The sequence below is a fragment of the Pezoporus flaviventris genome, unplaced genomic scaffold, assembly GCF_033815535.1.
Source record: "Pezoporus flaviventris isolate CSIRO_AGI_PZ_B2104156 unplaced genomic scaffold, CSIRO_AGI_Pfla_v1 ptg000083l, whole genome shotgun sequence".
Lineage (NCBI taxonomy): Eukaryota > Metazoa > Chordata > Aves > Psittaciformes > Psittacidae > Pezoporus > Pezoporus flaviventris.
Window position 1 is genome coordinate 5513502 of NW_026892631.1, and position 71007 is coordinate 5584508.

The window sequence follows — 71007 nt, forward strand, 5'->3', positions numbered from 1 at the left end:
CTTATAGCATCTTCTTTCTCTAGCTGAATGGAGGGGGGTGAATAGCATTGGCAAGTTTGGAGGTTGGGCCGATGATGGGTCTGGGCAAGAGGATATGGAGGGGTCTGGGGTATGAAAGGCTCTGACATGTTCAGACCTGGACACAAAATCATAGTTAAAATGCCACAAAATGAAACTGAGCCCTTGGCTCAAAGCTGAGGAGCTGCAGCTGGGAATAGGTGGGGTTTAATGCAAGCAGCCCACCCATTCCACGGCATTAGCCACCTTCCCCAGTAAATCCATCCCCTACCTGTTTGGTCCCCATGACACCCTGTGGCGTGAGAGGCTGCTGCTGCAGGTCATGCCATACAAAGCTCACCACCTGATCCCCAAGGTAACATTATCACCCTCTGTTTAATACCATTAAGCAGAGCTACCTGCATGGAGCCATCTGTGTAAGGGGAGAACTTCCGGAGGCCACACACCAGGGTGTCTGCTTCCAGCCTGGATCCACCACCGGGCAGGATGGGAATGAGCATCCACCTGCTCCAGAATGGGAGTTGCTCCAGGTGCTGGTGAAGCCAAATGGAGCCCATCTGGCCGGGGTCTGTAGAGAGCATTGGTGATGCAGGGGGTGATGCACCTCTCCCTGTATCCATGGAATGATACCCAGACTTGCTCGCTGCTGGAAGATGGACACAGTACAGCTGGGATGAGACCCAACATCTAACCCTGATACACGGTTTCCACAACAGAGAAATGCTGAAGCCTGACAATTAGAACCAACAGCAATACCGCTTCCTCCAAGATTTAGCCCAGTCCAAGGCTAAAATGTTGTGGGAAGGATTTATTTTTATGTTCTCCACCACACCGCAATTACAGAGCTTTTAAAAACCACCTTCCCAAAAAAATCCCCTGAACATTTCCATACATCTCTGTATTTCAAAGCACAGAATTAAGAGAAAACTGTCATAACGTTGAAAAATAGAAACTCACTCATCTTGGAGCCCACTGGCTTCTACCCCAGGCTCTCAGAGCAGATTTAAAGGGGATTAAGCAACAACCTCCATTTTACAGATAGGGGAACCAAGTCGTATTTTGGATAAACATCTGAAAGCCACTCAGGCAAAGTCAGTAGCAGCACTGGAAAAGCCATTTGCATCTCCTGACTTCCACAGGTTTGTCACCCTGGGATTAAACAAGGAAAATAGACCTCAAACCAGTCATGAGGGAATGCAGAAAGTGCAGATGAGATGCCAATTAAAAAGATGCTGAATTGTACCCACCAGAACATGCAGTTAAAGCAATTAAATGGCAGAAATGAATAGTTTTGAAGTCTGTGGCTTTGCTGGCAGATTCCTTCCCATGACCTGCACATGATAAAAGGCAGCATGAAGGGTTCCCCTACCTGGGGAGCGGAAGGTGCCGTCAGTGTTACCCAGGCCTGCGTGGAGGAGGCTGGGTGGGCTAAAACGCTGTGTCAAGGGCAGGGCTGAGATAGAGGGATCTTAATTTGCCTGTTTTGTTCTTTGTTAAAGTGCTGTGTTCAGAACCCAGTTGCAGCTCTTCAGCTGCAGGAAATGATTTTCACTCCCAGCCCAATGGAGAACAAACGCATCACCTGTGGCGATGGGGAATTATGCAAACACAGGTAGAAAACTCATGGTGGCTATTAGAGACAGACATACATGTGTAACTCAGGTTATGGCTTCCCCACCTCACACCATTTCTCCACATATAGACTCATAGAATCCCAGGTTGGAAGGGACCTCAAGAATCATCTGGCCCCACATTTCTAAGCCAAGTCTAGACTAAGGATGCTTTAAGGATGCTTTAAGGATGCTTTAAAGCATCCTTAAAAGGGGTCCCCTGCATTGCAAGAAACACTAATGTGTATTTGGAAGGGATTTCTGCAGCCACTGGAGGGCTGTTGGGGCAGGAGTAGCTGGGAGGAAGGCTACAAGCCTCCAGGAGCTCAGGTTTTGGTTCTTCTAGAAACACTTCACTCTTTGGATGCTCAGCATTGGCTGCCTGTCCAGCCCTGTCATTTGTCTGCCCTAGGAAAGATCAATGCTGGGACCAGCCAGCATTTGCCACCGCAGGGGCAGTGTACCACGGCTTCAGAGGGCAGCAGCACCACAGGGAAGCATCACTCAACACGCACACCCCTCAAGGGGTACAGTACATAGCTGGGAGTGTAAAAAAAACAAAGAAATAACCCAACAATTCTAAAGCACACCATAATGTTTCATTTACACCAGCTTGGCTTGTTTGGGGTTTTTTTAAACACATTTCTGTCTACAGCTGTAATTGGATTTGCTGGGCCTAACAGCCGAGTGCCAATTGTGTTTCCATGGAGAAAACAGTAGGTCCAGCTCATTCTCATGTGTGCTCTTATCTCCAGCTCCTCAGAGGCGCTGCCTTTGCCGCTGCCTGAGAAGCATCCTCTCAAAAAGGACAGGAGTCCAGGGAAATAGTCAGGAATACAGAGAAATAATCAGGAATACAGAGAAATAATCAGGAACACAGGGACACGGTGTGCTCACTGCATCCATCACAGCCTTGTACATGGGTTTGTGGCGTTTCCTTCGCAAGCCCTGCCAGAAGCAGACAATGCAGTGCTCCAAAAAGTGGAGCATCCTGTGGAGACCAAGCTTCCGTGGTTCCACTTGAGCCCCTCTTCAGCATCAAAAGTACCTTACGCAATAGAAAATGCAAAGCAGGGGTTCAAGGACTCATGGGAGCTGACATCAGGGAGCTTACACTCCTTTCTCCTTGGTCCAGGCACTTTGACTCTCCCTGCTGTTGGAGCTAGTGGATAATGCCCGCTGCAACCTCCACACAAGTAAGGCATCACTTCAGCCCCCCTCTGTGTGTACTTTCATGTGCAGCACCAAATGAGTGAAGCTGCCCTTCATCTTCAAGGTGGGGCTTCCAGAAACCCACAGCCAGGCCCACTCCCATCTTTTGTGCCTCATTGTTAACATAACCAGGCTTTAGGAATTGCAATGGGCCTGCTCTGCACCTCAGGAAGCTGCTCTTCACTGACCCCATGCTCCTGAGAGCATCGTGTGGTACCCACGAGGCTCAGGCGCTTTTCCACATGGAGCAGGGCTGGCAAAACCAGTGCAGTCTGCTTATGGCTAAGGGTGGCTCCCAGTGGCTTTAGGCAGTGGCCTCCCTCTACGTTAGACATCCCTCGACTCCCAGCTTCCTTAGGATACCCTGGCAAAGCTTCTTCAGGAGCACCAATCTGTAACCTATGGCCATTTAACTCTCTACTGAGAGCTGCTGCTAACTCCGCATTCGTCAGATCCCAAAAGGCAAAGTTTGGTGGCTGTGGCACAGCAGGAGGATAAGGCACCCCCCTGCCCGTGCCAACATGGTCTCCAGGGTGATTTGTCTGGGGTTTGTCCAAAGCCACAGCATGGTGGTGGCCCCACAGCCTTGGCCATCCTGCCTCTCCTTTCCCTGGCATTCACTGCCCCTTGAGCCACCTTTGCAGCCTGGCTGTGGACCCGCTGCTGTGAACGCCAGGCAAAGGGTGTAATCAATGGTGAGCAGGCTGCACTGTAATTACCCCTTATATAACGCAAACGTGACTGTATTAATAAGCCTTGCAAGACATGCGACCGTCTTACACAACTGTAATTACTCAGGGAGCTCAGCATTTTCCATTGTCGTACAGTTTGCTTTATCTTTTATTATCTTGCTGGGCTGCCAGGCCCTGCAACACAAAGAGAAATGCTTTCTGCAACTTCACCCGAGCCAGGCGACTGAAAGCTTTGTACCTGCTCCAAAACCATCATGTTTCCCTCCCTTTATTTCCTCAGAGCAGAAAGCCAAAACATACCCAAACACTTGTCATTATTAGTAAGTGCATATGCACAGGGAGGCTTCCCCTCAAAGAAAAACACCCCACCTTTGTGTTGAAAGGGTTATTTCCAAGGAGCTATCTACATTACAGCAATAAAAGATGAGACTAATAGGTGCTTGACACATTGCATGGGGCCAGACCCAGCAAAGCACTTAAGAAAGCGAATAAAGCTCTTAAGCACATTTTCCCATTGACTGGAGCTTACCTTTTATTAAGCACTGAACACGAGCATATGGGTGTTTGCAGAAAGGGGAATTAGGCTCTGACGTGACATCCTGGATCAATCAGATTTTTCCAGTGGCTTCAGCAGCAGCAGGAAAAGTGACTACTCATCAGCCTGTACTGGAATTTGTCCTCATTCCGTGGTGATTGGCACGCTAAAAAGCCTCCGTGGGACGACAAGCAGAGCTCCCAGGTCCTCCTGCACTTCATACCATCAACAGTACTCAGGGGTTCCTTAAGTTTCTTTGTCCTCTGGGTCCTGGAGGGTGAAATTCGCTCCCTTTTATTCTCAGTTCCCCAGTACAAAGTCATGATGGGCAACTTCATGTGATTTTTTGTGAGTCTTCCTGGGGTCTGCTGTAACACAGGTCTGCTCAGATAGCAGACATATAATAAAGAATATAATAATTATATAATAATATAACAATATAATAATACATTGATGCTTCATCACATTTTTACAAAGCATTCAGGTGGTCAGCAAAACTCAACGGGTCATATTTACTTTGCAAGTTTTGTGCTGAGAAGCAAAGCAGGAAAACATAATAAATAAGGAAACCCTCTCAAGGGGGGCCTTCCAGTGCTGCCTGACCCATGGGCTCAGCCTCCTGCTGCTGGTGATGTGGACAGAGCTCCATAGGGAGACCTCAAGCCTGGAAATATACCCAAACTCCCAGACCCACTGATGAATGGACACCCTCGAATTCCCCCAACCCCTCCCTTAGACGTCTCCTTCATGAACTGTTTTGCATAGATGCCATTAAAATAAGGTCCCAGCTGGCAAAATGATCATAGGAAAACTAAAATATTACTTCTATGGGCCTGATTCTGATAGCGGCTCGCATCAGCCCCAGACATTTCATCAGTGTCACTACTGATGAGCACCTGCAGAATTGCAACCACAACCAAAGCTAAAAAGAGAAGCAAAATTCATTATTGAAAGCATTTGTGGATGCTTTCCCCCACCCCACCCCCAGAGCATGTACAATTAGCTCTCCTAAGGTCCCTACTGGGGATCATTGCATTAAATACTAGCTCGATGTTGAGTTACAGAAGTGAGTCTATAAAATATTATAAGGCGTGTTAAGCGATGCTCGAAACTAAACTAGGTCAGTTGGGGAATTGGGATTTCTGTTCTCTGGAAGGTCACACACCTCTCCCCTCAAGAGACGTGACAACAAACACAGATATGTAGGAGCTGCCAGGCTGTTGGTCCTGTTCCTTCTCTACCTTGGCCTGCAGTCAGCACTGCCAGATGTTTCACTGCACAGCCCCTCCACCCAAATAGTTTCTTTACACAAGTTTTGGCATTATGCACTTTTCTGCCCCTTTTACTGTTTTAGAGTTCAGTGTGATACAAGTAGGAGAGGAAGTCAGGGAAGAAGATATAGGGAAGATCCTTATGTATGCGTTCAGAAGAGTTTTTACCCTGGAACTAGAACATATCATCCGTGTCCTGGTGCATATGGTTGCCAAAAGGCACAGTAAAAGTGAGAAGAGGACAGAACCAGGCCACAAAAGCAGCTTGAGAGCTGGAGAAGACACTGACAGGGAGGCACCTGAAGAGCCATCTATCTTGTTGAGACAGTGGATTCAGTTACAGTGCATGAGCACATAAATCCAGGCACTGAAAGGCTCCATCATCAGAAAAAGGGAGAACAAAAAGTAAAATGAGTAGGCTGAAGCTGGACAAACTAAGAAAGAAAGACATGAGCAGTGCAAACTTGAGAGTCAAACACCAAAGGATACAGCAGTCTCCATCTTTTGAGATGGTCAAAGCCAGTTTGGATAGAGGCCTGGATGATAGGTTTACAGCCAAAAAACCAAGCTAACAGACTCAGTGTGTGGTTGCAGGGTCACAAACAAGGGGAAGGTAGGACTGGCCATGTCTCCTCACCTTGTGCTCTGTGTGTGGCAAAGAAGACTCAAGGGAGTTGATTTAGCACAAATCACTGCCCCAAAATGCGTCTATCTGTTCATAAAGCCTGCAGTGCTGTAGAAGCCACCTACAGCAGCTGTCAAGAGAAGACTGATTTAATGGATAAGGGTGTTGAAAGAAAACAGAAACACCCCCAAGAATGCGTCATGGAACAAGAAGGGTCATCCGCACCTCCCACATTGAGGCGAGGGTGTGGGACGGCCAGGTTAGATGGCTACGCCTCATCCCTTCATGCAGGAGAGGAAAGCAGGTTTTCTAAAGGGTTGCTTTAGCTATAAAGCTTCAGCAGTGCTGGTGGTTAGTAGCAGGATGAAGGGCTGGGAGAACTGTCCTAGTCAGTTACATGTGCCCTGTGCCTTGGCACGCTCACCCCAGGATACTGGGAGCCTTCATGAACTTCATCATAATCCACCTCTTTAGGAAGGGGTTGGCTAGTCTGGTGCTCTACAAACAGTAGCATCGATGAACACCATTAGCTCCCCAACTGTAGTAAGTGCTAATATGGTCAGATAAAGCCTTGCTCATGGTTATAGCTGCTGAAGAAAAGAGGGAGCCTTGTCCACCCCATTGGCACAGGGTCACCCGGAAGAAGACTCCAGCATCAACGCTAAAGGGGGTCCCTTCATTCCCAAGCCACCGTGTGCCGCTGTTGGGGTGGCACAAGCACTGCCCTGAGCTGCTGGGCTCAAACCCTGGGGAAGCAGCACCACATAGCCCTCACCCTCAGAAATCATATAGATCCAAAACAGTATTTTCATTCAAGGATGCAGAAAAGGAAACTCACCACACAGCCCTCACCCCTTGCATGAGAAAGGAAGTCCAGGTCTAGTGAGCTCTGCCTTTTCCTTTAATTTTAGGCATGAAGATGGTTTCCTGCTTCCATCAGCTTTCCCTGATACAGTAACTAATTTGCCTTCCAGCAGAAGGAATACCGATCGAGAGGTAAAGCCATTGCTGGGCTTCCAAGGAAGTGCTAATTAGTCCCTCTTTGAGAAATCTGGTTAAAGCAAATGAGCAGGTGTTGCTAGAAATTGGACATAATCTGTACAAACATGCTCATTCCTATGTGACAGCAGAGCTAATTACACCTATCCAGACCTCCATGGGTCACCTCTCCATTTTATATAGTATCTCTCTGTCTAAAGTGTATTACTGCCTGGTACTCCAGATAAAACACTTCAGTACTTGGTGTCAGTGGTGAATTAACCCCTTCTCTTATCATGGCTTGAGAAGAAGGATGTTGCTACCAATGCCACTTACTCCAAGGACAGGGAAAACACCTTGTATCTCCCTTTGGGCATGTGAGGCACGGTGCAGAGTACCCTGCCTTGTGCCACGCTGAACTGTCACCAGCAAGCTTTGATCTTGCTTGGTGTCAGCATCAGAAGGGTTTATGGATGTTTATGTGCTATGTCACACTTCCATGGCCTGTGAGCAAAGCTTTGCAACCTCCTGGAAAACATAAATGTCCCCTGGGGGAAGCTGGTGATTGACATCCGAGAGGGACAATGCTGTGGCAGCAATGGAAGTAACCACAAGGGTAATTATGGTTTAAGTAAGACGCCTTGTGTGTAGACTTTCACCAGCCCGATGGTCTCATTGCATCAGCTTGATCTCAGGCTGGTGTGAAGTGTCTGCGCACATCTGCAAAGCTGGAATCAAGAAGAGTGGGAAGTGATTGCTCGGCACAAGCCAGCACAGGAGAAAAGCAGCCAGCTGTGGGTTGGTTTGAAGGGGAAGAATTTCCTAAGCAGCCTCCCAAAACAGAGGTATCTCTGCGTTACTTAGCAAGTGTCACGCAATCTCAGCTCTAGTTTGCACCACAGCCATAGGAAGAGAGAGGGGCCCAATGCAGACTATGTGGACAGAGACACCCATGAGTTTACTACATGACCTGGGAGACATGCATGACCCCCTGAGCCCTGGTTTGCTGTTGCAAAAGGACACATGGATGTGTGGTAAAGCCTGGGAAGCAATTGCTGTTGGACAAAGGGAGCACAACACCCATGGCTATGTTGAGAAGCTGTGGCTGCCCCATCCCTGGCAGTGTTCAAAGCCAGGTTGGATGGGGCTTGGAGCAACCTGCTCTAGTGGAAGGTGTCCCTGCCTGTGGCAGAGGGTTGGAATTGGATGAGCTTTAAGGTCCCTTCCAACCCAAACCAGTCTGGGATTCTATGAAAGTCTCTAGCAGCAGTGTAGGCACTTAGGGCCATGTTTGCATCCAGTCCTAAAGAGCAAGCAGCGAAGCTGAGAGCCTCAGGGATGGCAGCACAGCCATGGGACTGGGAGCAGGGCAGCCCCAGCCAAAGCCAAGCAAAAGGAGTATGCTCCTCATCGGCACAGCTGCCCCTGCAGTTGTTCCCAGCTCTTTCTTGTCCCAGCAGCTGAGCACGGCCCAGCTGGATACAGAGGGAAGAGGGAGACAAAACCCCTTTGTCAAGCTGATTCCAGACGTACTACCCTGCACACAGCCCCTGCCAAGAGGGCCCATTAGGGCTCAGCTCATTAGAGCTGGGATCAGAGCTCATCAGAGCTGTTTTCCTCCCCTGCCCCCTGTTAACAGCTTCAGAGGTCCAGGGGGAGCATGCGTTATTGCCTGCAGAAGATGCTGATCAGGATGGTGTCCTTCACCCAGACACAGGCTCAGATTTTCCTAAAGCCACTGCTGACTCCTGACTCTGCATCCACTTGGAGCTATCAACTTGCGTATCAGGACTGACATGGCTCTGAAGTTATAACATCTGATTACTTGGTCTGCTAACATGCACAAGGCAGAACGATGGTGATGCTCCCATTCCTGAAAAGAGGAGCAGAGATACGAAAGTAGTAAAACATTTCCCCACTAAAGTCTGTCAGAGCAGGGGCTAATGCTCCATGGCTGCTTTGCTGTCCCTTTTCAGTCAGGGATGTCCTGTACTTGATCCCACAGAGGTGGGATGGAAGTGTCTTAGTATGACAGCAGAAACATGTCACTCCCTCAGATGGCCTGTTGTGCCCTAGAGATGTGCCCTTCCCTCAGCTTTCTCTTCTTTCAGTGTCCTTAGGTATGCCTAGCTGGATCTTTTCTTGTAGACCACATTCCTAGTATAATGTTTGCCTTTCTTATATCAGTACAACGCTGACTCATATCAAATTGAAGTACAAGTATTATGCAAGAGGCTTCAAAATGTCCTACCTGAGACATAGGAACTGGTTCCAGTCTGAAAGTGGCTGCAATTCAGGCTTCTCCCAGCCATGACACTGGCTTTACAAATGAATCTTGTGGGTTAAAACAAGAACGTACCTTGGATACACCTTCAGGTTTCTGCACCACCTAGGACAAAGATGCTAAGGCTTTTGTTTAAGTGAAAGCTGAGCTTCATTATCCAAATGATGTCTGAAGATGTGGTTTTGAGCACACGCATTTCATAGGGCTTCTAATAATCTGCCTCCACTGGCCGGTACTTTAGAGACCAGTGCAAGAAGCAGTCACCACACATGACTGACTCCAGCCCTGAGGCCCTACTTATCCATAGGTGGCTTACTGGTTCTTACAACAATGAAGAAACCCGGCCAGCAGCAGCCAGGGCCCCGTGCTGCTGCGCAGCGTGACTCTGGGCATCCTGCCTTTGCATCATGGGACAGGGATGGTGAACATAAATCTGAATTAGTTCATCTTAAGAGATGAAGGACTCAGCAAAGCTACATGAAGAGCAGTTTCAGGCAAGTCCATGGAGTAGCTGCTGCTGTGTGTGTGTGTATGCATGACGCTGGGTGAAGTTATCTGTTTACCAGCTCCTCCTGCCACTTCATCCTCCATCAGCTCCTGTTTGCTGCATGGCCACAGGATCTGCTGGTGCCCATACAGGAGCCAGAAGTTTGGATCAGTGAGGGAGAAGATCAAGGACCAAACCCACAGCCTGTTATGACTGCAGAGGCAGACAAAACAAAAGCACACCTTCCCTCGCTCTGATGCTGCCATCCAGCTGAGGAGAAACATGCGTTCTCTTGCAAACAAAACCTCTTTCCTTTGCCCTGTCCGATGCTGCTTCAGCTTACAAAGAAAGAGTACTAATGTGCTCACCCGTTGACAGAGTGGACATGAAGGACAGTTTATAGCACCTCCTGTACTCTCAGCTCAGAGCTGGAAAACGATATTCGTTGCATCTACTGTGCAGTGCTTGGCCAGTACAGCCACATCCACATCCAAAAGTATCCAGCTAGAAAAAAAAAAGACAAAGCTATTAAAAACACTCACACTCAAGTCAGGAAACATCTTATTATAGGTCTTGGTTTGAAGAAGGGAAATTAAAAACCTATATCCACACTCAGCATATGCCCAGCTATATTTGTCTGCTCCATTTATCATCTTCGACAATGCAATTTCAGTGTTGCACCACTCCAGTCTTTTACACTAAAAAAAAACCCACCCCAAACAAGCCAATGCACAAGATGCCATTGCTGGTTTACAGCTGTGGCCTATCCTGTTTCCCTGAGCATTTGCTGATTTGGCATCAGCACAACACTGAGGGGGTTGGGATCTGACTGGAAGACGTGGATCACAGTAAAACAGGCTCTTCCTGTATTTATAGCAGCGCTCTGTCGGAAGCACAGCAGTTTGTTCATGTGCTGGTGGAGAAGGCATCACTCTGAAGGGGTTCCTTCACTAAAGATGTACCTCATGCACGCATTTCTCAGGCTGCAGAATGGAAAATAAAAGCTCTGGCAATGACAAAGCATGCATGCAAAGTTAAATATGCAATGGAAAACATTACAGAGGGGTTAGCTATTGCTCCCATAGTGCAAAGACTGGAAATAGATGCTGCAAGTGCTTTATGAAGAAGCAGGAAGCTTGGCACTGCATTAAAGGAGCATGGATAGAGTCATGGGTAAGAATGGAAGAAACCCAGACATGTGGTAAGCTGAGATTGTCCAAAGCCAACTGCAGGTGTAGCCAGGCCACAATCACCCGTGAGCCTGCTGCTTCCATAGGAAAGGTGCCACGGGATGTTTCGTGGTGTTTCAGGGAGGCTGTGCTGCAGCCATGCCCCTGGAGCAGGTTTGTACCATCTCCTCTTGCTCAAAATGAATGCCAAAACATCGCAACTTCAACATGACCCGGAAGAGGCAAAACGGTTTGGGTGGCTGTTCCTGCCTTCTTGATGCAGCAGGCTTGTACAGGGCTCTGCAACACTCACTTTTATTAATAGCCTGGATGTCCTGAGCATTTTTCTATCTGGTTCTCACGAGTTATTTTCACTGCACAGCTTCCCATGATCACTCAATTTTGGGAGCTGATTAGACCAACTGGTGGGATAAGTCCCCACAGATAAAAAAACCGACAGCAAAACGAACCCACACCCAGAGAATCAAGAGTGTTTCTATAAAAAGTTAGGAACATGTGCATGGCATTGTGGGTATAAACAAGACTCAGCACGTATCTGCCTTTCCACTGCTGAGAAAAGAGCATTTGGCTACGTGGAGCTTTAAATAAAGATGCTGCTGGTTGTGCATCACGTGCCACTTGTGATGGTACCTGGCCTTGGCTAGCCCCTCTCCTGCAAGCACTGAGGGGAGGGCAAGGAAGGGAAAGTGAGGGTAAGGGAATTATATTTCCATGCTAGTTCTGTTCTCCTGTTTGCAGTGAAGTGCTAGGGATCAGATGGGGGCCGGGACTTGCCTTTGCATGAAACTATGTCCTCCTTCAATGCTTTGCACATCTTAAGAAAGACCATTGTGTATGGACAGAGAGTACTCCCAGACACAGCGGAGTGCTGAAAGGGTGGGGAAAAGCCTTGGGGGCAAATGCCTTCACTTTATTCCTACAGCCTGTCTAGGCAGAGATAGCAGGTTGCACAGCTACAGCAGTGATGTTAAACACCAGCAGCAACACCTGGGTCCTCTAAAAGTCAATAACAAATCCTCCTTGGATCCCGGAAATAGCAAATTGTGCATCATTAGAGAAAAAGTACAGGAGTCAGTGCTCAGTAAGAGCTTCCAGAGGCCTTTGGGGTTTGTTTTCTCTGGCAGTGAGGTATCAAGGGAGCTTATAGAATGGATTTAAGCAACTTCAGCGAGCCTCGGACAAAACGAGGTCTTCATGAAGACTCAACGCAGAGTGGAGGAGGGTACAACACACATATATTGAGCTCTGTGGAGGTACAAACCTACTCGGACACCCTCCTCTTGCACACACAGAGGTAGGGTCAGATTTTACAGATGCATGCACCTGTGCTTGTATATACAGACAAATTGCCATATCCACTAAAATACAAACGCCACCCTAAAGAGGATGGATCATACACATCTCGGGGGGATGCGAACGCCTTGCTATTCATAGCAGCCCACGCTGAAAGACAACTCCTTTCGCCTAGGCTATGAAGTGGAGCGCTCGGAAGTGTGCTCCTTAACTCCCTGTGTAGGTAGTACCACATAATCATCAACTACATGACTGCAGACTATTTCCCCCTCCCACATTTAGTTCCTGTTCTGGATCACGATCACTCACCGAAAGCGAACTCAGGGTTTCATTTGACGCCCCTCCACTTGCCTTTTTGCTGTACCACACTCAGGCTCTGCTCCCAGGACGGGTCTATTAATATTCTCAGGAATGTTTTGTTTGATCTTTGTGCATTAAGGAAGCGAACACTTAACAGCACCGGAAGAAAGCCTCCTTGCCTCCAACCCAACTATTTGGACACAGACCTGCCAGCTGCCAAAGTCTTACTCAGACCCTGGCTTGGACTTGCTTAAAGCATATAAAATCTTCTGGGAATTTCTCTGTAAAACCCACATGAGCATATGCAAAATACTTCCCCCCCCCCAAGGTTTGACATAACATAACCTGGCAAACAGACCAGGCTCAACACATTTCATCTTTCCCAGCTCTATGAGTATTAGAGCTACTGCAGAAGCTTGCCAGAATTTTCACTGGGGAAAAAAAACACTGAGTTTTCACTGTATGTTCAGAATTGCCTGAACTTCCCTAAACTATAAAGTAAATAAGCAGCCAGAGGTAGAAATTGCCAGCATGAGATTTGACAGGCTGGTGGCCCAGCCCAAAGCAAGCGGGAAGCAAGTCATTGGTACCTGCATGCAATGGAGCTCAGCCTTGCTGTATGAGGGATAAGGACTGCCTGATAGCACCTTCAAAGCAGCTATGGATCCTGTCATCACAGCACACCTGGGACACAAGGAAGGGCTCCCCACATGTTGGTGTCAGAGCACAGTCTGTGGGTAAGCAGTACACCTCGTCCGATGTACTAAAGAAAACTAGTGTAGAAAACAAATCTACTGCTCAATCTGCTAGACTAGGCTTTCTCCCTGACACATATGACCATAGACCATATATGTTTATCCTTATGCGTGACATGAGCGCATGCCCCTGAGAAACATAGGAGAAACCTGATCGACAACAGCATCCAAAACTAATGTTGTTGGAAAGACAGGGAACTGGAAGACACTCTTTTCATGGTCACTAACAATATGGATGTTTTAGCACCACCCTCCACATAGCCGAGATAAAAATAGCTCTTCTATAAATGCACCACTGTATTCTGAGGTCAAATAAGACTTCCAATAAAATCACTCCAAGGCATTCAGAAAACAATTTACTATTTATCTCACTAAAGAAAGCAAGTCCCTAGTTTTATCTCGTCTCTTCTCGCTAAGGCACTAAAGCCCCCGGAGGATAGCTATTTTGATAAATTGCATAACAAATTATGCTTCAGGGCTGCATATCTCCATCACGGAGCACGGAAGCAGTGTAAGGCTGCCTGTTTTCATGAGCTATTTCAAGACACAGCGGACAGCCCTGGCTTTCTCAGAATCCATCAGCGTCGCAGTAAATGTTTGTTCCTAAGCACGCACACGCGCGCCCACCACCGCACGTCTCTTACTGACCCAATGGTTCCCACATAATCCCCCTGAAGCAGACATTTCCCCTCACACCAGAGGATGACCAAGAAATTGTTCCACTTGAGAAGGTCTGATAGCAAGAGGAAAGAATTCAGCTCATCCCTATGGTGGGCTTCCAGCTTTCATCTCCTTGATAACCACCGCATCTGGTGACCATCTGTGGTTAAAAATGGCTTCCCAGGAAGAAACTCTTCTGCTCAGCACGGGGAGGTCGGTTATTTTTAACCGAAACCCATTCCACCTTGGTGCCTGAGGAAAACAAGCATGTTCAGCAGAATCAGTCCTTTGGAGTCAACACGAGCTATCACAGCGTAATGTTACTTTTGGCAAACAAACTGGTATCAACTACTTGCCCGGGCTCATCCACGTACGGCATGGCTGCCAAGGGAAAACAGGATGAAGAAAGGATGACACATTTGTAATCTCTAACCACGCATGTTTAAAGTGCAAATGGAAAGAATGAACACCCTTGACTCTAGACTCCCGTGTTTATCACTGGAATAATTGAAGCCCTGGCTGTGACCGGGCAACTTTCCCCTTAGCATGAGTATGCCTCTGTCCTAAGCAGAGGGTCAAGGAGAGAGCTGTGACTCCAAACCTCTTCAGCTCTGGGAGCTGCTTGTCTAGGACAATTAATCACAGCAGTGGACACTAAAACTGAGCTGTATCAGATGACCAGCAACTCCCACCGTAAGGCAACAGAGAGCACGGGCTCTGCATTTGGACTGCCTCCTGTTCAGGAAGACCTAAGCAAAATGAAAACCAGCAACCCATAGAATGAAAACCCTTCCTTCATCCTTCCTACCCCCTGTGCAGCCACGGAGAGGGGGAAGAAAGGGGAAGCCCTGCCCCATGTGCATCTCTCCACTGTTGCCAATGCCCTACCTCATCTTTGTGTCAGCAGAGCTCAGATGCTGCTTTGTGTTTGCCATCACATGCCTTGTACAGAGCATCCTATGTAAACACTGTAAATCTTGACTTTACGTTACCAAGATGTGCGTATGCACCCGAGTCATGGCTTTGATGTGATTGACAGTTCTCTGCTCCAGGAGCCTCTGGAGAGCTTCAGCAGTGGAGCTTTACAAGCAAGAATGTTATGTAAGTAGATAGCTATTTTTGTTCAAAGTTTAGTTCTGCGCTCTATGAGACTAGAAAAATGAATGCACACATAGGTAAAGAACACATTCATAAGATTCATTAAAACAGCCGTGCCCTTCCTCCCATGATGCTCTTCCTGGTGGTGACATTTGCCAAAGGTTTTACAGGCCCTGCACAGAGCAAGGCTTCTCCTTTGTACCCAGCCTCCTCCTCTTCCTTCATCATCCTCTGAGACCACAGTCCAGCACTCAGGACACCACAAGCACTTCCGCCACAAAGAGATGTGATAGCAACACTGGAGCAGAACACAGGATTACCTTAAGGCAACCACAGACAAACGCTGCAGCACTAAACCAGACAAGGTTTAGCATCTGGGGCAGCCCTTACCTGCCGGCTGCAGAGTCCTTTATGCAAAGCAATAGCCTTGTGACCCCAGATGGAGGAAGGAAGATGTCCTGCCAGGAAGCAAGACTTCCACAGGTCCATACTCTGGTCTCAGAGCAGCACATAGAGATGACCTGGCAATGCAGCATGGTCACTTCTCTGCTCTGCCCAAAATTGTCTGGGTGATCTTGGGTCAGCACCTTAGGCACAGACCCACAGAGGCCTAAGGAAAACCCTTTGTGAGGGTTTTCAGCAGAACTCAGCATCTCGTGGTTCCTCCCTCTGTAAAATTCAGATGGCCTCATAACCCTACCTCCCCCAGTGTCAGCATTATACATTCTTTGTTGGCTGGGAGGTGATCAAGGGGATGGGAGCAGGAGCCAAAATGAGTAGGTTGTAGCTCAGGCACAATCTAAGCCTTTGATTACGTCCTGTGAAACTTTTTAGACTGAATAAATCAGGCCCATTATCATTGACATGGTTTGGAAAAACCCCAAAACACTGAACTTCTAGGAGATCGTCCTCTGTTAGATAAAGACTTCAGACAGTTAAATGATACTTGCTAATTCTGGTGCTCCACTAGACCCAGACATCTATCCCTGCTGGCAGGTCTAATGACGGCTTTGGTCTGCACAAGAAATGGTTATTCATCATCAGATCTCCTTGCCCCTTTTGCAAATGTTCTGCTTCATCTCAGAAGAAGGAAAGGGAAAAAGGCTATAAATAAAGAGTAAGCAGCTATTTTGGGAAAAGCACGTTCTTCATGGTGTGAGTGTCTGCGTGTGTGTGTGTGTAAACAATTGTCTTCTGCATTTCTGTCAGCTTATCTAATCTCTCAAACAAATACCAAAGGTTCTTGTTGAGGTTTCATGGCCTGGCTGTCTTCATCAGCCTCTGCAAAGGACTCCTTCATGGGTCAGGCTCTCCAAGCAGTACCACATATCCCAGTGGTCCCCATGGTGGTAAGCAAGCTCCAACTGATGTGCAAGGCACAGTCCGACCCTTGAAGTCATTGCTTGATCCTGTGTCCTGTAAAGACATAATTCCCTAGAGCTATCTACCTGTGTTTTTATACCTGCTTATTGCATATGCTTTAGTTTCACGTGCCACTACGCTGTTGCTGTATTCATGGGGTTGGCTTTTGTCTGCAGGGAGCTGCTCCCTGCACCACCACCCTCTGAAGCATGTACTTACTGCTGTCACTGCCTCAGAGAAGACTTTCCAAAACTATTAGGTGGGGAAGGACACTGCTCAAGCGTCCCTGGAACAAGAGGGAATAGCCTTGCCCTGGGCTTGCTGCAGCAGGCAGGGCAAAAAGGATTTGAAAGAAAATGAGGTAGCTGCAGTTAGAGACGGATGAGTACCTTGGGGAGGGGAACAGGCAGGATTTATGTAAAACAAAAAGCAGCTTTAGGAGCAGAAACAAGCTGCTAATGGCAATGGAAAAGCTCTCCACAAGACACAGCAGCCTCATGTACGCTGATAAGAGACAGAGTTAAGGGAGAGGAACATCACATGCCTGGACTGTTCACAGCTCTCTTTACGCAAGCAACAAGCTCTGGAGGTTGATAACACAGGAATGTCAATGCAGAGGAAAATAACCCTCCTGTGTGCTGCTTTAAATATTCCCAGGGCTTGTTCTGAAAGCATCCTATTCAAAGCCCAGGGAGCTTGTGATAACGCTGCTCACCATGCTGGAAGGCAGGCAGAGGTCATGAGGAAGCTTGAAGCACCATGTTGGCCTTGCTGCTTGTCAAATGGTTTTCAGCAGGAGCAAAGAGATAACCAAGAAGAGACAGAACAGCATGAATCAAATGCTGGATTTGCTAAGACAGTCACACGAAAAAGAACTTTAGGAACCATTGTCCCACCTGTGCCTTGTTCTTTATGTCCTTATCGCCAATTTCCCACTGTCGTCTGACGCCAGAGACACCGGCTTGTATAGATGTTGGGTCCAACAACAGAAGTCATTTCCTATGAGGAATCGAATACACAGTTTTGGTGGTGTGGGCTGGGGTTTTCTTCTTTCCTATTTAGCTGAATTCCCATCCTGTTGAAGTCCCAGTTCTGTCACTGAATTCAGCAGGGCCAGAAATTAAGTGATTTGGTTGTGGTCATACTGAAAGTCTGTGGCAGAGGGAGACTTCAGTCCAACCCAGCCTCCCAAGCAAACTTAGCTCTCCATGAAAGCACGTAAGCTCATCCTGCTTGCAGTGCAAGAAGTCCATTTCCTTCAACCAGTTACCCAAAGATCAACAACTGTTGAAGGTCTTATGCCAGCATGGAGAACATTGAGCACTATCTCTGCCCCACAGCTTTCAGTGCACTGCTTCTGGCCGGGCTCTTTCACCACACCACGCAGGAAACTCAGAGCTGCTTCCACCCAGAGCAAGAGTCTATAGCAGGATCTCTGAAGACCTGAACTCTTGCTTTCAGATACAGTGTCTTGTTTCCTATTGCATAATGAAGCTTGGCCAAAACCCACACCACCATTTACCATGCTGGTGCACAGATGCTTTTGCTAGAATAGAGTTAAGCCAAACTGAGCTGTGTTTGAATCAGCAGAACTTGGAAGGCCAAAACACAAGGTTGCAGCAGCTTCTCCTCCCCACTTTCCACGGCTGCATTGTGAGTGTGCATTCATACAGGCTTGCCAAACCCTAAAGTCAGGTGTCTCCACTACCATGGAGTTTAGGGCCAAAGGCTAAATTCAGCTCACACACTGAAGTCAGTGTGGGTGCAAGCCAGATTGGAGCTTCAAGTCTGGTGGTTTGAGGAGAAGGAAACAACTTTGCTCCAATTTAAAAAGGGGAGATAAGCAAAATAAAACCCCCTCACAGGGCCCCAGAGATCATTTCCACCAGGTTTAGGAACTGGCCTCTGTGTTTCATGAGAGTTCTCCACCCTGATGGCCATTCTCATTGAAGATATTCAACCCCCTTTCCTAGGGCTCTCTCTCCCTACAAATGCCACTGGGGGCTTTCACAGCAGTGTAAGCCAAGGCTTTAAACGTTCTGCAATGTAAAAAAGGCTTTTCCACCCTTGCTCATCCGACAATTACACTTTAGGTCTCTGCTCTTAGTTCTGTTTGGGTAGGTATTTCCTATCCATGCTTACTCTTCTTGAGCATCTCCAGGCAGCCCCCAAAGCATCCTGTAGCCACCCAACTCACTGTTACAGATCAAGCCTATAGCATCCCAGTATTAACTGTGTTTGGTGTATTTCCTCTGCTGTTGAAAGCAAAGCAAGTTCTGTCTCACCCAAGCAGAATTAGTACAACATGGAGAGGAAATCCTAGAGTACCTCCAAGGAGGAGGAAGATTTCCAGCAAGGAAACCAGGTGTGTGCAGCAACTTTAATAGCAAGAGGAAAATCAGTTTTCCAAAGTTATTGTTTGTGTCAAGGTGCAATATAGAAAAGCTAGGGCCTATCCCAGTGTCTCATTGAAGCTTCATTGTCTTTTTCCTCACGTTATCATAAACTGTCTTCAGCACAAAGGGCTAAATACCTGCAGAAACAAAATGAAGAAAATAATTCTTCCAAAATCCTACACTCATTCTATGTACCTTATAACTAGATCCACTTTAGTTGGGTTGCTCCAACTCGGTCATATCTGCACACTACAGCTTATCTCTGCATACCCTCATTGTGGCCTATGGTTCTCTAGTTATACATCAGCACATATTGCGTCCACCACAGCAGAAAATCAGGCTGCAGAGGGGCACAATTTCATCAGATGTACTGACCTGTCCGGGACAGGGGTTGTAGGAAAATGTTACAGAGAAACTGCCATAGGCAGTAGTGGCATGACAGTGCCAAGTCTGAGCACAAGCCCAGCCCACCATCCTGCTCTGCCCCACAGGGATCCCAAATCAGCCTGATTCATGGTCAGAGCTGTCCCTTTCACACCTCTCTTTGCAGATACTTCTGGGCAATGGTTGTATCTATTCAGGAAAAATTCCTATGGATTCCTTTAAGGCCACTCCTTTTCCTTACTCACTCCCTGGTTTTCCTTCTTTCTTATTTCAGATCCCAACCCTGCTGCTTGGCTGCAGTAAAAGCCCTCAGGGAGGACAAGCATTAGGACGTTTACTTTTTCAGCTGCTCCGAAGCACCCAGAGGCAGAAAACACAAGCCAGGCAGCCTGCATCTCCTTAGAACCCCAACCCTTTTCCCTCTGCATCCCCAACCCTGCAGCCATCCTGCGTGCCTGGAGAAGGCAGCCTGGGTGAGCTGCCACTTCCCCTTCTTGCAGCCCAAGTGACCTTAGTGTGAAGAAATGTCTTCCTGGTATTCAGCTTATGTTTCCCCTTTCCCAGTTTATCCCATTGTTTCTGCTTAACCCTTCCTCAACAGCCCCATCACCCTGAGAAGCTCTAACTCTATTTAGCAGCCATACACATTTCTAATATGCTTTAGGTACTAATAACCCAGGTCAGCAACTTCTATGGCACCTCAACACATGGTACGTATTCTTATGCCTTTCAGATGTCCCTTATTTCAGGTCTTGACATAATTCAGCTGAAGGGTATTGACAGATAAGCACAAGCATGCTGTGGCTGTGAGACTGACTATTGCTACCTGGAAAAAAAAAAAAAAAAAATCAGAACCTTTTGTTAAGAGAATTCCTGGAAGGTTGTTTGAGAGCAGCTTTTTTTTACGTTTCCTATGAATTTCCATTGCTTTTTCCCAAACAAATACAAAATATTCCATAAAAACAACCCAAAACGAGATGTGAAGTGACATAAGAAGATAGCAGAAAAATATCCTCTGTGAGCAACACTTAACTACACTGAGCATTGTCTTACAGAGCCCAGAGGGGGCTCTGCCTTGGGATCTTTAACCCTTTAATACTTGCTACACTCTTTCCAGACAGGACTTAACACCCTTAACACAGGCATGTGAGACTTGGTAGCCTCATATTGCTAAATTTTCCCCAGTTTTCCTTTCCAACTGGTTTACCTCCTTTCAGCCATTCAAAGTTAAGTTCCAGGAACTTCCTCCTTGATCCCAGAACTTCTAAGTAGAAGGATCAATCACAAGCAAAACATTTCTTTGGCAAATCATAGCTCAGACTGGGTCCTGTGCAAAGTTCTGAGTGGTTTCTCACTGAATAAAAGCCAGTTTCATTCAGACTCCTGGGCCAGACCAGAAAGCTCAAACCAGCAGGCAAGTTTCCCATTTGCAGCAAAACCCAAAGCTAGGAGAGCTTGTAGTCTCGTTGAAACAGCTTTGAAGTATTCTATATGAGCAGACCTGTCCTTTGCAGGGATGCTCCTGCTGAGAGCCACACTGTTCCCTGCCGGGATGGGCAAGGAAGGGTAGAGTGGTGATGGGTAACCCACCAAAACCTTCAGAACTCAGTTCTCATCTTCCTATCACCCTTGTACAAGCCTGTGGATTAATTAGCAGACATTCAGGGCTTGATGATGCTCAAAGCACTGTTGAAGGGTTAATACCAAGACTGTTTTCACAAAGCGAAAGAAGCTCTGGCTATGACTTCCCTTTGTTTCCCTCCTCCTCCCTTCCCCACCTTCCCTCCTGCTGCTTCTTCTATGAATAGGCCTTTACTGTGTCTCAGGAAAAGAAATGCCTCTCTGAGGGCCTTGCTTTCCCCTGACTGCTTGGGGCCATCAGGCAGCCAGTCAGACGGTGGCCTTTGTAATAGGGAAAGCTTCTTCCAGGCAGAGGAAGACACTGCCTGGGGCTTCTGTATTCACAGCCTTTCTATTTCTAGCTCTCCCTTTTCACGGGGCTTTGTTTGCTAAACCCCACTCCCTGCTCCCCCCAGGCCATCAGTGAGCATACTTATCTTAGAGGCAAAATAAACCCCAACATCTCTGATAGAGCCCACCCCAGAGAGAAGAGTCTTTGCCATCTTACCTCTTCTGCCTTTTCTACTTCCAGGGAGTTTGCTGGAAAGGAGACTAACTAATAGGATGCTTTAACAGCTTAAATCCTGCTCTGTGGATGCCAATTTGCCTCTTGAGGTGGGAAGTAGAAAGTAATCCTATTTTCAATATAGGTATGGATAGACTGTGCCGATACTGAGCTCAAAGTAGTTTGAGAAAGGTCACTGCAATAACATGATGCATAGGCTCAGAAAGCTCCAAGGAGCTGGCACAGGATGTTAAGGTAAACCAAACATCCCCAGCCCCTTTCCTGACCCCTGACAGAAGGATTTCAGCCCACAAAAGGGCACACTGAAGCCAATGGTCAGTCAGCTCCCTCCATCCTTCACTACCTGCGTGCTTTAAGGCTTTTCAGCCAGGTCACAGCTCTTTCAGTGCGCCCTGCTCAGTAGCCACCAGCCCCATTGGCTCATTCGGGCTGCAGCCCTTCACTCCCTCAATCCACATGCCCCAACATCCATCACCACCTGGGGTGCAGCCATGCTTTGCACGGGTTTAGTGCTTTGCTGTCTCTTGTCTTTCCACTTCAGAGAGCTTCTGAATGCCAGGTTTTCTCCATGCCCATCTCACAGCACAAGGATCCCAAAGCAGGCACCACCAGTTTAATTTCACACCACATTATAGCATGACAGCCTATTCTAAAAGCAGGCAAGTTCACCTAGAGCAGGGTCACACGCTCAGCTTGATGCCAGACTCAGGTGATGCTTAAAGTTCCTTGTCACTGCCTTGCCAAGGTGTCCAAAATACATAGGAAGGGTAAAGTGCTGCAGGCTCTCAAGATCTGCACAAGATTTTATTTACCTCTGCCTTCACATATTAGCTCTCTAGATCTAACACAGACTTGTAGAACAGTTTGGGTTGGAAGGGATCTTAAAGATCATCCAGTCCCAATCCTTTGCCATGGGTACGGACACTTTCCACTAGACCAGGCTGCTCAAAGCCCAGTGAAAAGAAAGACTGCTCACAGGCAGGCTACTACATCAAGATGGATTAAGGTGAAAGAAAAACTCGGATCTATGCTCATCTTCAATCATGTCTTCCTGAACCTCTTTCCTAAAGTTTTTCCTCAGTTTTCCTGCAAGCATCCGTTTAGGCCAGCCTCATCAGTGAAGCAGTAGCTTAACTACTCTCCCATGTGAGGGCTACAGAGCATCCTTCTGTAGGTTTTTCCATCAGTGGTTATTTGAACATTTGTTTTCCAATGTCTCTTGACACAAATCAGTGTTCAGGCACGAGTCTGTCTCACACTTCTCCTGCAGTCAAGCCCATTATTGCAATCCTCACCCACAGCCACTGAGGCAGTCATACTTTGACCAATCTTTTGGCACTGTCATACCTCCAGCGAACTGCAGCCTTGCTCAGGGAGGTTTATGCCTTGTCACCATTGATGCCTACAAAGTCACCAAAGGCATATGCCACCTTCTCAGCACTCCCTGGTGCTCTCCTGAATAGCAAAAGGTCTTTATACCACCCTCTTTCTGAACTTCAAGCCAGCTGGTCCTTCAGCTAGGAAATTGTCCATCTTGGGAGCAGATTTCTCCAGGATCCCACACAACAGTTTGATAAGGTACCAGTAACAAGAGTGTGAAGTGGTTTCCATCAACATTTGATGATGAAAGTAATCTTTTTTCCCACAAAAGGACCATCAGGGACTTGGTTGGAATCTTGGAGTATTCTCCAGACTCCCAGCTACAACTGACAAGGTTTGATCTGCCCATGTGAACACTCCTCCATTCACTACTTGCCTCGCCAGCTCAGCCGGTTAGTGCTTTTTGATATCCAGCCCATCAGTTCTCTTGAGCACACACATTTCCTCATCTGGCAGCAAACAGAGGAGAAGACATCTGTGTGCCCAGGTCACAAGGGCACACCAGTTTCAGCTGGTTTAATTGGGGCCATTTGTCCTGGTAATTTTCAACAGAGCAACAACAGTCTTGCCAGAACAAGTTCTTGGCTCCCTAAGCACTTACTAGGAGCCACAGCAGGAACAGGGCTTATTAGAGAAGCAGCAAGTCCTTTTATTTGCACAGCAACATTATTTCCTCACTGCTGGCCAGTGCCTGGATGAACACTGAGCCCAGAGGTGAAGGACTTGCATAGCCCATTACCCAGACTCCTGAGCCATGCAGTTCCCAGCTGCCACTGCTCTTGGCAGATCACCATGTTACACAGAAGCTCGGGCTCTGCCCTTTCTCCTCCAATCTCAGCTGAGAAACAATGTGAAAACACATCTCCTTGTCTCCAAGTGTTCCTTTGTTCCTCCTCAGCTGATCTGCTCCTTGCTCATCACCTTGAGGGTGCAGGGGAGAAGACACTCAGCATTTCACACTTAACCTCCCACATGGTGGAAGCTGGAAACACGCACTGAAATATGGGCAATTGAGAATACAATTACAGCTGAGAGTAAGTTGTGTTGTAACTGGCAAACTCCAGACACAGCCATGAGAGGATGCAGCGATGTGCTCCTTTACCCCAGCCTAACTGCCAGGGGGCCACTCTCCTACAAACTGCTTGCTGAAAGCTAGATACACCTTCAGGTCTCACACAAGTAACAAGCTCAATCCCTTCTCCTTTGATTAAAATAATGATTAGAGATGGTTATTGGAAACATCAGGAAGCCTTGCTCCCATTTTGAAACTTTACAAGCTTGGTGACCCTCCTGGCTACCTACATATGCAAAGGAAGCCTGGCAGATCCTGAGTGCCAAGGCAGAAAATCCTTCCCCTCCCAGCAGTACAGTAGAACGAGTGTTTTCATCAGTAGGTACCAGCACGATTTGCAGAAGAAAGCAGCATGTTATCTACTGCACTTCTTGGAGAGCAGTCAGGAGGTGGCAAGGCTGAAGTTAGAGAACAGCAATGGAAAAGAGACAGAAGACAGTTGGGGAAGTGAAGCAAAGCTATGTCCTCTGCAGCTGAGCTCAGGATGTCCTCATTTTTAAAGCCCCTAGAAACAGGTCTTTAAAGAGCTGCCTGGAGCCATCCAAAAAGCCAGGCTGGGGCTTACCAAAGCAAATACTCTTCCTCCATGTAGGCTTACGCATTTTTGCTTCCATTTAGCTGCTCAGAGCTAACTCTAGGAAATACCAGACAAAACTGCTAAAACATATCAGCGGCACAAAAGGAAGAGTTTGCCTGCCCCCAGCCCTCTGAACTCTTTTAACCTGGCAAACCCTAGAGCAATACAGACACTGATGGAGAGACTCAAGGCGGGTAGAGGCAAGATCTGCTATGCCATCAGGTAGCCAGGCTGGTAGAGGAGGGTATACCTACAACTCCAAAGTCCATCTGCATGCCTGGAGCCCAGCTATGCATCGGTCTTCAAAGACACTTCGTGGTTTGATGAGTCACTGAGCTAGAAAGCCAACCTATGCCCCCAGGAAAGCATCATCACATCCCTCTTCACCCAGAGGAGGAACTCATCTGCAGACACTGGGACACTCACTGTTCCTGTAACTGTCTCTTGTGAGCCCTTTCCCAGCCCAAGCATTTTCTACTGAATTCAACACCAAAGATTTGGTTCTGGCTACAGCGTGGCTCATGCCTTTGTACCAGAGGCCAGTGCTGCAGGTAACACTTCACTCCCAGTGTAAGGGGCTTTGTTACTGCACAAAGACAAGGTGATGGTACCTACCCCAAACAGCTCAGCCTAACAGAGACCCATTACCCTCATTTTACAAGAAGCCAGTCAAAGCTTGGGGGACAAAAGGATTTCCCTGCAAAGGCTGTGGCTGTCCTCAAGACCACATGCAATGCCATGCTGCACCACCACGCTTCTGCACCCGCCCAGCATCACTGACCTGCTCAGTGCTGTCTCTGCAACACTGACCAGCACATGCTCAGCACCAGTTAATCTTCTGACATCCAAAATCCAGCACTGTCACATTAGTGCTGGCCTGCAGGATAAGGAGCAGCAGGTCATGATGACTGAAGCCTCATTGAAATGCAGCGTGCACACTCACAGGAACTGCAAATACACTAAATATGAAGGACAAGCAAAGGGAGCAAGGGGATTACTCCGAGTACTCAGAGTGGTTTAAAGGGAGCAGGCATGAATGCTTTGCTTTAGCAGCAACTCAGCTGACGCATCCAAACCTTCCACCCGGGGTGCATCCTCACTTGGATCAACACCTCACTCCTTACAGGGTACTTCCTAATGGTCTATTGATTTCAAGAGATGTCCCAGTAAACATGTTGCAGAAGGATCAGCAGCCCATCAGCAATGGTAAGTTCATGTGCTAGCACCCTGCTGTTCAGTGCAAAAGGGAAAATGAGTTTTGAGAGGGTAGGTTGCTGGCAGGTCAATGTGACACTTGTAGTTCTGGCAACAAGCAGCCCACCTCAGAGCAGAGGTAACGTAAGCAGGCATAGCACAGCCTCCCCTCTGTGACCTGCCCTCAAAACCAGTGTCACCTCCTGGTTCAGCTTCCCAAGGCTCCTGCCACCCTCCCAATGTGTCTGCATCCCTGTAGGAAACATCATTTGCCAGCCCCAGCTCTGCCAGGGCAAGGCATGCCCCAGAAACCACCTCCCTGCCTGCCCCAGGTAGGAGATGACCTTCCTATGGGCCTGGAGAACAACATGAGGGGCAGAGTGGCTCAGCCATGCAAGGAAGGGTCTGGCAGGAGGCATTATTTGGGAGCAACCTCTGCTGAGGAGCAGGGCAAGGACTGAATTTCTATTCTGGGGCTGTCTGCACTTCCCGTTCGGTGCGACAGCCTCAAAGGGGAACTAGTATTTACAGGGCTCTGGTCACGTCATCCCATTGTTCCCATACAGTCAGGAGGCTGCCAGGAGAGAGGACGAGAGAGCAAAGCATCCCAGCGGGCTGCCCCAGCCCTGCTCCCCACCAGTGGTGGCACTTTGCAGGGAGGTAAAGCAAAAGACACTGTGAAGTCAGTGATCTCCTACCACAGGAGGATCACGCACAGCTAGGAACACAGCTTCTCCCTCCCCAGGCATCTTCCAACTGCAGGAAAAGCAAAAAAGACAGAGGAAGATTGTTTTTCTCTAGCAATCTAGAAGATGCAAATGCATTCTAAAGCCCTTGTAGATCCAACAACAGGAGCTTTTAAGCCTTTTGAGGATGGCAGCTTCTCAGCTGGTCCAAAGCAACCCCTTCTCCAGAGCCATTCTGCTTTCTGATGCACACAGGTCAGTGTCATGCCACAAAGAGGCCTGGTGCCTTCTGCATGGGCAAGGAGAGGAGCCTCCTGCAAAATGAGGGCATACCAGCAGGGCCCAAAGGTGCCCCAGGTGGAGACAATGGACACCTTCCACCATGGGCATCATGCACATCAGTGGGGATGAACAGCAGAGCAGAGGAGAGAGAATAAAAGAGGAGCCTCACAGAAGAAAGTTGTGGAGTACAGGAAGGGAGGGTAAAGCAGACATAGCAAAGAGAAGCTAAGAAGCAACTCTTGTGCACACAGGCTCCTGCAGCAAGAAGCAGCCCAGCATGACTGAAAGCCATTTGGGGTTACCTCAAGATGTTGCTCTCCAGGGTTGCTCATCATCACTACTAAACAGAGGAAGCCATTTTGCTCTTGATGGGAGGAAGAAACAGGGATAGAAGAGAGATGAACCAGAAGGAGGTCTCACAGCAGTTCTAAGCCCCAGCTGAAGACAAAGGGCTTTTATAGGCAAGACCAGCCAGGCTAAGGGATGTCAGTAAATCGCTCTCATTATATTCTTCACCTGTGCCAGGAGAGAGCTGCATCTCCTAGGGCTGCGCAAGAAAGAACTCAATAAAGATGATGAAGCATCAAGATGACAAAGTAATGGGGGTTGTGCAAGTTCCCACGTAAGCAGGTCTCTCTGTTTTAGCACAATCAGTAACTGAAACTGTCTTGATGATCATTTTTTCCTACACTTTGAAGTCTCTCTGACTTTGTTTTTGCAGGAACACCTTGACTTAGTGCTGGTTGCACCTCAGGCTCTGCTCTTCCACGGCCAGGGACTCCGTCTCTGCCACGAACAGCATGAAAGCAGCCTAAGCATTTACACATGTACAGCTCGGGCTGTGAGAAAGGTCCAGCCTCCAAACTTTGACAATCAACTTCAGAGGATCCATAGTTTCACCTGCAGTATTTGCTGACCTATAGAGCAATCATGTAACACTTCATGGAGTGAGAACCCCTGTTTCTCTCTACCTTCGGCATGCTTTTATACACGATGTTTAATTTAATTTTGTTGTTGTTGTTGCAAAGCCTGCCTTTCCCTATTTCATTTCCTCTTTACATTCCAAGACAACGGCCTGTGTGCAAGGATAGCAGCTGGTTTATTCCTGGAATTAGCACTCAGTTACTGGACAGACAAACACTGGGATTTCTGCAGGAAACTCTGCTTTCCTGATGTGTTGCTGTTTTCCTTAGGCTGAAGTTTAGAGCCAGAACAGACGGCTGGGGCTTTGTCTATGGAAAGAAAGAGTTCACTCCTTGTCAGCAGTAACGTGCATCCTTTCAGAAACAGAAATATTTGCCCTCTTCCCTTTCAGCAAGACGTTTTGGCACCATTATGAACCCAAACCTTTGGCAGAGCCATGCAGGCAGCGAGACAGACTCCGCTGAAGTATGAAGAGCAAAGGGGATCACAGCTCAGTGCTGCATGAAGGGCGCAGGAGTCCTCCCCTCACAGCACTGGGTGTTTGCAGAGCTGCTGGCTCAGAGGTAGAGCAGGAAAGGGCTCAGACTGCAGTACCTTGTTTGCATGTAGAACAGCTCCTCGCATCACAACAGCTCCAGCTCCATCAGTGGCCTGCAGAACTGACACTCGTCATGTTTCCCAAAAGAGGGAAATCCACGCTGGAAGTCTGGGATTTGTATTTTGGACCAACAGTAAGGCTGGGGAGAGAGCCCCACACATGTACCTCCTCTGTGACACCTGACAGCTCCTCAGGAGTCACCAGCTTCCATGCATTGGGAGGCTTCTTGGTTAGCCAAAGGGCTATTTCGGAAGGCTGGAGGAAAGCAACATTGTGCTTGCGCTGCCACGAGCCTGCTGGAAGCAGAACAAACCCTGTGACAAGGCTTGTTTTTTGCCTCCAGGAGTCAGGAAGCCCAGTTCAGCCCGAACATGCTCAAAATAACTGCTGAAAACGTTGTGTGCTGATCCAGTACCGGGTGAAACTTCAACAAACGTGATGTTTTCCCATCCCCGGCTATATTTACTTGCAGACTTGCTCGGGTGACCTCGCTGAGGAATGAGGGCACGTACAGTACTGCTGCAAGGTGCTGTAAAGACTCACTGCCTCTAACAAAAAAGCCCAGTGCTGTTTCTGAATGAAGAAGTGCATTGCTTAAGGAAAGGCAGTCTCTTCACTTTCAGTTCAGGCATCCCACCCCTGATCTTTATAAGGGCCCTCCTAGGAAAGGCAAGCAATGTCCTCTGGTCAAGGCAGACTCCTTTCGCCCTGCTCTCACCTGCCTTTCTCCTTCCCTTGCCTCTCCTCCACATCCATGTGCAGGCTTTGGCTGGCCCTCAAGCCTACGCTCCTCTTGCAGACATGACCCTGCAGCACTTACTCATTGCTTGTATCTGCACAAGCCCGCTCAGGAAGATTACTCACATAATGAAGGGCCCAGGTACCCTGCAAGCATAACCATGCCTTTGCAAGTGGCTTTCAATCCCCTCACCTGACCTCGTTCACACAACACCAGGGAGTTACAATCCCTCAGCCTTTGCCTGTGCCTATCATGGTTTTAACTACACAGCCGTGACAGAGGGCAAGGCATGGCCAACCTTCCAAAAGCACCTTCAAGCCTCCCCATGGAGGTCAGCTCTTCTCAAGTCTCACCAAATGCACTGGCACTGGTGAAGCTGATGTCCTCCATCAGCCATCCCATGCACCCTCATCCCATGTGCCAGACACCTACACCAGTAACAAAGCAGGAAGCATTTGTGCCGGGACACGTGCACTTTAAGGGCTGAAAATGCCCCCAGGAGCTGCAGAACAGCAAGTCACAGGTGCAAACAGGGAGAAAAGACATAAAAAGAGTAAGGGTTGAGCCTCAGTATCTCCTCCTGCCCCATCCCAGAGTCACCAAAGGCTGCCGGAGCCTTTGCAAGGCAAGCACACAATATTAGAACAGCCAAGCACAAGTGTCTGCAAATCAGATGTCCAGATAAAAAGGGCAATGGGCTTGGGTTTGGCACTGAGTTCTTTCAAAAACCAAACCCCTGAGTGAGCGGGGATTTGATCATGCATTTTTGTGTTGGTTTCTGCTTCTTTTTTAATATGACCTGGGTCCTCTTTCCTTTCCATTCCTGAACCTTCAGCATATTCCGTGATTCAATGAGTCTATATTTTACTTTCTCAAGGTTTTCTCTGGGGAAAAAAAGGGAGGGGAAAAGGGCTGAAAATGTTCCTTCTCATTTAAAAGGAAGCTGAGGCTCCCTGACAATGGGATGACTCCAGCAGCTGGGCTTTTAAGGACACTCTGGAAATTATGAGACTCCTGATAAAATCATAGGATTGGCAAAGCCTTATTTCCCCTGAACAATTATGATTTCTTTGCCTGTGGGTATCACTGTGTTGAAATGCCTCTAAAGTTCCTGCTATGTCATTGAATTTGCATGCATTTCTTTTCGGTTCCTTCCTTCTCCAGCCCCTGCCAGAGAGCAGACATTCCTGAAAATCCACTAACCACACTCCCATAACTTTACAGCCTGAAGACCTTGAAGCAAATGAGCCTTGAAGAGTAATTGTAGCATTACAGGCACCAAATGATGCTGAATTATGCAGCGCTTAGCGGACGCTGCTTAGTGGGTTGATCACAGGGAAAAACATTGGCTAACGTGAGAAAAAAAATCACTTGTCCAAATGGTACAGCAATGCTGTTAGCAACTCTATTAGCAAACAGAAACAACAGAGACTCCTCTGTCTGCGTGGTGGGGCTGGACCACAGGAGTCCCACTTTAAACAGTAAAACGTGCTAGGAAAGGACATCTCCTTCTAGAGGATGTTTCAACCCACCACATGTATACGTTCCCCTCTGGAGCGTCTGCATTGCTGTAACAGGTAAAAAGCACCATTCAGGATGAACCAGGTTTTGGAGGCAGGCATGAGCCAACGTTTCCATCCTGCTGACTCAGATGCTGTGGGATGCACAGACCTTAATCAAGTGTGCTGGTTTTGTCTGGGATAGAGTTCATTTTCTTCATAGTAGCTGGTAGGAGGCTGTGTTTTGGATTTGTGCTGAAAACAGTGCTGATAACACAGGGATGCTTTAGTTACTGCTGAGCAGTGCTTGCACAGAGTCAAGGCCTTTTCTGCTCCTCACCCCACCCCACATGAGTAGAGGGGGTGCATGAGGATTTGGGAGGGGACACAGGCATACAGCTGACCCCAACTGACCAAAGGGATATTCCAGACCATATAGTGTCATTCTCAACATATAAAGCTGGGAGAAGAAGAGGGAAGAGGGGGGGACATTTGGAGTGACGCTGTTTGTCTTCCCAAGTAACCATTAGACATGATGGAGCCCTGCTGTCCAGGAGATGGCTGAACATGTCTGACTATGGGAAGTGATAAATGAATTGTCTGTTTTGCTTTGCTTGTGCACAGAGATTTTGCTTTACCCATTTCCATTCTTCACATATAGGAATCAAGCTGAAATTAAGCATTAATTAAGAAATTAATGTAGAAGATAAGCAGCTTGCTCAAGCTCACACAGGAAACGGGTGAGGACTGAGGGATGGGAAGTAGGTGTTCCCCTGACTGGACTGTCACATGGTAATGCCTTCCTACCAACACCTTAGCATTGCATAGGACCTGGGAAACACAAGGCTGCTGTAACGCTTGGAGGTCCCCTTCCCCAAAACTTCTGTATTTTTCACGGACAAGAACTTGAACGAAGTGGGAAAGGAATGGGGGAAAGTCTATTAAGGCCCTCACCTTCATGGGCGCAGGTTAGCAGTGAGACTGATGGATGGGGTAGTGGGAAGAGCAGGAGCTTTGTTGGGTTGACCAAGGAATCCCCATGCAGCAAGTATGTGAGATGGCTGGCATTCTTGGGAGGTGAAGATGGGCAGCATGTGGCTCAGGTGTGTAGGTATGAGGGGCCACACATTAGCACCAACAAGAGCAAATAAGCCTGCCACTAACAGTGCATAGCTTCCCCCCAGAGTGTAGATTCCATGCATCCCCATGATTCCTTGCATCCCCAAACGGTGGGAAGTGCGTGATAAGTTTCCCAATGCTTACACCCCACGTTGTTCTTCATCCCCCTTTCTGAGCCCCTCGCACAGGCTGTGAAAACAGCGAGCACCAGCATCTACCACTGCACAGGATGAAGCAAGAGTTTGAGGGAGGACAGGGAGAAGGGAAGGGTAAGTAGGTGACAGTCTGACCGAGGAACGCATGATAACGCCCGACGCGCAGAGCCAGGCTGCAGGCATTTCCTGACCTCAGGATGCTGGCAGCTTTGTCACCTCTGAGCTTGCCTTCACGTGGCTTTGAGATGCTGGCCGCAGAGCCTCCAGGCTGATGGAGAAGTGCCTGAGTCCGTTGTCCCACTTGCATGCACACAGGGACGTACAAGCGAAGGCTCTCTGTTACCTTTTGGCTTGCCACTGTGGCTGGGTGTTTAAACACAGGTGTCTGCTGCTGTTGACACTGAGTGATAAGTGGAGGCATTTTTTCCATTGGAAAGAATCTCAAGAATTTCCCTGTTCTCTTTTTATTCTTTGTTTTCTTTCCCTTCTGCATCTGGTAAGGAGACTGTTACTGTGGGGTGCTGGGCATCTGGCATAAGGCAGAGGTAGGACAGTGCTTATTAGCTAAAGATTAGATCCCCCCTCCGTTCCCCTCTCACAGCTCCAGCCCTAAGCTTCAAATCTCATTTAAATTCAAGCCTTCCTCCCTTTCTGCTCTCCCAGCTGCCTCTAATAGCTGCTCCTTAATGCTCTAGTCCCTCACTTGTGAACTGGTTCCCCAAAACAGCAGCCAGCAGCCACCTCCGGGGATTAATTATCCCTCCTGAAGCAGGAGGAGCTGCGGTTCCTTCGGTATTGTCTGCATTGCTGAGGCTGAGTTTGCACCTTTGCATCCAACCCCCTCCCTGACCCCCACTTAGAGCTTGGGGAAAAAGTGTTCAGATGGAAAATATAAGAGCAACACCTTCCCAATGGGAAAAAAAGAGGCAGGAGCTGGAAGAGGGGCCTCCTTCCTTCCCTTTTTGCCCACCTCATGGCACTGACCTGTCACCGTAAAACAACCCAGGCTCCAGGGGGCCATTACCAGAAAGCTCCTATTACTTTCTTTCATGCTCATCTCTATGTTTCAGGTCATTTTTTATGTCATTTAAGCCGTTAAGATTTTTTTTCCCCTAAGAAAATCCAGGCCTGCCTAGCTCTGGTACACCCTGGGGAGCAGGAGGAGGACCCAACGACCCCACACATGCCCGCACACCCTCCCAGCACTGTGTACTATGGGCAAAACCTTGTCTCACAAGGAGCTAGCTGAACATCCACACAAGTGTGTGCAAACACAAGAGGTTGAGATGCTCCTACACGTACAGGCATGTCCGTGCACGTGCAGTCACCATCAAGCAATGCCCTCATCCCACCCCCTCCTCCCCTAGAACTTTGTTGGAAAGCACTAGCTCAGCCAGAGCACCTCCAGCTTGTGCCTTACTGATGCCTGGTATCTGGTTGGTACTACTGATGCCTGAGTGTATCTCTCCCTCTTGGGGTGACAGTCGCACTAATAAGCAGGCACCATCCCCACCATAGGATGGAAAATATGAGTGCTCTAAAACAAAAACCCTGATGCAGTGCAAAGCCAGAACCAGAGGGATAAACCCAGCACCCTGGGACACCAGCTCACCTAAAACATTTAATGGGGCTTGGGCACCACACAAGTGATTGATTGCCTGTCTCTTCCTCTTCCTGCAACAATTAGCAGCTCTGGTCATCAGTTGCCCTCTGTCCAGGAGCTGAGGAGGCATCGGTCTCCACCACTGTTTCCTGGGGGCCTGGGATGCAAAGGGAAAGCAAACGGGCATGTTTTGAACAAAAGGATAAAGAGGCCAAACCACAGATGAAACATCACCACTTCAAAGAGGAAAAGATAGATAACAATATTAGTCACCACCCAGCAAACAACCTACCTCTTCAGCCTGCGGAGGGTAAGAGGAGTCTTCCATCCTCCTCATCATCCTCCTCCTCCTTCCCGTCCTCCTGCCCCCAGTCCTGTTTATGATACGGTCTATGACAAAACAGCTTATTAAAGGAATTATGCAACTGAGCTCCTACCTTTCCAAGCTGGATTTTTCCAAAGCCTTATGTTTATCGGGTAATTGTGCTGGAGACACCAGCACTACCTGTCACAAGCCCTTTTGTGGGCTTGTTTGTTTAATGAGGCTTCAGCTCCTTAATTGCTCGCATGCTTTGTTGGGAAAGCTTAGTCACATGGGTGCAAAGGTAATCCAGGAAAAGCACTATCAGTGTGCCCAATTAGGGGGCTGGCACTGCCTTTGGTATTGAACTCTGCCCACAGCCTCGGGACCAGCATCCCAGGAGGTCACTCGGCAAAAGGGCATCTTTACACCTCTCAGTGCAGACTGGCGCTGGGTCTCTAGCTTCTGGTCCATGTGCCCTGCGGGAAACTTGGCTCATAGCAAAAACATACACGCTTTTTGCCCTGGAACTGCCCAGGAAGCCCACATGGACATACATGGGAACCTGTGCATAGGTACCTGCCACCTTCTGAGGCTCCTTTGGGCACTTGAGGCACCTATCCAGATACAGTCCAGGACCTACCAGAGCAGCATCCTCTTGCAGAGGTGGCCATGCCTCTAGCACACCACTCAGACACACCAGAACACTGACAGACCTCCCTGGTTTGCTTCCCCTCACTGAGGGCTCAGCATCCCTGGGGTCCAGCCATGCCCTGACTTGTGCAAGTCTGGGAAGCTTGGATGAGCAGTTAGTGTCTATGTTTCACTTAGGCTGCCAGCAGTGGGGTGGCACACACACACACAGAGCAGCACTGTGATCTGTGTTAGAGTACCTCCCAAGGGACCAAGCCTGTGACAGGGTTTCGAGCCAGGCACTGTCTAGACACAGGGTAGAAGGCACATCGGGTGAAGCATGTGAAGTGCACATGCATGAAACGTGGGTGAGCCACACTCTGGCATGTGCTGTGCGTGCATCAGGGCTGGAAGAAAATCATCACGTACTATTTCAGTTTGCTTGTTTCAGACTTTGCTCCAATTTTAGTACAACAAATAAAATCACCTGCAAATAATAGTAATAATAAATACATAAATAAAGCTCTCTGACTGCAGCCCACTGGGTCATCTCACCCAGCCCAAATCTTCTGGTAAACAACATGCATAATGACAGCCATTGGGCTTCTCCAAGCGTCCATGCACATCTGTACTATTTAACGCCGCGAATGAAATCTCTATCTGTGTATAATGAGGAGTGCTCAGAGCAGTGACTCAGACATTCCGGCGTGCTTTCTTCTTGTCCTCCATGTGCAAAATGTAACTTTACTCATTTTTTCCAATGACTTTGGACTTTAAAAACAGTAATTAGCAAAGTCAGCTTGTTATCAGCTCCTGTCGTTAACCTGTCCTTCACTGCGTTCTGGTCACAGGCAATGCTTTGGCACTCATTTCCCAAGGCTTGCTTTTGTCTGGAGAATTAAGACAGACAAGTGAGGAAAATAGGTCCTAAGCCTGCAAGCTCTTCTGCACATCTTTGTTTAAAGCACTTGAACACTGAAGGAGCTCCAGACCGGGTCTTTATATAGCATGGTAAATAGCAGGCAAGACAAGAAATAAAACTTCAGAGGTATCATTTTCTCATTTCTCTTTCTAGTTACAGCTAGGAAGGATCGACAGATGCAAAGTGAAAATACCATAGGATCACAGAATCAGTGAGGTTGGAAAAGGAGGTCTGTAAGATCATCAAGTCCAACCATTACCCCAGGACTGCCAAGTCCACCACTAAATCATGTCACTAAGGGCCTTGCCTCACTAACAATGCTTCTCCTACTGTGTTTTCACAGTGGCTTTCATCTGCTCTGCTCACAAAGCGTTTTACTACCTGTACATCACTACACACTGCTGCATCTGCAGCCAGATAAAGGGCGAATGGCAATCTGCTACTCACCACCGCTCATGGGCATTCAGCCTAAGAAGCATTTCAAAGGGTGTTAGAGAGCCTGCGTCTCTTGAGGAGACAGGGGAAGCTGCTGTTTCCTCTAGCACGCTGGTGGTCCCCAGGTTTTCTTCCCTGGTGGGACAGACTGGTTGTAAGACCCCAGTGGAGGAGGTTAAAAGATCAGTGTCCCTTTGAAATCCCTGGGAAGACCCTAGTCCAGCCAACCTGCATGGGTGACCCACCACTGGTAGTACTTGGACTGGCGTGTGTGAGAACAGAAAAATACTCAAGAGAAATGCTTAACTCTACATATGAAAAATTAGAGAGGAAAGGACAACTTTGGCTGAATAATTCAGGTGATTCCTGGTTATTGGATTGTCTTTGTCTACCACGTGTTGCAGTGAAAATCTGGTGCATGCAGCAAGATAGTGCTACTCTGAAAGACCCACCTACAGCCAGAGGTTTCACTGGGAGGGAAAGCACACACACGGGAGCGAGGGAACAAACAGCATCAGGCTCTACAGCTGGAGACAAAAGACAGGCAGTGGATTTAAGTCAGACTTCTTGGTCTAACTGCTTTCCTTTGCTCAGGTGGGATGAGCCTCATGAAGTTCAAGGGCTTGTGAACCTCTGTAGCTAATTTTGGGTTCAGACAGGTCAGAAAATGAGGTCACGAACTGTTGTTCTTACACTTAAAACTGATTTCCACCAACAGAGACACAATGTTATTTAAATCACATTTTCCAGGCTGAAGAGAGGTCTGTGCTACGTGACCACACTTCAGGAGAGCTCTTGCCTGTGTCAGCATCTCCAGTACATGCGTGACCTTCAGCATGATCGAAGTCAATGGGATGTCCATGGGCTGGGCAGCTGCGAGTGGGATTGAATGTGGCCCTGAACTGGACCTGCCTGTGAAGTTCTGCCTTCCTCCCTTCCCTCCTCCCTCAAGTTAAGCCAGCACAAGCAGCATGCAGGTGGCACAAGCTGCATGTGCTTTGCCCCTGCAACCTCTCTTTCCACCTCCATTGTCTTCGCTGCACATTCTTACCTTGTTTTCTTCACTCTTCCCATTCCGCATTGGGTATTTTTTCACCCTGTTGTGTCCCTTCATGTCACCAACGCACAGATTTGGAGGTCTTTTTGTGGTGATTGAGGAACAAGAAGTTTACAGTGAATTCAGTCCAAGGGGTGGATGCAGAATGGCTGGTCATAGATGTACAGACCTTTTTATGCTATAGAAACAGAGCCGTTGACATACGAAGGGACAAACCTAAAAGGCAAAAGCACAGAAGAAACTAGGGGTGAGGTTCAGCTCATCTAGCTTCAGCTGCCTGAGAGTCGGGCATGCAAACTACAAGGTTATCTAGTGAGGGCCAGAGGATCTCCAAGAAGTAATTCTTTCCAGATAGGCTGCTAAAATGAATCAGTATCTGGAGGTGTTTACCTTCTTCTGTGGAGTACAGGAGGAGACCTAACAATTAGCTCAGAGTAGACACCCAAGTTTTAATTACAATGGAAGCAGTTCTGCATAGAATCATCAAATCACAGAATAGTTTGGGTTGGAAGGGACCTTCAAAGCACATCTAGTCCAACCCCCCTGCAATGAACAGAGACATCTTCAACCAAATCAGGTTGCCCAGAACCACATCCAGCCTGGCCTTGGATGTCTCCAGGGATGGTTCATCCACTGCCTCTCTGGGCAACCTGTGCCAGTGTTTTACCACCCTCATTGTAAAACATTTCTTCCTCACATCCAGCCTGAATCTCCCACTTTTAGTCCAAAACCATCACCCCTCATCCTATCACAACAGACCCTTCTAAAACGTCTCTCCCCATCTTTCTTATAAGCCTGTTTTAAGAACTGAAAGGCCTCAATAAGGGTTAGCATGACTAGCCCAGTGCCAGAGAGGTGGCATCACAGGGTCTGCAGCTGGGAGCTTTTTGCTGCCTCCCTGGGTGAAACTCAGCCAAATCAACTCTTTCCTGACAGCAGTGGCTCTGGAGGTTCCTTCTGATCAGGTTTCCTCTAAACTGACTGCTGCTTCATCACACCAGGAACTTCCCCTGGAGACAAATGTCTTAGGCTTATTGGAAGAGAAAGGTACAGGAAGTCACTGCTGGCAAGCCCCTATAAAGCACTGAATATCCACTGAAGTTACATATTATACTTCATGCAAACTGTGGCCAATCCCATTTTAGTTACACAGATTTAACTGCCCATGTGTCTAGGGTTCCCACTGGGAAAAACTAGGAAGGATGCTGCGTGGACAGGAGCAGATGGGCAAGATAGGGTCTGTGAAGCACGCTGCAGCAAGCAGCTCAGAAAGGCTCTGGAATAGGCCAGAACAGCACAGATTTCCACCTGGGAGCAGGGGCAGGGTGCACAGTGGCACACAGCATGGCTCCTGCTTGCCATAGATGAACACTTGCAGGATCTCCCATATGCTGCACACAGGCACCCACAGCAAATCCAGCCAGGAACTGGCACCTGAGCACTGTGGATTTCAGCAAATCTCATTTCAGCTCAGCTCTGCATCCCATGGATAGGCAACTCTTGAGACTGTGCACTACAGAGTTCCTTTGTCCTTCAGTGCAGGGGATAATAACCACAGTATGGATCAGCTGAGCCTCATGGGGACTGATGAGCCCTCAGTCCCTCACTCCCCTCCTCAGAGCAAGTTCATGCATGAGACCCTGCTCTAATGCCCCCTCTGCATCCCCCTTTTGCAAGGGTATCCCCAATCCCATTAGCTGGATCATTACCAGGTGAAACCCACCCATTCAGTGTCAGAAGGCTGTGGAGGGTAAAGCAAGCCACCCAACTCCATCCAGCTCACCTCCCCCCTGCAGGACCCAGAGGTGTTGCCACACCAGCCACCAAACAGGCACTGTTTTACCCTGGGGAAATCCCACCACAGCTCTCTCTGAAGCAGGGGCTGGTCATTGCCCCCACAAGCAGCATCCAGAGCAGCCTTGACAGCCACGGTGCTGGCAGCAACCACAGTGGAAAAGAGTCGTCAGACCCTGCTCAGGAAGGCTTGTGCTCGACAAATATTTGTGGAGCTGATTGCAGCCCGCCTGGCTCATGCTTCTGAATGCAGAGAACCTGTGGGGAAGAGTTTAAACCCCTCTAATATCACCACCCTTCTTCCCTCCCCCAGCACAGCTGGAGAAAGCTGCAGTCCTGGGCTGTCTCCTCATGGAGCACAGTGGGAGTGGGCTATTGGCTATGACATGGCAGTGACCGTGCTGAGATTTTATTCCCATGTTTTCCCTTGCATTGATCCCCACCATCGCAGGCCGTAACCAAAGGCATCAGCCGATGCAACCCCAGGGGAGCTGCCTCGTTGCAGCTCCGTCTCTGCAGCTCGCAGTAGAGCTGTTGGCTCCCAGCAGGTATGGCAGGGCATCATGCACGCCAGCGTGTGCCCATGAAGGCAGAAAAGTTTGGGAGAGAGGTACTTATTGGCAGGAGGCGCTCTGGGAGTCACAAAGCAGGAAATACCTGGGCTCCGGAGCTGGCTGAGGGCAGAATAAAGAAGGAAGCACTGAAAAGAAAAGCCAAGCTGCTGTGACATTTTCATGCTTGGCTTCTGACATCCTCTCCCTCTCGTACACTTGACTTCCTTGCTTATTTTTATCAGATGAAGCTGATGGTCGCTGCTACGGTAACCCTGTGTGGTTACGGCTCTGGCAGTGAACAAGTGCTCAAATGCATGTTTCCTTTGTGGCTTCCCACCCCGCTCAGTCTTCCCACCCCTCAAGGCTCTCAAAATAGAATGTTTGACTCTGTGATGCCTTAGTTGTGAACGCTGCCTGTTGTGATGGGCAGGGGTTCACCTCTCTGGGCTCTGCTCACTTGGCCCACCAGCCACTGCTGTCTTTCCCCTCTCCTTGACCTAACTTTGCTGTCTTTGGTGGGTGAAGTACAGGTCTCTGACCCCAAGTACAAGGCTGGGCTTTTTTGTTTTGATGTGGAAAAAGCACAGAATAACTCTTCTAGAGCTGATAATGTGGGTTGGGGAAAAACTCTTCATCAACAGGATAAAGTCTAATTGGAAAAAGCAATGAAAACTTACTTCTTTTGCCTTGAGCCTACTCAAGGGCTTCCCACCATCCCTAGGTAGTGATGACCCACATCTGGGTGGCACCAGAGCCTCATCGGGGGATTTATATGTGCTCCAGCCCTACCCAAGACATCTCTGTTGATGGTGTTCCACTAGCTCATTGTACTTGAAGACACTTTCAGGCTCTGTAGTCCTTCCCCACCTGGTCTGTCTCCAGTTCTGGCACCCAAACTGCACCAAGGTATGACAAGCACCTACCCCAGGATTTCAGCTCCTGCTGTGACCATTGGCACAGCATGACAGAGCAGAGCCCTACTCACCCCTTCCTCTGGGTGAGCTTCCACCAAGTGAACATTGGAGCTGTGGAGGTGACTGGGTGCATCCTTTGGGCATGAAACCATGGACCTTCAGCAGGGCAGCCCCCCACTGTTGCACCTTACAACCCCATCCCAGCCTCTTCCCCCTTCTGCCCATAGGCTCTTCCTCATCTTCCTCATTTGGCAATAGCTCTCCTGTTCTCCAGCTCTGCTCATAGCCGCCTGCACACACGGTCCTGGGCATCCCCTGGTTGAAGCAGGTTTCATCTGCACTCAGTTCCTTTCTAGGTGTTGGGCCTGAAAACTCTTCCCTCCCCCTCCTAGCAGCAATGCTCACAAGCTTTCAGTTTTGTTAAGGCCAGTTGGAGCTTACTCCAGCAGAGCTGCTCTCCAGCCGGGCTTGCACTGCCTTTCAAAGGTGAATGGTAGCTGTAGCTGTAGGAAGGAGACACCTTTTTAACCAGAGTGGCTGAAAAGCCAAAGCTGCTGTTCTATCGGCATTGATGGCAGCTGGGAGCAGCTGGGCAGAACTGCAGTTCAAGGGAGACCCCATGCTTTTGTATGCAGCCCTCCTGTGCAGGTACCAGCCTGACCTACCCTCTATCCCAGCTTCTCAGCAGGTGACCCTGAAGCACAGCAGCGATGACCTTGTAGCAAGATGGGTAGAAATGAATTTGCAATGTGGTCCTGGAAGCACAAATGCATTTACATGGATGCCACTGATGGGGGGGGGGGGGGGGGGGAGGGGGGGAGGAATTTGGACATGTGCATAACTAAATGCTGCAGTGCTGCTCTCAGGTCCAGGTATTTGCTCTCCTAAAACTGCTCCTTTTCTGTCCAAACGTACACAAAAAGGCATCATTTGAACCATGAAACATCCCGAGCTTTTCTTCTCAAGCAAGGATTTAGGGATAACAATTGCTCATGTACACAGACATATTTGGGCCCACGATGGCTCTTTGAGAGCTCAGAGCAAATGCATTACAGGCCATTGCTCCTCACTCCCTTGGTTTGTTACAGGTGACTAGGCTAGCGTTTGGGGGATTGTGTTCTGATTTTGATTGTGCTTAAGGGCATCTCAAAGCAGATCAACATCACAGGGATGAAACTCCATGTCCTCAGCTCCTGGGAGCTTCCTACAGGTGCTAAATTGGGAAGGAGACAGCTCACCTGAAAGGCAGTGTTGGTTCTTTTGTTGCTTGCAATGAGGAGGAGTGTGGTTTCACCAGAGCAGGACTCAGACCCACACTAAGATGACATGTACCCAGGGGGGTGGCTGCTCCCCATGTAGTACAGCACTGATGGTGAATTATCTTTGTGCTCATGGACAAAGGCTCTTTCTGCCTAGCTCTGCCCAAACATATGCAAAGCCAGATGCCAACAGCTCATCTGCAGCATGCTTCAAGTGGCTAGGCATCGACAAAGCCAGCCACAAGTGGATACACACCAATAACAATAAATGAAGTATTCGAGAGACTGAACACAGGCTGAACTAAGCAGGGCAGCAGTGCAGAGCTTGCTGTGTCATCAGTTGCAAATAGAGGGCAAAGCTTCGAGGAGGACAAACACCTCAAGTTTAAGTAAGGGCCAGGAAAAGAATCATTGTTCCATGTACAAAGAAAGGTCCTTATGCCACTCAGCAAGTTCTTGGGATGACTCAGGGACACCCATTCAGCAGCAAGCCCATTTTCATCTGCTGATGCCGGTCCATTGGCCATAACAGCTAGAGCAGGGGACCAGGAAAGAGCCCCTTTCCCCATCACTCTCCTGCCAGCACTGCTCCAGGCTCATCCAACAAAGACCCTCAGGCACAGTGAGCCTACTCAAAGCCATCCTTTCTGCTCCAACCCCAAAACAGCATGATGCATCAGGAAACAGCAAGTGGCTTCCTTCTGGCATGAGCCTGAAAAACCTGTTCCCGTGAAGCACATTGCAGACAAGTTCAATTCATTTGCAGTTTCCATAACCAGTGCTGTATTTTAATCAGAAACTTTCTAGGGCAGGACTAAACATCTTCATTCATTTCAGACTGGTGCTTCATCTGGGAAATGGTGCAACAGCTTCTATAAGTAAATACACACCTAAGGAGGGGAAGAATCAAGGCATCTTAGCTAAAGCTCGGAGGAGAGGCAAGCTTTAATATTGCATTTATGATATGGTCTAGAACATCCATGAGAGTTAAGCATTATACAATCAATCTTTGAACTGTGAGGCTGGTGTTAAGCATTATCTCAAATCAAGCATTAAATCTGAGGGTCATTAGTTAGTGCATTTAAACCAGTCTCATGTAAACATAACGCCCTAACCTCAATCCAGCTTGTTTGCATATGTAAGATTAGAGCCTGTTACTTGCTAAATCACAGGAACTTCACGTATCTGAAAGACAGGGGCATTCCAGGGAATCTGCTTCTCATTGCCTGGTTTCAGTGGAAAATTTAATCCCATTAAGTGCACAATGTGAGTTACTGAATCCTGACAGGGTCAGATTTCCACATCCAACACACTGCCTTGGTACCAAAGGAGTTCAAAATCGTACTCCAAAATGCCATTTCCTCCAGGTCTTCCTCTGGCAGCACTATGAGACAGAGCACACAGTTACCAGTGAGCGGCAAGATCCAGCCAACCACTCAAGCAGAGTTGACCTGTAGACCCAAACCAGCCAAAGCAAACAACCCCAGGTAGCTCAGCTGAGACCCTTACAGCACTCAGCATAGCAAAGCTTCTCTTCATGCTTGTTGCTCAGCACAAGCAGGGAACATGCACAGGTACTGCTTTAGTACTAACAGCAGGAACTAATAACCTCTGCTCTCCAGAGGTTCCTGCTCTGAAAGTGGTAGACATAGATTACAGGTATATAGTTATAGATCTAAATACAGATTTTCCAGATCCAGGATGGAGTACCACTTTCCTGCAGCCTTTAACCCAGCAGTAAGTAAGCAACTGTAGGAAGACAGAGGCAAGAATGCTGCACCTCACCCTAAATTGATTTAGGCTTGTAATCCCATGGGGCATGCTCTGAGGTCAGCCACATCCATGAAACAAGTATCTCCAAGTTCACAGAACAGACTCAACTGATCTGCATTAGCCTTGCAAGTGAGTACACCCAGACCTCAAACACAAGGACTGGCTACTAGCTGGAAGGTCGACCATCCCAAACCCGCTTTGGCAGTAAGAACAGAGCCGGAATATTTGGAAAGCATTTTCAAACTTTATTTACAACTGTCACAGTGACAAAAATGTAGTTTGAAAAAAATGCTAGCTTCTCCCTGAGGCTCAAAAAGAATTACAGAAATATAGAATGTATATCATACAACAGGAGATTTACTGGAGTGCTTTGTTCTTTAGATACGTTCAACAACAAATAGAAATATACACAATACTTCCAAAAAAAAAGGATGCAGACAGAAATATGCAAGTCTTTAGGGCAGACAGCAGGTCTAAAGTCCAAGGATTGCCATCTCGCTGCTGCCCATACGGTAATATCTTTGATATACAGCTTTGACTTGGTGGTACAGACAGTAGAGACCAATAGAGAGTAACACTTAGAAGTAAGATGACTGGCTGGTATGCAGGTGTACAAGCTCATTCCAGTAAGACAGCAAGACTAGAACAAGTGTTACAGGTACAACAGCTGAATCCATCACTAGAGAAAATGGTATCACCACATCATGACCATCTGGTGATCAACTGTCCACCAAGACAGGCAGGGAGCATGTATAACCGGGTCTGCGTTGCTGGACTGGAGACCAGCCGCAGTGTAGGAACACTGAATTTCTCCTGCTTTGTGCTAACTCCTCTCCAAACTCCTATCTGTCCGAAACAGTTATGCAGAGCTGATAAATTATTGCCATTATGTTTAAACACAAGCAAGACAAGACTAAAACAATCCTGCCAATATGTTAAAAGCAGTTCCCAACCCCACCAGCGTTTTACTACTCATGAGGTATTAAAAATACAAATACACACATGTTCAAATAGATTTTAAAAATGGAACCAGTTATAAGCAAAGGGGGGGGGGGGTGGCACTGGGATTATTATGAAAGTTTGGTTAAGGCCTTGACATTTCTTTTTCTCTTCCATGACCATAGATTTGGTTTAGGTGGTACCTGTTCTCATCCTATCCCAAGACCAATTGGCTCCCAAGCTGGTCCCCAAAGCTGCAAGATATCTTTCCAGCCAAGCAGCAGGTTACCCTGTCTGGCAGCAGACTGGCCTCCTCCCCAAACAGAGACAGATGACTTTTCCTTGAAGCAGGATATGGTGAAGAGGACACAACCACAGACTCTGCAAGCCACTCTGCAGCTCATGAATGTTTTCCCCTTGCTATGAAGCAAAGCCACATCTTGCCTCAGGACACCCAGGCTTATCCTCTCCCAACAGACCCCTTCTGCAAACCCCCCTTTCCCACTGGTGATCCACACTAGATCCAAGTGTTTTGTCTTCGGATTACCTCAGGTCTGGCAGTGCTCCCTACTATGCACACCCCTACCAGCTTGTCCTGCAATGCAAAGCTGGAAGAGATCCCTCACGCCAGCTCTCTCAAGGCCATTGGCCAGCAAGCCGGAGACATGAAACCCTACAGCCTCATGGACACCAAGGAAAGGAGGCTTAACCTCCACTCTCTGGCTTTGGGAGCTGTAAAGATGAGATCAAAGCGGCCTCAGCAAATAGGAGAGGAAAATCTGAGGTGTTCAAACCTATGTGAGCTCTCGCTGCAGACAAAAGCATCTTTCCACCCGATGCGCATTACCTCACGCTAACCACCGGCAAGATAAACTAGGGCCTCGCAGTAGAGATGACAAGCAGCAGCCTAATATTACCCTGCAAATACAGCTGTTCAGCAATGAAGAGTCTAAAGGCAGAGGGGAAGAAAACAGCTTTGGGAAAAGTGGCTGGAAAACAGGCTCAACAGCAAGAGCAAGAAACCCAATTATTCCTACAGACGTTCACGTTACCCTAGGAGGTGCCAAACTGGGGAGAGCTACAGGCTCCTCATCAGCAGAGCCTTCAGCCATTCCTCTCTACGGACACCCTTCCACCCCAAGACACACAAATGGAAGCTGTAAGAAAGGCAAATCTGAGGGATTACAGCTCTGTTCTCACGCTTGTAGCTGGAGGCAGCTCCGGACCGAGCGCTGCCACCTCTGCCTTTCCTCCCCCTCCCCGAGCCCCCCCCCCCCCCACGGTCCCTCATGTGGTCACCCTCTGCCATGTGCTTGGAATTTCACTGCTGCCTCCACCTCGGAAAAATACAGACAATGATCTCGAGAACAGCAAACATTTCTCTGCGTTACTTCCTTCCTTCCTCAGGAGGTCTGGTGACACCGAGGGCTTCAGTTCTCAATACAGAGAATTACAAAATAACTAAGATCTCGCAGGTGCAAAGTTGAACTTGTCTTTTCCTTTAAAAAGACTTTCAAAAGAAGCGTGGCTCTTCCTTCCGAAGGGTGCAGTCCCTCGCCTTTCCTCTGATGCCATTTATTGCTCCTTGTTGTCCTTCTTTGCGTCTTCACAGTTCTCTTCTTCCTCCTCTTCCTCCTCCTCCTCCTGCACGAGGAACTCTTCGGGTGGCCATCTCAGCTCACCGCTCTCCACATCGCCCTCCGTCGGCTCCACCACGATCGAGGGCAGGCGGTCCTTCAGCTTACAGTAGCGGTCAAAGTCAGAGGGATCGGGGAAGATCTGAAAGAGCCAAGAAACAGCCTGTGAGAGGGGCTGCCTTCAAGCAGTCTTAGCCAAAATCCAGCTCAAGACACCCGGCTCCCCAGGGCAGACTTGTCTGGGCACAAAGTAAACCACTGGGTGATGGAAAGACTCTTGAACTTGGAAATAAGCTTCTCTAATCTCAGAGTACTGGAAACGAGCGCTACCCAAGAGGCTTCCAAAGCACATGCTTGCTTGGATAGTTCTCGGCAAACAGGCACCTGCCCTTTTGGATATTTATCCAAACACACCTCACCCTCACCCACTGCTTCTGCATTAATGCTCCTGAGTTTGCACACAGAGCTATCTCGATCAGACAATCTGAGATCTCATTTCCTGCTGCTGGTCAAGCTGCGCAGAACAGGCTTGTGCTCCAGGTTCTGCTGCTAGAGGGGAGAGGAGGCACATGGCAACCCAGTGCTAGGGCAGTCCAGACCCTTGCAGCAAGGGCCTGCATCTGGTACCTCTCCAGAGCCACAGCTCCAGATTGAAAGAAGTTCAGCTGCATTTTAAGACACAATTTTAATAGTGTTCTGCATGCTACAGCTACCACACTTAAGCAAACTCAGCAGAAAGACACTCATTTTATGGATGGGTTGGAGACTGAACCATATTTCTTCAGCAGGAGGTACCTGCAGCACAGTCAGCAATTATGCACTATATTGTTCATGCAAGGAATGAGGACCAGTTTTCTCCAGCACCCCGAGATGCACAGAGCAGTACCTTACCCATTCCATTCCACATGGGTGCACAAGCTCATACACTACAGCAGCACCAGAGCCCATACTTGGTGGCAGTGCCAATAGTATGCACACTTTGATTCTAAACTGAGGCAAAGACATGGGAACAGGAAAAACTGCCAACTGCAGTGTTAGCAGGAGCTTTGCATGACTCAGATCACAATGTGAACTGAAGAGGTTGCTGGTACTTTTAAGGATGCCCTACTAGGGGAACAGCTTCAAACCCCAGCTCATCCAGAAGAGAGCTCCTAGGCGACAAGAACCAATTGCCACATCAGAACCCCTGTGGTTGGTAACCAGAGTATTAAACAATTACCATCTCTTTATTTTAAATAATTTCATCAGAGTGCCCATTTTGCTTTACAGGTGTCTTTAAACACCCCCAAGATAATGACAAAATGTGTTTTCCCCTCAAGGTTGCAGATGGGGTGAGGAGTCAGGCACTGTACTTGAATTCAAGTGAGCTGTAAGAGCATCTTTGCAGGGAACAGCACTACCAGCCTCAGGCATGCTGCTCACAAGTACCTCAGTTTGAGAGCAAGATCTGATGTGCTTTGATCTTTGTGGCTCCAGTTACAAAAGCTCCCCATCAAGGAACCCTAAGCATTAACCATGAAGTATCATTCTCCTCATACCAACCGTGCAGGTAACCCACTACCTTGGTAAGCCCTGGCCCAAACCCCAAAGTGGAACATCGCACCAACTTGCTCTTCAGCCTAGCAGCTAACACCACCATTATATCCTTGCCAATATACTCAGTGTTCTACTGTCCAGCTTCTTCCTTGCATCCAAAGCTTTGGGACAACCAGGTTACCAACATGAGAAAGCCATTGGGTTACTACTTAACGCAGCCAGACAAGGTTAACTGAAGGAAATGCACAACTAGGGCTGTTCACGCACATCCATCTGGTCCTGGGCAGGGTGGTGCAGGAGCCCAGCTCCCACTGTACCACCCACCTTCCATATGCTTTTCAGGTGCACAAGAGCAAGGGAGGTCTTTGAGAGTGGCCACATAAACGTGAGCATTGCAGGATAAGCTACTTGCTATTAGTCACCCCCAGCACAACTGTTTCTGGGAGCTCTGTGGCTTCTGCTCGGCCAAACAAAGACAGTTTCAGATATGTGGTGCATTACTGGAAGTTCAGTCAGTGGCTTTTAAGCATCAACTCATTATCTAAACTCGGGATAGGAAAAAAAATACCCTTGACATTACACGGTTTAGAAGGTTGCAATGGAAAAAAAGAAGTGTGGTTCAGGAGGTTACATAAGCTGATAATGTCATGAAAATAGCCTCCTGTGCAAGAAAAATAGGAGTATAATAATTAAGCTAACCTTTGGCTGCTATCATTTTAAGCACATTAGGTCAAATTGGAGCAATTTCTTTGAAAACAGCCTGCCAGGTTTTTTTTCCAGAAACTAAGTAGCAGTCACTTCCTTACAAACAAATGCCCACAAAACGTGGTGTGCAGCTCTTTTAATACTAAAAAACCCCAGCACAATCTTATCTCGAACAGCTGCAGGACAGGCCGAACCCAAGAAGGTCAGGATTTTTTCCACTAAGTCATGCTTTTTAATCGTCGAGGCAGCACGAAGGGAGATGTTGCAACGGCGCTTTCAAGGGGTGTGGACGGTCAATGGAAAAACTACAACAAAGGCAGATTTCCTCACATGTGACAAGCAGGGTGTCGTGGCAGGCCAAGCATCGGGACCAAAGAAAACAGGCTTTCAGATTAAGACTGAGCTGTACATCTGGGGAAGCTGCAAGGAAAAGTTAATCCAAACCGGCCTCCCCACTCACCCCAAAATAAGCTGCACTGCCAGGCTATTAAAACAAGCAAGTGCCGGTTTTCTGCTGCTCTGCACCGGCGGTGGCACGCTGCATTTGCTGGCCCCGTATGCCCAATCTGGTCCCACTCCAGATTTACACAATGGGAAGGAAAAACAACAACTTTCAAGCTTGCGGCAAGGTCCTCACTGGGAATGCTGCAGCTCAGCTCTGACCTGTGAGCTCTGCACCCTCCTGCACAGCAGCCAGGACAGCAAAGCCTGCCTATGAGCCTTTCTGTTCACAGTACCCAGCTCACGCATGTGGGAGGAAGACTTTGCATCTCCCCACCACCCAAAGGGCCTAGCAGCAAGGGGTTAGCTTCTCCTTGTTCATCAGAGGGAGACACCTTGCACACAAATGAAGTGGATGCCTATCTCTAGCTGATCCGGTCACTTGATGGGGAAGACAAGTGACAGCCCCCAGCTGGTTGTGGAGGCTACCGAAAACCAAACTTAGCAGCAATTCAAAGACCTCTTACACGCCTCCTTGCATGATGCAGCATGAGAAGCTGCAACTGCTTCTGCAGAGCTCCCCTTCTGTAGCTGAGCCCCAATTCCCAGCCCCCTTTTCAACACCTTTTGAGCCCAAAGAGGACATACATGTTCCTTCTTGCACTACTCAACACAAACACAGGCCTCTCCAGATGGTGTCTTGGGAACCACTCTCCTCATGGACTGATTCAGATCACCTACAAATCAACCAAACTCCTGCCTCGCAGCTAGAAAGGACAGGGAAAAGCAGAACTCGAAACAGATGCTTGAAGTGATTTTAGATCATGTTTGCCTCTGTTTCAGAGGATCCAGCTCTATCCTTGAATGAAGCCTTGGCAACAAGAATGGAAAGTTTTCATTGCCCTGGGGAGGCTCATACCCTCTTCTCAGCATTCACAGGGATGGAGAAACACCAAAAGCAGGACACTGTCAGACAGTTAAGAGGATTAGCTCAGCACTACGATAATCCAACTGACACTTGTAAATTCAAAACAACTTCCACATGTGTCCTCCATACCAACACCCATAGTTAAAATGCTTGTCTCCCCTCCCATGGGGATGAAAACTATTTCAATTCTATTACAGGGAGACTAAAGCAATGAGATCTTTCCAAATTAAGTTACTGTCTTAGGGGGAAAAAAAGCTTTGCTTCACTATGGTAATACTATCCAAGACTGAAAAGGCTATATTGAGAGGCATACCACTTCAGGTACAGAATATGCCCCGATGTACACATATCACTCACCCTCCCAGTAAAAATAGAAGCTAAGTTTTGTGCCTCGCCAGCAGTATCAAGCCAATATTCCAACTCCCAGGTCATCATTTCAGCTCTCAAAATGAAACTTCACTGCCATTGAGAAGCATGGCAAGCTCACTTCAGGAAATACTTAAATCATCTCTCAGTGCCCTCCTTTGGAGGAATTTTCCAGCTCTAACAGTGCTAATGCCTATATTTACTCACACAGCAGTCATGACTCGAAACAGAGCTCCATCTAGTATGCACACAGCAGCCCGTGACTCAGGTTTATGAAATATGACAATTCCCCAGTCACAGATTGTCCTATCTTGGAACACAGTGGCAGGGAAACTTCATACATCACAGCAATTTTCCATCAGAGGAGCAAGGTATCAAGCAGGGAGGAAAACACACGCACCGAGATGTAATGAGCTGTTGTCTTCAGTCTGCATTTCAGTGGAACACTTTTTTGCATAGCATGGCTGCGAACATGACGAGTTTTGGCTCTGTTTATCCCATATCCTGCTTCTGCCCTCATTTAACATCCCAGACCCTGGAATACACATTGACTCAGAATACACATCTACTGATCTTGTCTAGTAACATGCAACGGATGCGCTGTGTGAGCAAGTTATCCTCAACTCGCTTGCTAACCCCATCTTTTTGCAGCCCAGTCTCAAGAGTTTCCATAGTAGCGAGCACCAGCTCTATGACAGGACTTCCCCTGCACACATCAAGGCTGCACAGACATGAAACACCTACATGCAAGCAAGGCTATTAGAGGAAGTGCAATTTCCACCCTTTGCCATCAGCCCCTGGAGCAGTAACCTATCAGTCCCACAGTTTAGGTTGGGAGGATGTAGCAGATACAGCTTGAACCCCTCAGCATCAAGCACCACAGCTCCTTGGGAAAGTCAGTGCTTCACAGGTGCTGGTGAAGGTGTTGCATACACCAAATTACTACTTCCCCACCAACACAGACAACCTGAGCTTTCACCATAGACACTGGATAGAGTATTAAGCCTATTTACCTAGATTCAGTCTGGCATGATTCACAGCTAACTGTAGATGTTATTAACCTAATGATGTGATCATGACCTAAAGAGCTCAAGCTCCCCATGACAACCAAACCCCAGCTGATGGCATGAGGCAAGTTGAGCCTCCACAGGCCCATGTCCTAAAAGGGAACCTAAGGTCCCACAGGACCAGCAAGCCAGTCTGCAGCAAAGTAGCACACTCAACTCAGGACACAGCATTAGCTCAAAATAAAACACTTGGGGCATTAAAGTGATTTCAGTTGTGCTCAGACCCCACTCCACTTCCAAGAAGCAAGGCAATCTCTTGACAACAGCTCCACAAAATGATTAATCCAGCCTTGGTTTCTGTAGCATCATTTGTGCTGCTGTGCTACGGCAGCAGAGGACAAGCTGACTTAGTGCCGAGGAGGCTTTTCAGAGAACAGGTACACCGAAGGGCTAGGAAATAGGAAACAGTAGATTAGCTCTGACTGGCAGTGAAAAGGACCCAGCTCAGTGGAGACTGCCAGGCAGGAAGCCCATGAAGCCCTCCATAGGCACATCTGTTTGTAGCAGGGGCATCTTGAGCCATCAGTTGCATTTCAAGGAGTTTTTTGTTTAGTAAGTCCCATGGGAATTATGGGACATCTATTAAGGATCCAGAAATAGCTCTTCACTGCAGGCACAAGACCCAGCATGACATCATCTCTAAAGCTGCATCTTCTGTTTTGTCTATGCCACCTTGTTCCAAGATTAATGCCCCGATTTCACCATTCACTTCTGCTGAGGCTAAACCACCTTCAGGGGGCTCAGAGAGCAGCTTTACAGCACAAATACAGTAATAAAAGCTGCTTTACATAGAAAGATTTTCAAAGTAGCACATTAGCTTACAAGCATTTTGCATATTAACTGGAAAAAGGCATTTCTATGCTGAGGAAGCGCATTTTGCAAGTGGAAACATACAAATTACTAAGCCTACACACATATGACTTCTGCAGTCTGAGTTTTTTCCACATCAGTGCTTAAAAAGCAGTGATGGGCAGCCCAACAAAGGCCAGGAAGCTTCACCGGGGCAAGGTGCACAGCTTCAGCTGATCTCAAGGCAGACACTCCAGACCATGAGCAAAGGCAAGGGGGTAGAGAAGGCAGAAGGAAGAAGCTGACAAGCCAAGTTCCCTCCATAATCAGTGAGGCAGACAGGAGCCCTGAAGTTCAGTAAACTCCACAAGACAGAGGAATCAGATTGCTGAAGTTTATACTCAGGGTATGGGTTAGTTTCCTCAGTTTGCTTCCAAGTAAAGGCAAAACCACTTTGGAACCACACTGCTGGTAGGACAAGTCTGTCTGTAGCAGATACTAATGTGCTTTACAGTTCCCACAAAGCTGCTGCCCGTTTCCTCTGCTCCAGACAGTTTCATGTCTGCACATGGTAGCAGAAGCAGCCCCCAAGCTCACAGCTAGCGTCTTATGGACCACCTCCCAGGCAGTCCATGCTCTGCACGGCCTGAAGAGGGGTATTCTGAACCTTGGTTTGAGGTCATCTCTGCAGCAAAGTAAATCCCAATTCTACTGCTTGAACCTGAGAAACCTTCAAAACTGGAAGCTTGCCTCTCCCAGTTCTGGCTCCACTTTTTTGCCTCTCATAGTCAGCCAAAGGCTGCTACACTCACATCACAAGTGCCCAGCTGCAGATGAGCAGGGGAAGATGCTGCAGCTCAGAACAACAAGCCCCAGTGTAGGAGCAGTAATGCTCCGTTAGCCCTATCTGGTTTTAAGTTATTGCACTACAGCCCTCAGACTAGCATAGAGTTTTCAATGTACCAAACTCTCTCCATGAGCAAGATGAAGCACAAAGTGCCAGAGTCTGAGATCGAACAAAGAGCTCGTGATGCTATTTACATCAGATTTGTCCTTGCTGTTTTAACTTGAGTTTCCAGCCTTTTAAGGATGCTTTCAACTTACCTTGATTTACACTGTGATATCCTTAGCCAGAGAAGGAAGGCAGGAGCCTGCTCCCCAATCCTCTTTACACTAATCTGATTTAGAGGCAGACCTTGTACACAGCCCACATGCTGCTAGTACTCCATCAGGATCATCCACTTCAACACCTCACCCATTCCTGCCAGCAGTTTGGCTTACATCAAGGTGAAGCACCAACAGGCAGTCCCCAGCTATTGCAGGCATTTGAAAGAAGTCATCTATGACTCGACCACTATATAGAGAAGAGATCCAGGATGCAAAAGTCCTGCATAGGTATGAGTTGCCAGCATTTATGACTCACATACCTTCATGTTCAGATGATCTACTTAAAACTGAACAGGCCTGTTCCCCGATTATTCCAAGCAGACTTATCAAGGTCATTAGCATCAGGGAAAAAAACCTCGCTGAAGCAATCATTAGAACAAGCAGGGCACCTACATCCTGTTTCTCACTGGAAAATTTGTATAGGTAAATAGAAGCATTGACCTGACTGAGTTAAGCTTCTTCATAAGGTGACCATAAAAGACAATTGAGCATCCCATACAGGCTAGTTTGGTTGCTTCAGGTTTAACAAACACTCTCATTGCTGTACAGGAAAGAAAGGCCATATGCTTTCCACTAACTCAAGCACTGAGGCACAGCACAGGTATAAACCAAACAACTTGCACTATCCAGATCCAGAATTCTGACCAAAAAAAGCAACGCAGCCCCTCTTCCTCCTCATAGCTTTGGCCGGAGGCCCCTAAGTTCAGTTGATTTCATGCTTCAGTGCATTGTTGCTGCCTTGTATACTTGAATATTTACAAATGAGCTACAACAGCATGCCTCATTTGAATGCACACTTAGAGCAACTGCCTCTGTGCAGGTTGTGTAACATCTGCAAATGAAGAGAGCCCTGCATCGGGATCTGCCAGTTAAGAGTCACCCAACACACAGACCAGATGCGAGTCAACTGCACGCACACATTGCCTGTGTTAAATCCCATCAACAAGTCTCCTGAAAGAACAGGAAAACATGGATCTAGTAGGCTAAGATGCACAACTTGCCTTTTGATTAACTACAAGCTAAGAAATGAAAAGGATACAGAGACTAAAGGATTAAGGCTCAAGCTAGTTTCCAAGACCACATCTTAACCCCACTCATTGATCTAGAGGTTAATAGCTAATGACATTGTTCAGAACTTTCAGAATGAATGCAGCTCATGCCTTCAGGCACTGCTATCTCCAGTGACATTTCAAGGCTTGTTTAGGCTGTCTCTGGGCTTCACCATGTCTTACAGAAGAGTGTTACTGTCTCAAATAGGACCGTGAGTCTGGATAACCAAGAAACAGATCCAAACATTCTAAGCGCCATATAAAGAACTCTCCCCTGCTCTAGGCAGGTCATCTGTATGCCATGCTGCAGATACCTCAAGAGTCCTCTCAGCCCAGTGAGAGGTGCAAACCCTTCCTTAACACTTCCCCTGTCTCCCACCAAGCCCCCATAAACACTGAATATGTGGGGGCTCAATTCCTTCGGAAACAACCAAGTCCTTTGCCAATCTGGTCTGATACCAAGTGATATTTTAGACAACCATCTCCTGCCAAGCAAGCATTCCAGTCTGTTGACTAGTCCTCACTACAGCAAGACCTGCGATTAGGTCAGGCTATGGAAAGGTACATTAGACCAAGTCTGCAGTCCAGCCCAAGCAATTCCATAGGGGATAACTGCCTAAGAAGCTGGCAAAGCACTTACCTGATATGACAGGCCATCCTTGCGGGGGCTTAGCCCAATCTCATCCATAGCTGGGGTGTTCATCATCACTTCAGTCATTTCAGCTGATCTCAGATAATCAGGGCTAGAAACAAAAGACATCATTCAAATGCTCTGAAGGGCTCCAGGAGGACCAAGCAAGATTTAAGTGGCATCGTGATGGAAAAGCAAGCAGCAGAGGCTGTCGGCAGTCTCTTTCTGGACTCCTCTTTGCTGCCCCCTTTAAAAGGGGGTGCAAAATCTCAGCACCTCGCAAAACAGCGCTACCCCCCGCCCCTGGGAGCATCTCCCTGGCTTGCTCCCCAAGAACAAACCCCCGAGAACCCCTCCGGAGGCTTCCAGAGCAGGGCTTCACTTCTCCACTTCCTCCAGCTCTGCCCCCTAAGGGGGGGTAAGTAAAAAAACACTCAATAAAGTGCGAGCGCTGCGGGGGTTGGTCTTTTTCTCCCCTTTCTTTCCAAGCTGCTGTGTTTTAGCTCCCGCTGACTTATTTTACAACCTCCGGGACTTCCCACACCAGCGGCTCGCACGGCGCCAATTCCAGCGCTGCTTTTCCAGCCTAAATGGCATTCCCAGCTCGAGAAAGTGAAGCGAATTCCCACAGATCGCGGCTCATCCCGCCGCTGACACCTCTTTTTCCCCTCTCCCAGGAAAACACTTTCCAGGGCCTCATCCCGGGAAAAAGGGGCTCCGCTTCCAGCCCTCCCCACACCACAGCAGCGGTGATCCGCGACCTCCCCCCCCCACAGCACCCCTGTGCGGGAACCGCTTGGTACCGGTTAACCAAGAGTTGCACTCACCAGGGCAGGGGACACAGCACAGACATGAAGTCCCGGCGGAGGCTGCCCCGAGCCCTCGGGGGTGCGGGAGGCGCGACCCCGCAGTCAGCGCGATGCCGGCGAACGCTGCGGGACGATCGCTGCGAAGCGGTTCCCGCTACCACCCCACCGCGCCGCTGCTGCTGCCGCTGCCGCCCGTCTGAGCCCTACGACCGCTGCCGCGCAGCCTTAAATGGCTCCGGGGGGCGGGGCCTGGCTTCAGTCTCCGCCCCCCCGGCTGACGTCAACATTTTCATGAATGGCTTCGGCGCGCCCCGCCGCCTACAGGGGGGTTGGGGTGAAGGGCACGTGCCTCGCGAGCGGGAGGCGGTGGCGCGCTCGGCTCGGCTCGGCTCGGCTCGGCCTCCCTCGGTGCCGACAGGAGGGTACCACAGTGGGGTGCCGGGGGGGATGCCCCCAGTATCGCCCCGAGCATCGCCCGTGCCTGGTTTTGTCTGCAAGCGATGGCAGGGGGCAAAGCCGGCTGGCTCCGGCACAGGCTCCCGGCACAGGGAAGCAGCAGCCCTGCTCCTCTCCGGACACTCCCTGTCCAGCCCCTCGAGCTCGAGTATAAGCAGAGCGAGAAGCTTCACGAGGCAGAGCTGTATTTCGCAAAACGATGCGAATCAATGACTGGAAGGTGCAGGAAAAGGAGATGAACCCATTTGCTTGCCCAGGAAGCACGAGCTCCTGCCTTCCCTTCCCGACATTAAACTGCTGGAAGGTAAAATATGCCCTTGGGCAAAAGGTCTGGGCACCCCCCAAACCCAGCTGAAGCCCAGGCTGTGCACATCCGTCACTGACAGAGCTTGTGCTGTGCAGGGCAGGGCCTTTGGCCACAGGATGAACGAGGTTCCCCACGGCTGCTGAGAGATGCTGGGTGGTTCTGGGGACTGCTCAACCCTCTGTTTGCCCCTCCCAGTGAGCAGCATCTTGCCCTGTGCTGGCAGATAAAGTTTAAGGCAGGGTCTGGTTTTGCTCCACCTGTGGCTCCACAGTGCTGCTCAGACTTTGCTGGGGAAGCAGATAACAAAGCACACAGCTACAAATGCTTTTTGCATCATCTTCAAATCATAGAATCCCAGTCTGGTTTGAGTTGGAAGGAACCTTAAAACTCATCCAGTTCCAAACCCCCTTCCACTAGACCAGATTGCTCCAAGCCCCTGTGTCCAACCTGGCCTTGAACACTGCCAGGGGTGGAGCAGCCGCAGCTTCTCTGGGCGCCCTGTGCCAGTGTCTCACAGTGAAGGCAGGGCATAGAGCTGCTGCAGCACTTCAGACACGTGTCTATGCACATGGGTATACACACATCATTTGTCCCTTCAAGTGCTTACAAGTGCAAGTTCAATGTTCCTGAAGGGAAGCTTTGCCCTCAGCTCCGCTCAGCCAAGCCCCAGCCTGTGTATAGCTGTGTACATACATACGTGCATGTGTTTCCTCAGACCGGATAATTTAATCTTCTCAGATTCATATTATATAACGGGAGCGCTTGTGGGTGTTTTACATCAAGCTGCTGCTTTGTGCCAGATTAAAACGAATCACAAAGAGCTGACCTAGCCCCTGTAGATGTGTGGAAATGCAGGTGGGTGCGGGCAAGCTCGCTGCGAAGGGCCACCGATAACCTTCCATGAGCTTAATGGGAGGGAGGCAGCAGGGTGGGCTCTGTGCATGCCCTGGTCCGTTGAGCATCCTGATAATGAGGTTTGGAGCTGGGGAGAGGGGTAAGAAGACAACCAAGTCTCCAAAGTGCTGGGGAAATGGCTCCCCTGTGTTTATCTGGCCTGGCTGCTGCTTTGTACCCCAGGACACACACGCGCATGCTTACTGGCTTTGCTAACTTCTGCCCTAAGAGAACACAAAGACTTCATCAGAAACAGGCCTATCTCCCTCAGACAGACACATACTTGCTATGGATTTCCTGGTCTTGCCCATACAAAATAAAAGCCAACAAAAAATCCACGTGCCCCCAGGTTCTTCTTGCACACAGAGTTCTCCCTAAATTCTCTTCTACACTTGGCAGTGCTTGAGGCTCAAGGTTTCCTCCTCCTTGGAAAGCACATCCCTTTAAACATCTGATTCTTGATACACCTGAACCCTAAAAGGGACAGGACCGGGGCTCACCCTCCCACAGCCACCACTGAGAAAAAGCAGCTCAGATCAACCCTTCACCCATGTCCTCTGCACCCTTGCCTTGCCATCTCGGCAGGTAGTTTCGAGGTTCTACCCAGTAACAGGCTTTTGGAGGGGGGAAACCAACCGAAATCCCTGCTCATGTATGTGCTGAGGGTGCAGGCTACTTCCCAGCGACTTGGTGAGAACATCAGCCCCAGCCCCAGCCAATTCCCATCGGGAGGCCTGGGGATCGGTGAGCTTTTATTGCTCGCTTTGGCTTTAAGCCACAGTGAGATTTATGTGTGTGATTAACCATAAGTGTGTTAATAGTCCTTTTGAAAGCAAAGGCACACCTCCCGTGATTTCCATCAGCTCGGGTACTTTGCTGGAGCAGGGGTGGCCTCGTCCCCTCTCCGAACTGTGATGTTTCTTGGGTGAGGTGTGTACCAGGAATGCTGCGTCTTTGGCCCTTCCCTTGGGGAAAGTCTTTGTGGAGATATCCAGGTATCCCAGCGAAACGGGGTGCTTTATAAGCCTGGGAAGATGTTTTCCATGAAGAGGAGGTGTCCTGCAGTAGCTGTGCCTCCTTCTTTGCTTGCCCCAGGCAGGCATGAAAAGCTGGGGCTACAGAGGTGGAGCAGGAGGGGTTTTGTACCCCCATCTGCAGTTCCTACCTTAGTAATAACCAGCTTTCCATTATAGGTAAGCCTTTATAGCAATGTCTGGGCTGAAAGTGGGGGAGCCCCATTAACCCTTGAGCTGCTGAGCCACTGCCTTAGAAATCCACATGTCCAAGCAATCAGTTTTCATTAAATCCCAGATGCTAAAGGCCAATTTCTCACTCCTCTCGGGATGCAAAGCAAGAGAAGTTTCCTGCCACCCGTAGCACCACAGCCATAAAGCAGGACATGGGAGGAGAGAATAAAATGGGATCAGATCAAAGTGTTTAATTGCAAATGAGAACAAACCACTGTGGTCTTCCTCTGCTCCAGGGACAGAAGCAAGATGCAAGCACTTCAAATTGCCATTTTTTATCCTTTTATTGTCAGCCAGTTCTAGTAAATGTAGCCCAGCCTGCCCTCATTTCCACTTCTTTCCTTGTCTTGAGTGCTCACCAGCCCCCTGTTTCGCTGCTGCATGTTTTTGCATTGAACACTTGGGACTAAATGGTAACCTGCAGGCAGAAACCTTAGCACTTGAACTCTCACCTGGGGTAAACTCATTTCCAGGGCACTGAAATGATTGAAACCAGATGAGCCATTATGTGTTGTTCGTTTTTTTTTCTTCAGTTATTTTTATAAATCTCTGTAATATTTTGCTTTTATTTTATAAATCTCTATAATAGTCCTCCTTTTAGGACAGCATAAACCAAGAGGGGACAAATAAGGGGACAAATAAGGGGACAAATAACAGCCTTTTTCACTTGTACATTACGAATTGGCAGCAATCTAGGAGGAGCAGCATGCTGGTGTGGAACAGACCATCGCTATCCCCCCACAAGGCACTTGCGCATAACCAGAGCCAAGGAGAAATAAAACTACTGGGGGGTCATTTCCCCAGGTTTTCCCCTAATCTGCTTGCAGTGTAAGGGTTTTCATTGCATTCACCTCCAACCATGCAGCTATTACCATACTACTTGCCCAGACGTAGCACAGGGGCTAACCATGATAGCCATGGGGCTGAGCATCCCTGCAGCAGCACTGGCATCCCAACCCGCCACAGCCGTGCACCTTGCCACCTCCCTTTTGCCAAGGGGGTAAGTGAGGCTGCGTGAGGCGACGTGACAGGCACAGGGTCACCCCTGAGGTCCCCTCCATTCGGGAGAGGAGCTCGCTGGCTCTTGTCTCCCCGCCAGCATCGCGAATCCTACAGGGAAAGTTTCCTAGTGAAAAAATAAACTCTTCCCACTCGGAATTTAAAAACAAAACCATGGAAACATTTCTCTCCATCCTCATGTTTCGCAAAAAGCTATTTTAGCAAATTTAAATCTGGGGCTTGGCTTGACCGGCCGGTGCCCTTTGAAATAGTTGAATCCAGGCCACTGCCACAGCCATATCGGAGCCAGGCATCGAGCTCCAGCTTGCTGACACCCAGGGCATTAAAGACCCCATGTCAGCCGACAGGGCAGGGGTGCTCAGCTTCTCCCTGATCCCTGCTACCTGCATATGCAGTAGTTTGCTTTTCTGCCCCCCTTATAAATAGGTTGCATGCCCAGGGATGCTCCAAACAGGTTGAAACCACTGCCACCCGCAGCCTGACACCTAGGTAGCATCACCAGAGACTGTCCCATATGCCTCTGCCCAGCAAAACCTTCCTTAAGAGGCATCGTCTTCTGCCCAGACAAACTCCAGACTGTCCCTGCATGGCCCTACCTGCACCTGGCCTGGCATGAACCCTCTCCTCTCCATATTTGTGGCCCATGGTCTATTTATTTCCTAGGGAAAAAAAATAGGCTCTCACGGTGTCATTCTTTCCAGCCACTTTCCGCACAGCATTGCATTTCTCTGTGACTTCCAGATGGTGTTTGAGCATCAAAACTGACTCAATGCACGGCCATCCTGCCCCACACACATGGTTGTGAGGTGGGCTGGGGAGCAGAGAGGGAAAATGGGATTTGTGCCCCATGTCAAGAAGAGAGAAGGATGGATACAGCTGGCAGAGCGGAGGGCTTTGATCTTACGGACCTGGATGGGCTACGAGGGGCTGGGAATTGAATCTGCTTTTGCAAGGTCACCTTCCAAGGAAGGAAAAGGGATGTTGGGGCCGAGCCTGCAGCCCTCCTAGGCTGGCCTGGGGTGGCTCAGCAAGTTTCCATCCAGCAAAGCCCTTAAGCTTGTCCTGATAATTAAGTTTGTGCTTAAGGGCTTTACAGAATTGGGGTCTTTACTGGCGCAGTGACAGTGCTGTCGATAACCAGGGGAGAGTCGAGGAGGTGGCGATGGAGGGGAGGGAAGGATGGAAGACACAGCCAAATCTCCAGCTCAAAAACCCAAAATAGGGTGGTTTTCCCTACGTTTCTGCTCCATTGTTAAAGACAGCAGAGCTCCTGAGCCCCATGTCCACCCCGTCCAGTATTTTACTCAGTATTTCAGGGCCCTGGACATGCCCCCACATAACCTACGGACCTCCTGGGCACATCTGCCACTTGAGGCTGGGCTCCATGATGGGGACAAGGGGAAGGCGATGCCTGCAAAGCTCTTCCCTGCCTTTCTATGCAGACACAGCACAGAAATCACAGAGGATAGGGAGCGGGGCTGAGGAAGGGGGTATAAATCAGTCCATACCCTTGCTTTCTGTGCTGCTAGTTTCAGAACCATTTTGCAATAAGGTCCACTGAGCAGCAGAGAATTGGGCTCAAAACTCTGACCATGGGGGTTTGATGGGGACTCGCATGGTTTAGATGTCCCACTAGCACCTCCTTCAGGTGCCTGCAGAAGGAGGTGTCATCTCCATCCCTCTGCAGAACCCAAAACTGTGTGCATGAGGAGCAGAGCCCCATGTTCAGAGGAGGAGAAGGCATCTTCATTGGTGTGCTCTGGAGGTGCACTGAGGACCCAGAGCCTGCAAGGAAGGCAGAGGAAGGTGTGACATCTCGCCATGGCTCCAGATCATGCCAATACAAAAAGGCACACTAAGAATAAAGAGTGTCTGGCTTAGTATTTATGTTCCATCAGGGGAAGTGAAATGCATTTTGGCTGGAATCAGTGTATGGAAGATACTTTCATTTAACAAATGGGATCCTTTACTGAATCACTGCACTTCCCCTTTTCATTTCACTATGGTTTTATTTATTAATGGGTTTGTTTTGTTTTTTAACAGGGTGTCCTGCTGGTATTTATTTCCCTTTCTTAATCTGTTGGTCAGATGAGTGGTTCCCTGAGAAGAGCTGACCCTGGAGGCAAGACCAGCCCTCCCCACTGTCTGGCAGCTCACTTGCTAGCACCAGGGAGACAGCAGGGGCCTGAGAAATGCAGTTCCCTGCCTAAGAGGGAGAGTGGCAATGTGTAAATCCAAGCATCAAGAAGGCACCAAAACACAGGAGCTCACAGAGGAATTTATTGCTTCTGTAGGACCTCATCTCTGCTGTTGTACCTGTTTGGCTTTGCTGGTGTAATGCAATGCGGCTCTCCACTGTGGCTGCTGCTATAATAGCACAAAGCAGCTTTTACACCAGTAATGCTGTTTTTACATGGAAAGAGGACTAATGTTATCAATGTCAGGCACATCTGTCCCAGTATAACTGAGCCAGTGCTCTAGCTCTGCCTGCTGGGAGTGCAAGTAAACCATTGCATCCCCACCACAAGGCATGGGAGAGGCTGAATGGGTTGGTGCAGGGCAGCCCCCCAGGAGTTTCCCATCAAGGGGAAGGTGCAGGTGTGTGCAAGAGCCAGCGTGGTCTCATATGGTCATAAGCTTGTCCCATCCCAGTCCTGATGAAAAGTTCTTACTGGTGCCTATTAAATCAAACCATGATGCTCAGCACCCACCTTAACTCTGATCTAAAAAGACCTACATCTGTCAAGGAGCAAGAAGTAATCCCATAAAATCCTCAGCTTCCTACTTAAGAGCAGAGGCTAGTTATCCTTTTTCCTTCTGCCCCGAGAGCTTGCTAAGACAGGGATTGATGCATTAATTGCTTCTTTGGGGACTTGAGGAATGAATACCTAAAGTAGCTCAGCTCTTCCCTCCTTTTCCAACCCGCAACCTGTCCCAAACAGGGAAGAGAGTTCCTGCTCCTGGTGAGGCATCTCACTCCCTGCTTCATGACCCACGGCCCAGAATAATGATGTAGCAGGATGGTTCCTCCCTCCCCTCCCTCACGACTACTCCTCCTATTCCCAAAGTAGCAGCAAAAGGACCCTGGCCCCAGCTCATCACATCCTGCTTAGTTACAGACGTGTTTGTGGGACACAGTCCTCACTTTCTTCCAGCCCAGCAGTTGGTTTTACACGGCTCTGGGCACTTCCCACATCAGGAAGCAGCCCAATGGCTGCTGTCCTCTGCCAGTTCCATCATGTGTTCAGCCTGCAGGGGAAGGGACAGGCTTTATCTTAAGTCACTACTGCAGAATAATTGCCATCAGCCAGCTCAGTCATGCTGTTACCTACCTCTACCAACCCTACTTCAATTGCACCAGGGGAAAACCCACCCTCTTTGCCCATCTGTGGGTTCCGCTCCCAGCTGCTGAGGGTACCAGAACACCCTATGCCCGTAGCTGGGGGGGCAGCCCCTCTACCTGCCACTGAGATCTGGGCACTGAAACTCCTGTAAAAGCATGTTAGGGGAAAAGAAATGCCTCCAGAGCTGCACCAGCACATGCTGATGCTGCCCAGTCTTTGAGTCGTTCTGGACTGCGCTCAGGCACACTAAAGCTGCATCTGCAGCCCTGGTGAGTGGAGAAAGCGGCTGCTGCCCAGGTCTTGCTCCACAGCCTCTTTCTCCTCCTTCTTCCCCCTCCTCGTGTGCCAGGCCAGCTGCACTCACCGGAGTGTGCAGGACACGCTCTCTGCCGGGAACACGCGGCCCTGCAGCATCTCTGTGCCGCTGCTTCTGCGGGATGCGGCCCTGGGTGGATGCACACACCTATTCATTCATCCTGTGTGCAGCAGAGCCAAGTCAGGCTGTAGGCAGAGCTGCTCAGTGATCTGCAGTGACAGAGAAAGCCTTTGTGCCAGTTTCCTGGAGGGGACTCCCATTTAGAAGGCAGACAGCACAGAGGGTGTGGGGGTGGGAAGGTGTCTTTCCAAACACAGCCTCAGCCACCATCAGCTTTGTCTTGCACTCGGGGTGTTTCTGCAGTACCGAAAACTATCACCATAGCTTCCCTTCACCTCCCAGAGAAAAAGAGCACCCGACAGCTGAGGAAGCAGGTTGCAGTCGCAGTCACAGCCGATGCTACGAGCAGTGGCACTCATCCCACAAGCAGCCTCTCAAAATGCTCTGTGAACCCCACACATGAGCATCACCAACACCCCTCGTGATGAACAGCCACCCTTGAGGGAGGGTTTGCTGGTCAGGCCCTGCTAGACAGGTTCCATAGCATTTTGATAGGCATAGGGAAGGACGAGGATGGCCTTCTCCCTTTTTAATGAAAGGCAGGAGAGCTAGCAGCCACCCCTGCCAGAGCTGAGCAAGGTGGTTGGAGCCAGCATCAAGTGGACCTTCATCTTGGTTTGTATGGAGGAGGAATCATCCTACTCACCTGGCATGGACCGCAGGGTCTCACCTTCAGGACACGTGGGGGCTGAGCATGCTGACAGAGAGATCCAACAGATTCACTGGGGTATGATGGACATGGCCAAAACCTGTGGCTCAGCTGTGGTGCTTGGAAGTAAGGGATGAGACAGGAGCCTCACCAGGCATGTTTGTTCTCGTAGCAGTACCAGATACTGCACCCAAACCAGCACCTCGCAGGTTTTCCCTGACCTGGCCAAAATCATGCTGGGCTTGCAAGGTGGGACTGGCTGGATGAACATGGAGCTGCAGAGGAGGCAAGCACCCATGTCCATGCCTGAAAGAAAGCTCTTCTCTCTTATCAGTGCCTGGGTTGACCCAGCCTCACTAGTGCCTATGTCTTGAGAGCTATCCGCCTCACCATCCAAGGGTGTGCCTGGTCCTTGGGGAGATAACCCAGCACTGCAGCAGCAAGTGTTTCTGGAGATGATGCTCCTGGGTGCCACGGTTCACCCCATGTCTTGCAGGAAGCCCTTGGACCATCATTAGGGAGACGGGAAGGAGGAGGGCACAGCAGTGGGGCTGGCCAAGCCCTGCTGCGGGCAGCTTCAATAGAAAAGCAATCACACATGCTCCACCTAAAGGCCTGTGATTTAGTCCCAGGGGTCTAACAAGGGGAGATCCAAGATAAACAACATCTGTGCATTCACAAATAGGAAATGGAGTTGCTTTCATGTCCTGAGCCTGTTGATTAACCGGGGTTATTGTTTGGCTTGGCGCTTGCTGCTCAGAGACTTGGAAAGAAGGTAACTAGAAGGGATCATTTGGTTACACTCCCTAAATTCGAGTATCTCTAAATAGCGTGTGGGTTTGCGTTCTGCCTGCAGAAGACTGATGGGAAAAGGTAGCAGAAGAGTGCAGATGGCTATCAGAAAGGAACCTGTGTTTAGTCTGCTTGTGCCAGATGGGAATGGAAAGTTCGCTCCCTTGCCAAGTGTTTAAAAGAGGAAATAGGATGTGATATTCTGCCTCCCACTCCTTTCTCTCCCCTGAAAGCAGCCCGCTGCTTTGCTTCCATTTGTTGTAAAAAGGGAAAAAACTGAGAGTGCAGCTTGGCCCATGTAAAGCCTTGGAGACATTTGGAGACACACCTCGTTCCTTTTTAATGTGTTTATTATGTGGAGATGGATGGATGAGTATATTTTTATACCAGCTGGGTCCAGCACCTGCCTTGCAGTCTCTCATATTCATCTGTGTAACAGAAACAAAGCTGCAACATCCCTGAGCCACAGAGATCCTCTGCTGCCATCTCCCCATCCCTGGCAAGGAGGAGATGAACCTCTACCGCAGCGCAAGGTTCATGCCAGACACAGGCTGGCAAACCTACCTGTGAGGTGGACCACAGCTTCTCACCTGAAACTCCCCTGATTTCCCTGGTGAATAAATCCAGGTCTGCCCTGGAGGTGGTGGAGGCTGAGATCCTGCAGGGCTGAGGCTGGCTTAGGGAGCTGTTGGATGGAGTCCCGGGGTTAACCCCAACACTGACCCATTGGCACAAGTGCCGAAGCAACCCTCAGTGATGCGGTGCAGCAGTAAACCCTCAGGTTAACCTCGGAAATATCTCATGGATGTGGCTGACACTGTCACAGTCACAAAGCAGCTTTGGGCAGAAGGGAATTGGTCCAGGGTGGCCCATCCAGCCCCTGCTTGTAGCTGGGCTGACCTGCAAAGCTGGAGCAGGTTGCCATGAGTGCTTCCCAGAGGAGAGACCCCGCCGCCTCCCCAGGCACCAGCTCCAGGGCCTCACCATCCCCATGGTGAACACTTTTCTCTTCCCCTAACCAGAACTCCCCTTGCTGCAACTTGTGCCTGTTGCTATGTGCCTCCAAGTAGAGTCGGGCTTCACCTTCTCACCACCCCCCTGTAGGTGGTGAATGACAGGAGTTAGATCCCCACTTTGCTTTTTCCTGTCCAGATGGGACCAGCCCACTTCCAAGTAACTTAAAACAATGTCCTGATTGCAATAACATCCACCCAGCTGCTCTCGAGCATGGGCATTTCTGCAGTGTCCTGCAGCTGTAACTTTTGTAGGCTGGCTTTAATCACTTCATTCCCCAGAGAATTAATGAACATCTTTATGAAACCTTTTCATAGAGGTGAATGGCCTTTCGTGCTCCAGCTCTTCACTGTGTGCACCCTGAAATGAAGTGGCCAGGCACTGGCCATGTAGCATCTTCAGGCAGAAATAAGCCTGCCCAGGACACGTGCAATGACCTGCCTCAGACAGGCAGGAAATCCAGATGGGGACTGGCGAGACCAGTTTAGCAGAGACAGGATCCTGGGACAGGAAGGCAGAAGGAAAGACAGGGAGAGGTGAACTCAGGCTGGCTGGGTGGCTCAGACCTGACTGGCAAGAAATGAGAGCCCTGGAGTTAGGACGGGGCTGGGTTCACATGGGGACAGCCCTGCGAGAGATGCCGGCGTAACGCTGTCCTTTGCGCAAAAGAGGTGCTGTGGGGAATCGCTACCCAAGGGCCAACCCGACCCCCTTCAGCAAAGGCAGGGCACAATCTGCACCCCAACCTGCCAAGGAGTCAGCCAGGTTCCCACCTCTTCTCCCTTTCCGTGCTTGTAAGAGGAAGGCAGCGGCGCCCAACTGCACAGGGAGCAGTGTGAAGCCCTGCTGCTGTGCAAGAGCAGGTTTTAGTAAGCAGAGCTCCCCAGATCACAGCCATATGGAAGCTGCTGGATGGTCACATCCCCCCGAGAACAGGCACTCACTTCCCACCTGCACGCCTTGCTCGCAGGTACAGGAAGCTAAAACCTTTCCAGTTGCTCTGGGCTCCTGAAAGGTAAAGCGGTGTTTAAGGCGAGCATGTAACAAGCCATTTGACAAGCTGAGTTAGAAACACAGGGAGCAGCACCAGCCCAGAGGGGTGCATCAGGGCACGATGGGGGGCTGAGCACATCCCTGCTGCTGGCTGCACTTACGCAGGGAGAGATTTAGCCCTAAGAGTCTTAAGTGACGCATCTTGGGAGACTTAGGCTGAGCCTGGCTTGCAGAGACGTGACCCACGCTGCATTTCCCGTGCTCACCTGCCAGTCGGCATTATGTGAGCTGTCACCGCTCCTGGCGTGACACGTGAGAGCGGTGGCACAGGGGCTAGGAAGACAAGGAGGGGGGCAACCAGACCAAACCCTTCTCGGGTCCAACCTTGCACCTGCACCGAGGCTGCAGAGACAGGACAGGACATGGGACTGGTCCTGAAGGTCAAACCCCACCGCTTACAGCTTGCAGGGAACCAGCAGCCGGATTGTTGTTGCTTTAACTGGAAAGAGGAGGTGGCTCAGGGACCCCTCATCTCTCAGTTATCAGCAGGAGAGTCGTCCACACTGCCTTTGGGGTCAGCATTTAGGATGGGGAGAGCCAGGACTGTGTTTGCTGAGTGCTGGCTCCTGTTTGACCCATACTTGCACAAATCACAGTGCAAACCACGCAGCGAAGACCAAGGCATGATTTAGTGACATTGTTAATGGTAATCCTATCCATAGGTGTATTTTTATAGCTAGGGAAATGAGAAAAGGAAAGCAAATGTCTTTCTTTGGATTGCAGAAAGGCAGCTCCAGGCTGTGGGAGGAAGGAGCACCCACAGAGAGCACCCAGGTGGTTTTTGCTATCCAGACAGGCATGTATAGTCCATCCATCCCAAGGACTGACCTGACCTCGGCTGCCACTTCAGCTGAGAGGAAAGTTGAAATAAGGGCAACTGTAATCCCCAAGAAACCAGGCCACTCTCAGGACTCAGGACAACCAGGTCCCATTAAAAAGCATTTGCCAGTCTGATGTCCCCAGGGTTTCATTATCTTGCTTAGCTAGAAGTCATCCATGAGGACTGGTCTCCTGCAGGCCTTGGAAAAAGATCAAAAGCTGCTGCGTGGCAGCATTGGCATAGGGCAGTTTCACCTCCAAAGGCAAGGGGATGGTGCCTTTGGCAGGTAGTGTGCCCGGCTGCTTCACTGGAAGACGTGGAAACTTAGGAAGAGAAATCTGACAGTGCTGGAAGTGGCAAGTGCTTGGTACAGCACAGGGCACAGCTAACAAGCAGCAAAGAGGACAACGTGGAAATGCCCGCTGATGTTTGTTTCTTTCTTTGGCATCCATTTGTCTTTTGACTACTGCAAAGTCTCTAAGCCGTAATTAGGAGCGAACTTGTTGCAAGAGTTCCCAGATCTAATTGAGCACTCTTGAAATGAAACCATTTACAACAGCCTCTTACAAGGACAAAACAGGATGTACTCTCCTTTGGTACAGCTAAGAACGTGCTGTCCTGGGGCCTGATGAGTCCCACTCAAGCACACAAGTGGTAGGTGGCAACTCAAAGACCAGCTCCTTGCTCCGGCAGGTTAAGTGACTCAAACCCAATCCCATGGAGATCAATAGGACTTTTAAGATCCCTTAAGCAGGAGTCCTGGGATGAAGAGCTCTTGTCTGGCTGCAGGGGATATTGTTACTGGAGAGGAGCAGCGCGGGCTGCTAGGAAGATGTTTCCATTTCCAGTGCATCTGACTTTCAAAAGGCAATGAGATCCCTCGCCCCATCCCTAAATGAAGTGCACCAAATGGGACCTTTATTTTCCTTTCTTAATCCACAAGGCACGCTAACTGCCCTGTCTCTTGGCAGGCCGGATGGCAAGGCTCACATTGCAGTGGCAGAAGCATACAAGGCCAGATCCAGACCTCAGCTCATGTTCTGGACCCTTTGCTCCTCCTCTCCCATAACAGCCAGACCTGGATGGCAGCTGAGTATTTCCTAGTGTATTTTTGGATGAGAACTCTCCTGGCTGTCTAGAAATCATCCATTTACCTTTCTGTCTGTGTGGGGCAGGAGCACATGAAGCCAAAGTCACGAGCTGACCCTGGGTGACACTCGAGCATCCCTGGCTAGTGTAGGAATAGAGATAGGGGGCATGGAGGGACCAATGATTTATCCATTAAAAAAGAAACCTTAGATTGGATTAAAGAAGAACGTTGGCAAATGCCACCTTAGGTCAGCAGACAGTGTCAGCAGGGTTAAACCAGAGCCCAGCAAAACCTTCCTGTCTGGCTTCAGACTGGGGAAGAGTGCTCATGCTGCTGAGAAAATGAAAGCACCAGAAACGTTCATTTGAGATTGATCTAAAGTGAACCCAGTTGGCCTTCCTTCTGATTTGATTAATAGGAGGAAGAATCCGTTATTTGTACAGTTTTAATAAGAAGCCACCGAGGGAAAGCCTTGCACTATGGGTTAGACATAGCTGGAGCATCCCAGGGAAGGGAAAGGCATCCCAGCCTGACTTGCGGTGGCTGCAGAAACCAGGAGCTCAGTGGGGCTCCTGCAGGCTCCCTGAGGTGTTCACTCATGCCCAAGCCCAAGCCCTCTGTGTTGTGGTTGGATGGCACTCTCGTCATGGCTTAGGGGCACTGCCAAGAGCACCCACATTACCAAAAGAGCCCTTGTTGGCAGTAGGCTTTACAAGAAAGAGCAAAGCCAGCCTGGAGCATCTGGAGTGGGGATGGAAAAGAGAAAGGTTTGCAGCATTCTTTTCCCATTAAAGTAATTTCAAAGTGTTGAAATGTTCCTAAAATACAAAAGGCCACTCTGTAGAGCTGGCCAAAACCAACATGATGATATAACTGGAACCCATCCTTATGCCCTCCTGCCCTCCACCCTCAGCAGACATAGCCCAGCGTCAGGCAACTAAACCTCATGGCCAAAGAGGTCCCAATTTGCAAGAGCAAAGGGATTTGGCAGAAGCTGTGGTTGCAGCACAACTTTGTACAGCAGCAGCTTGTTTCTTTTAGCAATGGGGAAGAAGGTACATGGTTAAGTAATTACCTTTATGACTTTAATCCTCATTTCACTCTTCTCACCCTCAGCCCCTGGCCTACCAGCAAGTTTTTACCTGCCATCGCCCACCCAGGCAGCACAAAAGAGCCCTCAAACTACACCCACAGCCTGAGCAGCAGCGCCATGTGTCTAAACCCCAAACTGGCTTTACCCAAGGGCCAAAGGCTTCAGGTGGTATGTGAAATGAGCAGATCTTGCTAGCAGTTGTTCCTCCTCTCCCCTGGCATTGACTTCTTTGTGCTTTAGCTGGAAAAATCACCCCGTCTGGCTGCACACTGCAGGCAGGGAATGACCTGGCAGGGGGGTCTTTTTGGATTTCCCCCTTAAGGTAGAGGAAGAGCCCCTCACTACGATAGAGACCTTGAGGTACTGGAGCGGGGCCAGAGAAGGGCAACGGAGCTGGTGCAGGGCCTGGAGCACAAGTGTGATGGGGAACCTGGAGGGGGTTAGTCTGGAGAAGAAAAGGATCAGGGGGGAGATGATCGCTCTCTACAACTGCTTGACAGGAGGATGGAACCAGGAGGGGGCTGGTCTCTGCTCCCAGGAACAAGTGACAGGACAAGAGGAAACGACCCCAATCTGCACCAGGGGAGGTTTAAACTGGACATTAGGAACAATTTCTTCTCCGAAAGGGCTGTCAGGCATTGGAACAGGCTGCCCAGGGCAGTGCTGGAGTCATTTGATGCTTAAAGGTTTTGCCAACCCAGTTACGGCTCTGCTCTCGCCGCTGGCCGCGCTGAGAGCCCTGCCATGGTGCTTCCTGACAGCAGAGGGGGGCATTGAGCTGCTTTTCCTCCGCCTCCCGTTCTCTCCCCGGCGGGAGGGGTTCAACCGGCCCCGGACCGCATCGCTCCCGGTTCTCTGGCACCCCCGGGGCCCCTACGGGCTTTGGCCTCCTGCTGCGTTCTGTACCCACAGCAAGGGAGGGAGCGGAGCCACCCCACGGGCCCGGCGGTTGCGGGTGGGGTTTATTCCACCAAAATCTGGTGTCCCCCATCCAGAGGGCACCGGCTGGGTGGGTTTGCTCATAGTCATAGAATCACAGAATCACTGAGTGGTTTGGGTTGGAAGGGACCTTAAAGCTCATCCAGTTCCAACCCCCTGCCACAGGCAGGGACACCTTCCACTAGACCAGGTTGCTCCAAGCCCCGTCCAACCTGGCCTTGAACACTGCCAGGGATGGGGCAGCCACATCATAGTGTATTAAAAGGGATAAGTGGTGCAGGAGTGTGGAGGTGAAAGCGAGGTGCTGGTGCAGCAGCTTTGTGCCTGGGAGGGAGGTGTGCAGGGGCTCCTCGTCTCCAAGGATTTGGGCGGGAGAGGGGGGTCTCCCCATTCAGAGGGGTGCACCACAAGCCCCTCTGCAGACCCTAAGCTGCTCTCACTCCATGTCAGAGCAAAACCCCACCTCTTACCTGGAAGATGCCCCCTAATAGGAGTGGAAATTCATTCCCACCACAGAACTGGAAGTTCTTGGCTCTGTGTGACCTCAGGCTGCAACCAAAATTGTGCTGGCCCATCACCAACCAGAGGTAAATGCAATAAATAGACAACACTCTGAGCAGGTACCAGAGCAGGACAGCAGGACACAGCTGCTCCATGCTACACAACCTGCCCAGTGCCAGCCTGGTCATGTAAGTGGATTTAATGGCAAAAGGAGACCATGCAGGGCAGCAGTACACCTTTTATAAATTGCTTTAGCTCCTGGAGATGGAAGGTATTTGATGCAGCTAAAATATTAAAACTACCTTGGATTATTCATTAAGCATCAATTACCATCATCACATTTACTGTCGGATGTTTCAATGCTGCTACTCTGCTCTAGGGAGGAACATATTTTTAGGCTGGTTTGTGAAGGAAGGAAGGATGGAAGTCTTGGGGTCGGTCACACAGTCTGCTTCTTGGTCTGTCCTCATCAGCTTGGGAGCTTCCTGGTTCATTTTGGCCAAAGGTTACAGGAGGCTGGAA

At 49.1% G+C, this 71007-nt stretch overlaps 1 protein-coding gene and 2 long non-coding RNA genes across 4 annotated transcripts; all 3 read right to left on the bottom strand.

Annotated features, from left to right (window-relative positions):
- Window positions 1-3610: 3610 nt before the first annotated feature.
- LOC133280506 (uncharacterized) lies at window positions 3611-4444 on the bottom strand. Its single transcript, XR_009747191.1, has 2 exons — window positions 4062-4444; window positions 3611-3706 (listed from the first exon to the last, which is right to left on the bottom strand). It is a non-coding gene; the product is annotated as an uncharacterized LOC133280506 (long non-coding RNA).
- Window positions 4445-6684: 2240 nt separating this feature from the next.
- Window positions 6685-33851, bottom strand: LOC133280552 (uncharacterized). 2 transcript variants are annotated; one of them, XR_009747225.1, is made up of 5 exons: window positions 33562-33851; window positions 33134-33281; window positions 31865-32050; window positions 25107-25202; window positions 6685-7669 (listed from the first exon to the last, which is right to left on the bottom strand). It is a non-coding gene; the product is annotated as an uncharacterized LOC133280552 (long non-coding RNA). The 2 variants fall into 2 exon arrangements; XR_009747224.1 differs by lacking the exon at window positions 6685-7669 and adding an exon at window positions 22664-23658.
- Window positions 33852-42990: 9139 nt separating this feature from the next.
- On the bottom strand, window positions 42991-55005 carry LBH (LBH regulator of WNT signaling pathway). Its single transcript, XM_061475087.1, has 3 exons — window positions 54849-55005; window positions 54031-54133; window positions 42991-45484 (listed from the first exon to the last, which is right to left on the bottom strand). Exons 1-3 carry the CDS (start codon window positions 54872-54874, stop codon window positions 45281-45283), a joined length of 333 nt encoding a protein of 110 aa, XP_061331071.1. The 5' UTR covers window positions 54875-55005; the 3' UTR covers window positions 42991-45280.
- Between the last annotated feature and the right edge of the window lie 16002 nt (window positions 55006-71007).

Excerpts from the sequence above, each read along its gene's own strand:
- LBH (XM_061475087.1), bottom strand. The coding sequence starts at position 54,874 with ATGTCTGTGCTGTGTCCCCTGCCCTG. Across the intron at positions 54,134-54,848 it reads GTGCTGTGTCCCCTGCCCTG|CCCTGATTATCTGAGATCAG; the intron begins GTGAGTGCAACT and ends TTTTGTTTCTAG. Across the intron at positions 45,485-54,030 it reads AGGATGGCCTGTCATATCAG|ATCTTCCCCGATCCCTCTGA; the intron begins GTAAGTGCTTTG and ends TGGCTCTTTCAG.